At 52.9% G+C, this 70,221-nt stretch overlaps 2 protein-coding genes across 2 annotated transcripts; both read left to right on the forward strand.

Moving 5' to 3' along the window:
* The first annotated feature begins 13,169 nt into the window (after positions 1 to 13,169).
* IGSF21 (immunoglobin superfamily member 21) lies at positions 13,170 to 40,106 on the forward strand. The gene is made up of 11 exons (XM_014939817.1): positions 13,170 to 13,218; positions 13,557 to 13,669; positions 14,201 to 14,386; positions 25,170 to 25,291; positions 31,348 to 31,466; positions 33,252 to 33,367; positions 34,146 to 34,593; positions 38,087 to 38,172; positions 38,393 to 38,585; positions 38,690 to 38,728; positions 40,033 to 40,106. Exons 1-11 carry the CDS (start codon positions 13,170 to 13,172, stop codon positions 40,104 to 40,106), a joined length of 1,545 nt encoding a protein of 514 aa, XP_014795303.1.
* Positions 40,107 to 46,170: 6,064 nt separating this feature from the next.
* On the forward strand, positions 46,171 to 49,869 carry KLHDC7A (kelch domain containing 7A). The gene is made up of 2 exons (XM_014939818.1): positions 46,171 to 46,418; positions 47,289 to 49,869. Exons 1-2 carry the CDS (start codon positions 46,220 to 46,222, stop codon positions 49,358 to 49,360), a joined length of 2,271 nt encoding a protein of 756 aa, XP_014795304.1. The 5' UTR covers positions 46,171 to 46,219; the 3' UTR covers positions 49,361 to 49,869.
* The last annotated feature ends 20,352 nt before the right edge of the window (positions 49,870 to 70,221 follow it).

The raw sequence follows: 70,221 nt of genomic DNA on the forward strand, positions 1-70,221 counted from the left end.
CTTCCTTCATCCCTCCCTCTGTCGTTCCTTCCTCTCTCCATCCTTCTGTCCCTCCCTCCATCCCTTTCCCCCATATACAGCCAGTAGAAGACACCAGTTGCCTCGGGAGCCCTCCCCCTGGGAGCCCAGAGGGTTTTGCAGCGGTGGAGGAGAGGAGCAAAGTGGCTTTGGCTTCTTTTAAGCACCCAACTCCACTCATGGCGGTGCCAATTTGGCTGTCTCAGGCTCCCCCAAGGTTGTTTTGGGGGTAAAATTCTGCGCATCTCACTCTAAATTGCAAGAAAACGTGGATTTTTTTAGCTCTTGGGACTTCTGCCCAGCACCAGGCTTTATTTTCCTCTTTCCTCTGCCGGAGGTTGTGCCTTTGGAAAAGTCGTTCAGAAGGAAAATGGAAAAAAATATTAATAATAATAATAATAATAATCCCTTTGCAGTTACGCGGAGCAGGGATCGATGGTGCGGGTAGAGATCGCTCCCGGCAGACACCCGGGGAGGGAGGGGCAGAATCGATGGCTGCCTCGTTTGTCACCAATCAGAAATATGGGATAATTGGATTTCCTGCAAAAAGAGAAATAAATAAGCAAATTCATCATCTGGGTCACGGTCACCAACTTCTCCTGGGCCACGTTGGTGCGGCAAAACCCCGCCAGCACCTTGCCAGGACTCCTAACTTGGTGAGAAACTTGATGGCAGCACCTAAACCTAAATCTTCATACTTAATTTCTTTGATGAAATTAATTATTTTCCCCCCTAGTGCCAACCCCAAGCTGAAGCTGGGAGAAGGTTTAGGGAGGATTGTGGGGTTTCAGAAGAGAAAATTCAAAACTGAGCTTATTTTTCAGAGAAAGCTGGAAGAAGAGAAGGTTTAGGGAGGATTGTGGGGTTTCAGAAGAGAAAATTCAAAACTGAGCTTATTTTTCAGAGAAGCAGCATCTCTGAGAACCCCTCACTGTTTTTCCGGGATGGGAGTTTTGCTGGATCTCAGATGGGTTTGTGAAGGGTCTCGCTTTCCCCCTTACAAGTGGGGAAACTGAGGCACAGAAGGGGACTTGGCTCCAAAAGGCATCCTCCGAGCAGCTCCCAGCTCTGCTAATTAGCCCCGGGCTGGGATTATGCTCCAGCCTAGATTAACGCCACGAGCAAGTGGTTTCAAATAATTAGCTGCTGGTGCCGTAATCCTCACCCCGACGGAGGATGAAGCAGCGGCAAAACCATCGCCTGCTGCCGGCAGGTCCCTTCCCAGTTTGCCCAAGAAGCAGATCAATCTTTGCTGGGGGCTCAGCATCCTTTTTTTCCCAGGTTCCAACATCTGTTTCTAATCCATCAGCTTCAGTTTGGAGCTCTAAAAAACCAGGCTGGATACAAATAATTTGCTTGTTTGGGTTTTTTGGTTTTTTTTTTTTGCCTCCTGAATTGGCGTCTCCGGGATGGTTTTTTGGCTCAGCAGCGCTTTTGGTGCTGGTTGGAGACGAGACCCTTGATCCCAGGTGAGGTTTTTTCCATAATCCCCTGTGCTCGGGGGGGGGCAGCATCCAGATGTTGCACCTTCCTGATGCCCACATGGAGATGCCAGAAGGGATCCAGCTGATGGGGGGGAAAATCTCTTCTGTGTCGGGATGCAAAGCTGAGCCTGTTGCTGGAGAAATGGGGGGTCTGGACGTTTGCTGGTGGGAGGAAAAAAAATCCCATTTCCAATCCTTTGCAGAGCAGGATTACAATACGGTGTCTCCTTCTCCTGCCACGTTTAATTCTGGATTAAACCCCACATCTGGGGGGGTTATAAACACCCTGGGGTGGGGTATTGCTGGAGATAAGGAGTTGCCACCGCCCTCACCATGATGCTGCTTGATTAAAATAATGGAAAAGCAGAGGAGGGGGGGAATTTTTAGGATGTACAAGCCCTGCAGAGGCTGCTAAGGCAGCAGGGTCCCTGGGCATCTTGGCCTCGAACATCAACCCAACATCATGGCTGGGTGCTGGGGAGGTACCGTGCTCTATTGCAAGGTGTTTTTGGGGGGATGCTGCACCGTCCCGGAGGCATTGCATGGAATCTGGGGGGGCTCCTGCTCTGCAAAAGTGGGGTGGTAGGAAAATTCATCATCCTGTGAGCTGAGGAGTTGCTGGGGAAAGACAGGACCCCCCTCAAATCTCCATGGAAATCCATGCAATTACAGCCCTTGGTGGAGAAGCCGTCCACATTGCACCGTGCAGCAGTGGGGGAGAGCTGGTAAAGCGATAATGGGGTAAAATACGAAAGAATTGGGGGGGTTTTAGCAGGTCTGGAGGTTAATTAGGATCCGTAATGAGGCGCTATTAGAAAAAGGAGAAAGCAAATCTCTCCTGGGAGTTATTAGCAGAAGTGGCACACAGGAGGGAATTACTGCTCTGCGGTGGAGGCTGGGGGGGTGGCAGCAGTTTTGGGTGGAAAGCTTTAAGGAAAATCCAGCTGCTGGGGAGGAAATCCACAGGAGAGCAAGAAATCCTGCAGGATCTGGGTTTGTTTCGTTGGAGAAGGGGGGAAATTTGGGGGGGGGGAGGGCAGGGGTGCCCACTTAGAGCCGGTGCAAGGCAGCGTGTGTGGGGACAGGTGGCATCTCCCACCCCTTGCACCTCCTTTGGCCAACATCTGCTGGCCTTAACCCATGGGCTGGGAGCAAAATTGGGGTGCAGTTGGTTTAGGGGACTCTGCCTTAAATAGCTGCTGGGGGGGTGTGTGTCAAACAGCATGAATGGCAAGCTGCACTGCAGGCGATCAGCTGCTATTTGCATAGATGCATACGTGCAAATGAAGAGCACGATCTCCATTTAAAAAATGGGGCATCTGAGGCCCAGGTTGACCCAGGGTGTGTTTTGGGCTTCGTTTTGGCACCGGCAGCTGTTTTCACAGCTGGGGAGAGACCAAGAGGTGCCAGCAAAGCTCTGAATCAGTCACGCCATTGGGTTTTGGGGGGAATTCATCTCTGCTGATCTCAGTTTCCCTCCTCTCCTGGGCCAAAACATCATTTAGGACTCTGAAAACCCAAAAAAAAACCACTCGGGATGGCCAAATCCTTAAATAACCCGTAACTGTGGGGTAAAGGAAGACGACCGATGAGCAATGTCGTGATGACAAACATCCTCCCTCTTCCGAAAAAACCAAACCCAACGATCCATGGCGGGTCACGGCCACCAATTTTAGCAGCTATAAACGGCAGCCGGGTGCTTCAGCGCCACGCTAAAGCATTATGTTTTAATGGCAGTATCAGTAGTGTGAAGATGCAGTAGTAAAATATACTCCTCCCCCCGCCCCAAGCCCCGGCATCGTTAGGAGACGGAGACGTGCGACGTCAACCCTTGGCTTTACGGCCGCGTGGCAGCGTGTGAGTGTGTGTGTGTGTGTGTGTAGGGATGGGGGGAGAAATTATAAATAAAACTTTACTGCGCCAGGCTAAGTGCTGCTAAACATACTTCACGTCTGCGCGGCGGCGGGAGATAAATATTCCATCTATAATTTATGTACATGGCTTCCCGTCCTCCGCGGGGTGTGGGGAGGGTGGGGGGTAGCAGCTAATAAAATAAGATATATCAGGAAGACTTATCAATGCAGCAGCCACAGCCCTTGCTGATAATCTGCCTGGGGTGGTATGACCCGTCTTCTTCATAGAATCACAGAATCTTCTAGGTTGGAAGGGACCTTAAAGATCATCTTGTCCAACCGTCAACCTAACTTTGACAAAAATAGACACCTGCACAACAAACAAAAAATGTTGACTGCTCTTTTTTGGAGGGTTGGTTGATGGGGTTTTGGCGTTGGGTGGGTGTTTTCCAAGCGACTGCTGGTTTTGGTTGAGTCTCCATGTAGAGAAACGCTCGTCTAAGGGTAACCTCAGTTTTCAGGCTTGGGGGTGTTGAAATATTACCCAAATGGGAGATATTTTCCATTCATCCCTGTAAGGTGTCCCAAAAACTGCTCCCAAGTGTCCAGTGCCTGTTGCTTCCCTCCAAAACCTCTGTTTTCTTGCATTCACCCCCAAAATTTCCATTTCACCATCTGGAGCATCTCTTGTTTGTCGTCGATGGTGGGTTTGGCTCCACGGTGGCTCACATCTCTCGGGGTGGGTGTGATGCAGACCTGGGCTTCAGGACTTCAGGGTTTACCCCACCAACATTGTGTCTCTGAGCTTCTCTCTGGGAAACCACCTAATTTTTAGGCTGAGGGATCCATTGAGCATCCAAATGATGCATCCAAGCTCATCCCGGGTGTTTGTAGCAGGGCACGGGCTCACTCCGGCCGTTTTGCTTCAGAACTTCCATCTTTTGGCTGGAACGACTGATTTCCTGTGGATTTGGGGCAAACGCCTTGACGGAGATGTACTACAAGCACTAACTTGGCGCTGCCAAGTAAAAGAAGCCGAGCTGGAAATGAGCTTTCTCATCTTGTGCTCCGATGAGCTGGAACAGCCTTCCCAATGAGCCTTCGCTTAGAAAAACGCACGATGAAGACGTTAAAGTGGGTTTTGTTTCAGTCCCTGCCCAAGCTGAGGAGCTGATATGGATGGCTCTATCCGCCGGGGATTTTTTTTTCGGGAGAAACGTGTCAAAGGTGGCGATGGGCTTGTAAAAAGTTGGTGTTTAGGTCTATTTTATTAGCCGGTGCTTGGTGATGGGTAGAGCTGGTGCTTGAGTAGTTGATGGAAGAGTTGCAGGAGGAGGAAAGGTGGAAATGCAGGAAGGAGGAGGTGGAGATGAAGGAGTGGGAGATGGGTAGGGGCAAAGGAGACACCGCAGCATCCCAAGGCTCCCACCACCCACATAGAATCATAGAATTGCCCCGGTTGGAAGGGATCTTTCAGATCATTGAGTCCAACCATCAACCTAACTGACAAAAACCATCACTAAACCCTGTCTCTAATAGAATCATAGAATTGAAATCACCCAATCACCGCGTCGTCCATTCCTTTTGCATGCCCCAAAGTGGCCCAAACTCTCCTTTTCTGTGTTCGAGGTCGTTTACCATGACGAGTTTGTGCCGACGTGCATGAAAAACCCCCACTGAGCCAAAGCATTTGTAACATGTTTTTAGCCCAGCGTGATCCGTTTGGAGCCTCGCTCTTCACTTCTCCTCAGCCTGCACCATACCAGGGCTTAGCTCCAGGCGCCGGTGTATCAGAGCCAATCTCTGCCCTTAAGAATGTAAAAATGACTGTAGCGTTCATAATGAGGATGAAATCAGTCTAAAAACCCGATTTTTTTTCTTAAGATATATTGACATAACTCTTTGGGAAGCCCTGACATGTTGCGCAGTGTTGAAAATGTTCTCCATGATGCTAAGAGAGCTGCACACAAGTGATGGCATAGCACAAAATTAGGCTTTATTTCTTTTTCTTTTTAGCTAGGGTATTATTTTTTTTTCAGGAGAAACCCAGGATTTAAGGGAAAAAGGAAAGCTGCGGGCAGCTCTCAAAAGTCCCATCTCAACAGGATTTTGTCACCAGCATTGAAATCATTGGAAGTTGGTTTTGCTTTTTTGCATTATACCCCCCAAAAGTAAGCAAAAAAAAGCTCTGGACTGGGACGTGGTGATAAATTTTGTCCAGCAAAGCTTAAAAACCCCATCATTTTGTAGAGTTGTGACAGATTTTGATCATTAAATCCTAACTGCAGCAGACCCCTTAGGGCCTGTCCGTTCCCGGCAGCCCCGATGAAGTGGTTTTCTCAGTTAATCTTGATTTAAAAGGGGTCGAGAGGCCAAACCGGCCACGCTGGATCGATGTATTGATTAAAGTTATTGATTTACATTACAAAGAGCTAACAAGACACATCCGTAGGATCTTGTCAGGTTCAACGTGCCTATTGCATCTTCTTTAGGTAGGGAAAAACGTACCAAAGCATATTCTATACCCACTCCCTATATATTCTATACATTTTCTCCCTGGCTCTGCAATACCTAAGGATGTAGGGGCTGGTCCAGAATAATTTGAGGTCCAGCTGCAAAGTGTTTCCTCCCACTTATGCAAATAGGTGAGGTAAGAGGCATCTAATTAAATGTTCGTACTTTAATGCACCGCGGTGCGAAGGAAGATGAATTTTAATTACCGGCTCTTAATTGTTTGGTCGGCCTGTTAATATCCTATTTACACAGTATTAATGCAATTTGCTCTCTGCCAGCAGGGCTCTTCCTCACGGTGGGTAACGCCGGGCTTTGGTGGATTTATTTCACGAAAAAAGCTCCCATTTCGCCAACGCCAGCCCAATTTTTCAAGTGGGCAGCAGTGGATGTGGGGATGCTCAGCCCCACAGCTGCTCGGTTTTTGGGTTCTTTCGAAGGAAAAGCTGGGAATTCCAGCCAAATTCAAGCAGCTCACACTTTTAAAACACAAACGAGCTCCCCCCAACCCATGTTTTTTTTCATCTGTAAAAGGACCATCTCCTTTGGAGTCGCGATGCTGACTCCATCCGCCACATCCCATTCCCCTCGCTGTTGTTAAACCTGTGTTAAAACACTTATTCCTACATTTAAAAAAAAAAAAAAAATTAAAAAAAAATCAATGGAGCGGCTTTCTAGGAGGAAAACCTCAAGATTCAGCAAAATTTGGCTGCTCCGAATTGGGACAGATGCGAATCCTTCTCCAGTTCGTGCCCCTTGCAGCCCTCCTGGGTTAGCAGGGAGAGGCAGCTCCACATTATAATTTTAAATTGTCCTGGAATATCATAAATAAAGCATCGCCGGAGCTGGGGAAGGATGATGGCGGGGGGGGGGGGGGGGGTGGAAGGTATTTGCTGCGCTGGCAGGAACGGGAGCAACTGCTGGCGTTTAATCTTTAATGAACAAGATGTTGCAAAGTGCTGGAAGTCACGGCGCGTTTGCTTAATGCTCCTCAGCCCCGGCGTGCGGCTGGTGACGTCCCTGTCCCCGGGGGGCTGGCACAGGGACCTGAACCCTCACACACCAGTGATCTCCCCATTGCCTGTGTCCCATCATCTTCCTCTTCTGGAGAACACGGAGAGCAGGATCCCTCCCTGCTTTTTTTAGGGGGTGGGGGTGATTTGTAATCCTTCAGCATCCCAGCGGGCTCTTTTCCAAGAGATAAAATGCCTCCTCCAGCAGTAAATGCTTTAAATTCTGGAAAATGATGGTTAAGGAGGGGTCCTAATCCCTTTTTTCCCCCCTTCCCTCCTTGTATTTGCACCCCAAAATACCATCCTGGCCCCACGCCGGAAGGCGGTGGAGGAATTGGTGTGAATTATGTATGAGCCCCACTAATCACGGGCTGATTAAAATGATGATGTGTTAATATTATCTCTCGCCTCCGCCGAGGGGGACGTGTCGGCACCTGAAGGATGGGGAGAGGGGGGGACACGGCGGGGGCAGATGGGGCAGATGGGTCCCCACGTGGCCCCTTCTCCGGCTCCATCCCCACGTGTCGCTCCGCTCTGATCCCTGGAAATGCCACTTGAGCGTCCCCAAATCCAGGGACTGGGACAGGCTGGACCTTGGGGACAGGTTGGACCTTACTATGAGGGTGGTGAGACACTGGAACAGGTTGCCCAGGGAAGTTGTGGATGCCCCATCCCTGGAGGGGTTCAAGGCCAGGCTGGATGGGGCCTTGAGCAACCTGCTCTAGTGGGAGGTGTCCCTGCCCATGGCAGGGGGATTGGAACTAGATGATCTTTGAGGTCCCTTTCAACCTTAACCATTCTATGATTCTATGTCCCAAAGGAGTGAAACACACCATCAGTTTGAGGTTGGCTTTTTGGAAAGCGCTGGAAGGTGGGAAATCAAGGAATGGGAGCGTCGGTCGATATTAATAAATTAATATTTGATTTAGATATAGCTTAAAGTTAATCAGGGGGAGACATGGAGGGGTTGATTTGTGGTGCTGGGACATGCCCAAAGGCTCCTCACCCCGAGGTTTTCAGGAGCACCCAGGGTTGGGTTGCCCTTGGGTGGCCACCAGCCGCCCTCTCGCTCCTTCTCCTCAACAGGACAGGGGGGACCTCAGCCTTTTTGGGGGGCTCAGCCGTGCATGCTGCATCCCGAGAGGTTTCCATGGGGCAACCGGCTGCTCTGGCATGCAAAAATCCACCCCCGGGATGCTGAAATGGGGCAGAAATGGGGCTTTCTGGCAGCACCTCCGTGGAAGCATCCGGCCACCTCCTCCTCTTGCAGGGCCGGGGTGAGACCTGCCTCCTCCCTCGCAGCTATTTTGTAATTGAAAGCGCTGAGCATGTTACAATGTGCTCCTTTTATTAATGTGTCACTCCTGATTTAAAAGAACATTTCATTTATCTCTCCCTTCCCCCTCCGTTGTTTTTTTTTTTTCTTTTTTTTTTCCCCTCCTTAAACTGGATGTTGCAAGAATTCCCACCGCTCACCAGCAAAAAATACTCTTGTCTCCCCAGGGATGCGATCTAATCAGAGGGCTGAATTTCCATAGGTCAGAATCTAATCAGAGGGTGGCCCGGCACAGCTTTCACTATGAAATATGTCTTATTTAAAAAGAGCAAAGGGGAAGGAGAGGAGCTTCAGGGTGCAGAGCTGCCTTTGGGATGCTGATGATGCGGAGGATGACGGAGATGCTGGGTTGGGCTCCTCCTTTGGAGGTGCAAAGCTGGTGCTCAGCCCTCTTTAAAGTCCTTAAAATTCAGCCATACCTGTCACTGCTGGTTTCTTCTCCCCGGTAAAGCCAAAAAAGGGACCAAACTGGGGATTTTGAGGACCGGTGACACTTTGCCGAGCTCCACTGTCGGAAAGCAAAGGGAAGGGGGGGGACGAGGGATGAGATTCGCACGTCAGCCGCGGCGAAACAGCAGGTTTTGGACGGCTCCATCTGGATTCCTGCTTTATTTTTCAACACCTGGCTTTATTATCCCTGCTTTTCCCCCTCCCCTCTACACATCCTTAGCATTTTGGGAGCTGGCTCCTCCGGGGACTGCACATCTGTTTTTCTCCGTTCCTCTCGCTCGTGCTCTTTCCCTCCTTCTTTTCCCTGTCTTCTGGGCAGATTTTGCTCTGAATTTGGACAGCTGATGCTCTTTGAGTTGGGGGGGGGTTTGCCCTCCCTCCCCTTCCAGGCATCACTGGGGCTCCAGCATCAGCCCTCTATGGGGTCCCTGTACCCCCATGGCACTGGTGCAATAAATCATGAAGCTCCAGAGCTTCAGCTTCGCCATGGAGGATCTCCTCTGGAGGAGAAGTGCAGGAGCATCCCATGGTTATATTTCCCATATTTTTAAGGACCTGAGGTTCTCCCAGCACAGCCGAGTCCCCGTTACTGGGTGTAGAAGTGGGAACTGGTGGGCTGTAGCCTGGCTGATATCTCAAAATGGTTCTGCAGCACAGGGAAGGAGCAGAGGAAAAAAAGACCAAGCTATTTTGGTTTTTTTGAGCCACTCAGAAGATGCAGGTTGGGGATGCATCCACAGGGGGATTCATTTGGGTAAATACTTGTGCCAATGCATTGCTGGGAGTGGAGGTGTGTGGCTGAGGCCACCCCAAGCTTGGCCATTTTTGACTTTCAAGAGCCACCAACCATCAGGAGATGCTCTTAGTGCCACCAAAACCCCTGGCTGGACTGGGATGGGGATGATCCAGCTTCCCGTTGCCATGCTCAGGGTTTGAAACGCAACGCCATGGGGAGAGGGATGGAAAACCAGGCAGAGACGCTGCCGTTCTGAGCCGGGAACTCCCGTATCTCCGTAATTCCCCGACGCGAGGGGAAAATTCAATCTTTGCTCTGTCTTTGTCACCCGTCAGTTCTGCCGCCGGCTTTATTTAATCGCCCCCTTGATCCGCGCTGGGGGCAGGAGGGAGATGTAATCTCTCCCGGCAGCTCCCAGCACTGGTTGATGAAGAGGCAGAGCTTTTCCCTGCGCGTTGGAGCCTTCGTCCCCGGTGCCGATCCCTCCCCGATTTCCTTTGGGCAGATGCCACCTCCCTGCAAAACGTTGGCTCATCCCCCCCAACACACACTTTGCTTTCATGCCTGTTGCTCGTCTTGGCTTTTGGAAATGTCAAGAGCGAAGCCGGAGAAAGCGAGGCACCCGCTGCAAGACCTCGTCTGACCTTCCTCGCCTCCCTCCTCCTCCTCCTCCTCTTCCCTCTCCCTCTTCACATCTGCAAAGCCCCGAATTCAAGGGGACCGTGTGCTGCGTTGGCAGCCGCAAGGAATTAATCCCCGCTTTAGCCTGCTAAAATAAAACCCCGTCCAGGCCAGGAGGGAGGCTGGAAAGACTCCGGCGTCGGAGGAGCGTGGCTGCTGGCGGGGATTTGGGGGTGCCCAGAGCAAGGAGGAGGGCGTCAGGCTGGGATTGCGAAGGTGAAATATTAAAACCTTTATTAAACCAGCATTTCAGGGCGAAAAAGGCCCTTCATTTCACCCCCACCCCGGCTCAGCACCTCTATCTCCCATTCACCCACCGTGCGATGCCGCAAAGCGCTCTCCGGGACCAAAAGAAATCCACTTTTTTTCCCAAATTTCCTTGCAGCAATGTCCTGGGTTGAGAGACACAGGACTAACTTTTCTTCTAATGCTGGGGAAAATTGCACTTCTAGAAGACTCTAGTGTCTGAATTTGTGAAAATATTGACTTTATAGCCAGCCAGGCTCTGTGGGATTCAAGGCCTTAGTGTTTTTGAGCCTTGCCAGGTGCAGGGACAAGGAGGAGCAAGGCCTGGGCGTTTGACCCAGGCTGCCCAACAGGATTATTTCATACCGTGAATGTCATATTCAATATAAATTAGAAAAATTTGCTGCGTAGGGGGCTCTCTTGATGGCGGCGGGTCCAGACAACTCTTTGCCCGGTGCCAGACCCCTGAGGCCTTCCCTTCCTCCTGAAGCCATTGCACTCACAGTGTCCGCCATTTGCTGTCCCTGCTGGGAGTGCACGGCTTCCTGCTGATATAAATGGTTGAGGATAATTCCTGTTTTTTATATCAGTATTGGGATTAATACTGGTTCTTTAGTATCGTTGTTACCTATTTAGTTTTAGTCTATTAAATCTATTTATATTTCAACCCTTGTGTTCCCCCAATCCCCTTTCCAGGTGGGGAGGGGTCATCGGGTGATAGAATAATTGTCTAAACGACAGGTTTTCTCAAACCATAACAAGCAGCAAACCTGCTTTTGTGACACACACATCCCCTTCCCCCCAAGAAAAAAAAAAAAAAAAAAATCTCCTTCTAAGTGGGGAGGGGTCATCAGGTGGTCGAATAATTGTCTAAACTACGGGTTTTCTCAAACCATAACAAGCAGCAAACCTGCTTTTGTGACACACACATCCCCTTCCCCCCAAGAAAAAAAAAAAAAAAAAGCTGTGCAAAGAGGTTTTCTTGAATTTTACAGCCCCGTGCTCAATATGCCGGGCCACGCTGCCTCGCTCTTGCAGCAGGCACGTGTGAGCGCTGCGTGCTCTCCCGCAGGTCACGGCCGAGATTTATTGCAAAAACACCAGCAACTTGTTTTACAAGTGATGTGAGCCTCCGATCGCTGGCTGCGGGACGTATAAAATCACCTTCCCCTCTGTTTTTTTTTATTTTTGGGGGGGTAGGATCCTTCTGCAAAAGAGTCTCGGTTTCTGCAGCCCCTTTTCCCAACCTGCTCCGAGCTCCCCGGGGTTTTTCAGCCTTGCTTTTCCACCTGATGCAAGTAATAATTTAAAAAAAAATAAAAAGAATACGGATTTTTGCAGTGGGTTAAGGGCTGTTTTGGGGGTGCCCTGGTTGGGGATGGTGTCAAACGGGTGCAGTCAGGGCAAGGATGCTAAAGAAAAGTCTCGGATCTGCCGGGCTCTCAATCCGGCGCCTTCCAGCAGCCGGAGGAAATAGAGGAAAATAAAATTGAAATGCAGTCGCCTGCCCTCCTGACCCTGGCTGCTCCATGCTCTTGTGATAGTTTTGCAGCAAATGGAGGGGAAATGGGGAGAAAATGGCCCAGACAGAGCCGCCCCTGCTCTGATTTTCCTTCTGCTACAAGGACAGATCCTGCCTCCATCTCTGGGGGAAACAGGGAAGGAGCAGGCTTTTGGCTAAGGCTGAGCTGGAAAAATTCAGGTTGGGCTTTGCACGTCTTCTGATTAATCTGTTCCTGTGAGAAACAAGTAATTTAGAGGGTTTTTCAAGCAAGAGTGCAATGGGGAGAGAACCAATATGGGGCAGATGAGACCCTGACTCAGGTTGTCCAGAGAAGCTGTGGCTGCCCCATCCCTGGAGGGGTTCAAGGCCAGGTTGGATGGACCATCCTGATGCAAGTAATAATTTTAAAAAAAAAAAGAATATGGATTTTTGCAGTGGGTTAAGGGCTGTTTTGGGGGTGCCCTGGTTGGGGATGGTGTCAAACGGGTGCGGTCAGGGCAAGGATGCTAAAGAAAAGGCTCGGATCTGCCGGGCTCTCAATCCGGCACCTTCCAGCAGCCGGAGGAAATAGAGGAAAATAAAATTGAAATGCAGTCGCCTGCCCTCCTGACCCTGGCTGCTCCATGCTCTTGTGATAGTTTTGCAGCAAATGGAGGGGAAATGGGGAGAAAATGGCCCAGACAGAGCCGCCCCTGCTCTGATTTTCCTTCTGCTACAAGGACAGATCCTGCCTCCATCTCTGGGGGAAACAGGGAAGGAGCAGGCTTTTGGCTAAGGCTGAGCTGGAAAAATTCAGGTTGGGCTTTGCACGTCTTCTGATTAATCTGTTCCTGTGAGAAACAAGTAGGGGAAGGAGAGGGCTGTCGGCTAAGGCTGGGCTGGAAAAATTCAGGTTGGGCTTTGTACATCTTCTGATTAATCTGTTGGAGCCGTTGCTGTGAGAAACGAGTAATTTAGAGGGTTTTTCAAGCAAGAGTGCAATGGGGAGAGAACCAATGTGGGGCAGATGAGAGCCTGGCCCAGGTTGCCCAGAGAAGCTGTGGCTGCCTATGGGGCAGATGAGACCCTGACTCAGGTTGTCCAGAGAAGCTGTGGCTGCCCCATCCCTGGAGGGGTTCAAGGCCAGGTTGGATGGACCTGGATAGGACTTGGAGCAACCTGGTGTGGTGGGAGGTGTCCCTGCCCAGGGCAGGGGGTGGCACTGGATGGGCTTTAAGGTCCTTTCCAACCCAAACCCTTCTATGATTCGATGGTGGAGACAAAGTTGAAGCCAGTATCTTTATAAGAAGGATGGGATTTTGTTTGGGTGGTCGGTGGGATCAGGGGTTTGCGTGTAGATGAAGACGAGCCCCAAAATCTGGGCGCCCGGGGTTTATTTGGACAAAGGTGGGTAGTTATGAAAAGCTGAGGAGAAGAGCAACAAATCCATCGGTCCTTGCATTTGGGTGCCATAAGCTGGTAAATAAGGTCAGGAAGGATTTTCCCCAGCTGGTGCTTTTTTGGGTGCTTTGGGAGCAGCTGAACATCATCTCTGCAAGGGGGCAAGATGCCACGCTGATGGGCTTGCCCATGGGTTACCCCCATGTGGGATGGAGCCAGCCTTTCCTCCCCGTGGTAGAGCTATGGATACCATAAAAGCATTTGAAAATACCATTTTATCCCCTTGCCCCGTCCTTCCCCGTCAGCTCACGTCTCTTTTTTTCCTCTTCTCCACTTTTTGCCAGCCTACCTGACGGTCAGCATCGAGCCGCTGCCACCCGTGGTGGTGGGAGACGCCGTCACCCTGAAATGCAACTTCAAGACGGATGGGAAGATGCGGGAAATCGTCTGGTACCGGGTAAGTGGCGCCGGTGCCTCTTCCCTGCCCTTGGGGACGGGGGGGACACGAAGCCACCCGGCTGCTCTGCTCCTGGACGACGGAAGGTCAAGGCTGGATGGGGGAGAGAAAGGCAGACGGCGCTGGCGCTGATGGGAATATTGATTATTGAAGCAGGCAGGCAGGCTAGCCTTTGAAAACCTGGCGGGGGAGAGATGTAAAACAGCTTTGCAATCATCTTGAGGCCTCCGGGAGGCTTTCTCCAGGCGTTTTGTTATGTTTTTCTGATGGATTCCGGGTTGGCAGGCTCAGTTCGGTGCTGAGGGGCTTCGTTGGGGCCAGCTGGGGTCTGGGTGCTGCAAAGATTTTCATGTTGAGTGTGAAATTATACAAGGTGCTTTGGGAGCAGCTGAACATCATCGCTGCAAGGGGGCAAGATGCCACGCTGATGGGCTTGCCCATGGGTTACCCCCATGGGTACCCCCGTGGGATGGAGCCAGCCTTTCCTCCCCGTGGCAGAGTTATGAATACCATAAAAACATTTGAAAACAGTATTTTATCCCCTTGCCCCGTCCTTCCCTGGCAGCTCACGTCTCTTTTTTTCCTCTTCTCCACTTTTTGCCAGCCTACCTGACGGTCAGCATCGAGCCGCTGCCACCCGTGGTGGTGGGAGACGCCGTCACCCTGAAATGCAACTTCAAGACGGATGGGAAGATGCGGGAAATCGTCTGGTACCGGGTAAGTGGCGCCGGTGCCTCTTCCCTGCCCTTGGGGACGGGGGGGACACGAAGCCACCCGGCTGCTCTGCTCCTGGACGACGGAAGGTCAAGGCTGGATGGGGGAGAGAAAGGCAGACGGCGCTGGCGCTGATGGGAATATTGATTATTGAAGCAGGCAGGCAGGCTAGCCTTTGAAAACCTGGCGGGGGAGAGATGTAAAACAGCTTTGCAATCATCTTGAGGCCTCCGGGAGGCTTTCTCCAGGCGTTTTGTTATGTTTTTCTGATGGATTCCGGGTTGGCAGGCTCAGTTCGGTGCTGAGGGGCTTCGTTGGGGCCAGCTGGGGTCTGGGTGCTGCAAAGATTTTCATGTTGAGTGTGAAATTATACAAAAAAAGAGGGTGTTTTTTATGCTGGGGGGGAAATTGTGCAAAATTGAGGGTGTTCGGGGCTTGGGGAGCAGCACTGGGCTCTTCACGTTGGGCTCTTCAAGCATCCCCAAAAAAACCTTTCCCCTTCCCATCCCTGTCCCCAAAATGCTCCTGGCTGTGGGATGCTGACCTGGAGCAAAGCAAGACTTACAGCACCAGGTTTTATTTGGGGAGAGGGGGGTCTGGAGGCTGTAGCTTTCCCCCCTCCCAGCATCACTCCCATCTCCATGGGATCCAGCCTGATACAACGGTCCAGTGCCACACTTTTGGCTTTCTCCAGGAATTTCAGAATAAGCTGCCAAACACAAATAAAACCCCCACAGCGGTTTGAGCAGAGAAAACCGAGAAGTTTTCCAGAATGGGGAAAAAACTCAGCTCTTTGCTTGAATGTTTGCTCACGGAGGAGGCAAAGAAAGAACTAATTTTGCTGGTGGCCCCGGATGAAGCGACCGCCCTTTGTTGTGAAATATTTTTTTCTTGGTTTTACCGTCTTGTTTCTGCTCCCTGAACAAGGAGCATCTCTGCCTTAAAGCTCTTCTCCGCATCTAGGCAGGTTTATAAATAGGCAAAGGTGCTCTCTGGGCTGATATATATTCAGTTGCAGGAGCGCGGTGCGTGCACAGGAGTATTTCCATCGAGTGCTGGCTGTTTGCTATATATATGTATATTTAGGTGTGTAGGGGATATAAGTAGAGAAACAGCAACACATAAACCAAAAAACTGTCCCGAACCCTAAATTCTTGCAATTGGCTTCGTCTCCCTCTTTTCTGGGGGGGAGGAGGCTTTTTGCACGGTGCTCCTTCCACTAGCACTGCCATCTCCACCAGGTTTTTCCTTCCCGTTTCCACTCGGTAATATTGGATTAACCCACTTTCTCGCGAGCTGGGGCTGGATTTGCATAATCCCCCCCTGCACTGGGGGATGCTGGAGCCCTCAGCGAGAGCATGACGCGCCGGGGCGGCCGAGCAAATTACGCTCCAAGAAGCCACAGAGAGGGAGGGAGGGAGGGAGGGGGCAAAAATAACCCAGCTTTTATTTTTATCATCACAAATCCCCCTTTCTTCCAGGTTTTTTATCCCCCTCCTCCCTTTCCCTTTTGCTCCTTTCCCAGGGAGTTTCCCACATTTGGCAAGTTGGGTGTTTCATAGAGCATCTTGGGTTTTCCCAAAGTCCCTCCTGATTTTAGGGGTTTATCTCCTTTTTTTCCCCCCCATTTTGTCTCATTCACGGATTTTTGCACCTGCTCCGACCCTCAGTCTCAGCTCCCACAGGCAGGAGGTGACGGATGGTCTCGGGCGAGCCAGAGTGGAGATGCTGGGGCTGTGGAGTTATATTTATACCGTTTGTAAATCATCCTGACAGCGTCTCTGTGCGCGGCACCGGAGCAGTGGAGTGTGGCGGGGTGAGGACTCGCTGGGGCTCCCCTTTCCCGTGGTTTATTTTTCAGGGAGCAGAGTGAGCTTGTGGGGTTTAAGGATGCAGAGCTGCTCCAGGAGCACGCGTCGGATTGCCAGGGGAGAAGGCAAAAGAGGGGAGCACAGCAGCAAATTTGAGTGTAGAGCATAGGGTGGGTGCAGAACCCATCAGGGTGGGTGTATAACCCATGAAGTGGGTGCATAACCTGTAGGGTGCATCTATAATCCATGGGGCTCCTCCATAACCTGTGGGGTGCATCTATAATCCGTGGGGTGCATCTATAATCCATGGGGTGCATCTATAATCCATGGGGTTCATCCATAAACCATGGGGTGCATCTATAACCCATGGGGTGCACCCATAAGCTATGGGGTTAATCCGTAAACTATGGGGTGCATCCATAACCCATGGGGTGCATCTATAATCCCTGGGGTTCATCCATAAACTGTGGGGTGCATCTATAACCCATGGGGTGCATCTATAACCCATGGGGTGCATCCATAACCCTTGAGGTGTGTGCGTGACTCATTGGGAGCATGCATAACCCATTGGGGTGCAGGGTGGGTGCATAACTCACGGGGGGGTGCGTGTGTAACTCATCGGGAGTGTGCACAACCTGTCAGGAGTGTGCATAACCCATTGGGGTGCATGCCTGACCCATGGGGTGCACGCATAACCTGGAGGGAGCCTGCAAAACCATGGGGTAGGTGCTTAACCCACTGGGGAGTGTGTATGTCCCATGGGGTGGGTGTATAACTCATCAAGAGCATGCGTGACCCATGGGGTGGGTGCATAACCCATGGGGTGGGTGCATAATCCATAGGGTGGGTGCATAACCCATCAGGAGCATGCATGACCCATGAAGTGGGTGCATAACCCATCAGGAGCATGCATGACCCATGAAGTGGGTGTATAACTCAGCAGGAGCATGTGTGACCCATGGGGTGGGTGTATAACTCATCAGGAGCATGCATGACCCATGGGGTGGGTGCATAACCCATGGGGTGGATGCATAACCCATAGGATGGGTGTATAACCCATCAGGGTGCATACATAACCGATCGAGGTACCTGCATAACCCAGCAAGGTGCATGTATAACCTGTCAGGAGTGTATATAACCCATAGGGGTGCGTCCATAACCCTTGGGGGGTGTGCATGACTCATTGGGAGCATCCATAACCCATTGGGGTGAGTCCATAACCCCTGGGGGGTGTGCATGACTCATTGGGAGAGTGCATAACCCATCAGGGTGCACGCATAACCTGTTGGGAGCGTGTGTAACCTATCAGGGTGCATGGATAACCCATGGGATGCGTGCATCATTCATCAGGAGCGTGTATAAGTCATTAGGAACACGCATAACTCATCAGGAATAGGTGGCACCCATTGGGGTGGCTGCATGGAGCATGCATAACCCGTGGGGTGCATGCAGCACCCATCAGGAGCATGCGGCACCCCTGGGGGTACGGGGTGCATGTCTAACCCACTGGTGTGCATGCATAGCTTGTAGAGAGCTTGTGTAACCCATGGGGTGGGTGCAGAACCCGTTAGGGTGGGTGCAGAACCCATGGGTGGGCACATAACCCATTGGGGTGGATGTAGAACCCATGGCGTGGGTGCATAACCCATGGGGTGGATGCATAACCCATAGGATGGGTGTATAACCCATCAGGGTGCATACATAACCGATCGAGGTACCTGCATAACCCAGCAAGGTGCATGTATAACCTGTCAGGAGTGTATATAACCCATAGGGGTGCGTCCATAACCCTTGGGGGGTGTGCATGACTCATTGGGAGCATCCATAACCCATTGGGGTGAGTCCATAACCCCTGGGGGGTGTGCATGACTCATTGGGAGAGTGCATAACCCATCAGGGTGCACGCATAACCTGTTGGGAGCGTGTGTAACCTATCAGGGTGCATGGATAACCCATGGGATGCGTGCATCATTCATCAGGAGCGTGTATAAGTCATTAGGAACACGCATAACTCATCAGGAATAGGCAGCACCCATCGGGGTGGCTGCATGGAGCATGCATAACCCATGGGGTGCATGCAGCACCCATCCGGAGCATGCGGCACCCCTGGGGGTATGGGGTGCGTGTCTAACCCACTGCTGTGCATGCATAGCTTGTGGAGAGCCTGTGTAACCCATGGGGTGGGTACAGAACTCGTTGGGGTGGGTGTAGAACCCATAGGTGGGCACATAACCCATTGGAGAGGGTGCAGAACCCATGGGGTGGATGCAGAACCCATGGAGTGGGTGCAGAACCCATTGGGGTGGGCGCATAAACCGTTGGGGTGGGTGCAGAACCCATGGAGTGGGTGCAGAACCCATGGGGTGAGTGCAGAACCCATGGGTGGGCACATAACCCCTTGGAGTGGGTGCAGAACCCATGGGTGGGAGCATAACCCCTTGGGATGGGTGCAGAACCCATGGGTGGGCACATAACCTGTTGGGGTAGGTGCAGAACCCATGGGTGGGAGCATAACCCCTTGGGATGGGTGCAGAACCCATGGGTGGGCACATAACCCATTGTGGTGGGTGCAGAATCCATAGGTGGGTGCATAACCCATTGGGGTGGGTGCATAACCCATGGGTGCGTGTAGAACCCATGGGTGGGTGCAGAACCCATTGGGGTGGGTGTAGAACCCATGGGTGGACACATAACCCCTTGGAGTGGGTGCAGAACCCATGGGTGGACACATAACCCCTTGGAGTGGGTGCAGAACCCTTGGGTGGGCACATAACCCCTTGGAGTGGGTGCAGAACCCATGGGTGGACACATAACCCCTTGGAGTGGGTGCAGAACCCATGGGGTGGGCACATAACCCATTGGGGTGGGTGCAGAACCCATGAATGGGCACATAACCCATTGGGGTGGGTGCAGAACCCTTGGAGAGGGTGCAGAACCCTTGGGTGGGCGCATAACCCCTTGGAGTGGGTGCAGAACCCATTGGGGTGGGTGCAGAACCCATTGGGGTGGGCGCAAAACCCATAGGGTGGGTGCTGGGAGGCATAAGGGGGCTTCTTACCACGGGAAAGACAGGTAAAATCCCACCGAGAAGCATCATGCCCCAAAGCAGCCCCCCCAGGCCCCTTCTCCAGCACCTCCCCTAGGAGCCCCACGGGAGGGCGAGCGGGGGGGGCAGGAAGGGCCAACATTTTTCTGGGGTCAGAAGACCCCTCGGTGTGATCCGCCGCTTCCAGGTCGCTTGAAATGCCAACAACTCGGGGAGGCCCGGGATGAGCAAAGGGGCTTTTTTCACGGCGTAAACAAGAACACGCGCCGTCCGCAGAGGTGTTAATTAACATCCAGCCACCCCCATCCCCCCCGGTCCCCGCAGCAAATTCATCTCCAGAAGGTGTGATTTGCTCAAGAACATGTACCAACACGGGGCCAAACACCTTCTGAGGTAGGCAAGGGCCCAAAAGGCCTCGGAGGAGAAGCGGGTGGTGGCATCTTCGCAAACGAGCTTGTAATGAGCACTGGAAAACGAGCGCGGAAAGACCTGGGAGCTGTCGAGCTGCTCCCATCGTGGGCGTCCCAGGGGGGGTCACACTGGAGACCTGATGAGTATGGTCACTGCCACGCTGCAGCCAGGGCTGGGGAGGGAGAAAATTATTTTTTGCAGCAGTGCAGAGATTTTTTTTTTTTTTTAAAAAAAGAAAATAATAATAGAGAAGTGGGAGAGGGAGGGAAGGTCCTCGGAGTGTCCGCTCGGGCTCTGCACGGACAGCTGGCAGGGGGAAGCAGGCAGCTTGTACACACAGCTGGGGGGCTCACGTGAGATGATTGGGGGGGGGAGGGAAAAAAAAGTGTTTTCCACATTTTTGGTGGCAGAGGAGGGGCCGGACGTGATCCCCAGGCGGAGGGCAGCTCGCTCTCCCCCTGCCCGGTGGGGACCAGGGGCTTGGGCAGGGGATGTACGGCAACGAGAGCTGGGGATGGAGCCCGTGGGGAGTCGTTCTGCCTCAATTAATTAGAGTTTGGTGCTCAGTCTAATTAGCAAGAAGGAGAATAACTGGGAGCTGGGGCTGGTGTTGCTGACTGCGGTGTCGGTGTGTGGGCATTGCTCTCTGTAGCACCCGTGGTGGATGGACAATGTTCTCCACAGCACCCATGGCCATGGGCTGCATCAAAAGAAGCGTGGCCAGCAGGGCCAGGGAGGTGATTCTGCCCCTCTGCTCTGCTCTGGGGAGAACCCACCTGGAGCACTGCGTCCAACTTTGGAGTCCTCAGCACAGGAAGGACGTGGACCTGTTGAAGTGGGACCAAAGGAGGCCACGGAGATGCCCCAAGGGCTGGAGCCCCTCTGCTGGGAGGGGGGGCTGAGAGAGTTGGGGGGGTTCAGCCTGGAGAAGAGAAGGCTCCGGGAAGACCTTGGAGCCCCTTCCAGTCCCTCAAGGGGCTCCAGGAGAGATGGGGAGGGACTTTGGATGAGGGAGGGGAGCCATAGGAAGAGGGGGAAGGGTTTGACACGGAAAGAGGGGAGATGGAGCTGAGATGTGGGGCAGAACTTCTTTGGTGTGAGGGTGGTGAGAGCCTGGCCCAGGTTGCCCTGAGAAGCTGTGGCTGCCCCATCCCTGGAGGGGTTCAAGGACAGGTTGGAGGGGCCTTGGAGCAACCTGGTGTGGTGGGAGGTGTCCCTGCCCTGGGCAGGGGGTGGCACTGGGTGGGCTTTAAGGTCCTTTCCAACCCAAACCATTCTGTGATGGACATTGCTCTCTGTAGCACCCACACATGAGCACTTCTCTCCATGGCACCCATTCAGGTGACCTTTGCAGGCAAGGGGATGTAGACCATGACCCTGTGGGTCCCCCTCATCCCATCTTCAGGCCGTTCTCCCCATCCTTCATGCAACACCTCTCATTTTCAAGCTCCTGGCTCGGTGTGTGGGGATTGCAAAACGTTTTGCCCCATCGAGGGGCTCGTTGGGCCGGTCCCTGGCCAGCAAACGCCCCTGGGCTCCCAAACCCATGGCCATGGCAAGTAGGGTCTGATGCATTACAGACGTTGGCGGCGCCAACGGAGCTGCCTGATCGATGGTGACAAAGCTCAGTCCCCACGGGGGCTTCCTCTGCCACTGCCCATTAGGAGAAATGAGACGTTACAGCCCCGGCCGGCGGCTCCAAGCGGGAAATGTTGCTGGTGACAGTGATAAAGTCACTGCTCGCAGCAGCGTCGGCTCCAGGGGAGGGGGAAGACGGGATGGAGGAGCCAAGAGAAGGGCACCCGAGGTGCTGAGGCTGATGCCAGCCCTTCCCACACCATAGGATGTTGCTGGGAGAGCCCGGAGCCTTGGCCAGTTTGGGGATGCTGGTTTGGGGATGCTGGTTTGGGGATGCTCGGGAGGAGCCAGGTTGGAGGCACCAGGATGCATCTCCCCGAAATTCACGGCCCCCTCCAAATTTTCAAGCCAACCCAGTTGACGGCAGGTTGTGCCTCCGATTTATAAACCTGCTCCCCCCTTAGGGGAAAAAAAAAAAAAAAAAACAAACAACCTCAAGTTTTACGGCTGCGGAGAAATTCTCTAAAATCTGAGCAAAGCTGCTGATGGAGAGATCTCGGGCCGGTAACTGTGAGAGGTCTGACTCGTGCCATTCATCTCCGCGCCAGCTGGGCCGTCTCTGCGCCTCGGAGACGATAATTTAAATGTCAGTGTGGGGAACTCTCTTAATTTCTCATGCTCAGGCGGGGAGAGAAGGTCACGAGCACCAGCAGGGTTTATTGAGCTCTCTGTTACCGCCGGGCGAGGGTATCGCTCCGGCTCCGGGGAGGCAGCGGGGAGCCCCCAACTGCACCTCCCAAAAATCACACGACTCTCCTGGAGCATCAATTCCATCGTGCACGTGGGTTAATGATGCTGGAGAGGGGGGTAGGGGCATGGGTGCTGCACTTCAGGGGATGGAGATGGGTTGCGGTGCTCATTCTGGGATCAAACCATCCGGGTTCGGGAAAATAAAGCAACTACTCTCTGTTTTTGGAAGCCAGGTTTGCCGCTGGTGGTGTTTTGGGTATCCCCGAGCAAGGTGGAACCAAGTGGTCCAGCAAGATCAGGGTGAGAGGAGGGATTTCAGCCAGCTGAGCCTGAGTGATCTGGGGAGGGAGGCAGAAAAAAAACTAAGAAAGGGTTTTTTCCAGCGTAATGCATTTCTCCCAATGGCTGTGACACAGAATAGTAGAACCATGGAATGGTTTGGGTTGGAAGGGACCTTAAAGCCCTCCCAGTGCCACCCCCTGCCCTGGGCAGGGACACCTCCCACCACACCAGGTCCCTCCAAGCCCCCTCCAACCTGCCCTTGAACCCCTCCAGGGACGGGGCAGCCACAGCTTCTCGGGGCAACCTGGGCCAGGCTCTCACCACCCTCACACCAAACAAGTTCTTCTCAATATCTCATCTCCTTCTCCCCTCTTTCCATGTCAAACCCTTCCCCCTTGTCCTAGGGCTCACCTCCCTGATCCAGAGTCCCTCCCTATCTCTCCTGGAGCCCCTTTAGAGCCCCTTCCAGTCCCTAAGGTTTCCCCTGAGCCTTCTCTTCTCCAGGCTGAACCCCCCAACTCTCTCAGCCCCCCTCCCAGCAGAGGGGCTCCAGCCCTCCCAGCATCTCTGGGGCCTCCTCTGGCCCCGTTCCAACAGGTCCATGTCCTTCTGCTGTTGGTGGCCCCAGAGCTGGAGGCAGCACTGGGTGAGGGGGGTCTCCCCAGAGCGGGTCAGAGGGGCAGAATCCCCCCCTGGCCCTGCTGGCCACGCTGCTGGGGATGCAGCCCAGGATGTGGGGAGGTTTTCTGGGCTGCCAGCACACGTTGCTGGAGCATGTGGAGCTTCTCCTCCACCAACACCCCCATGGGTGGTGACAGGGGATGCTGCCAAACCCAGTGCTACCCCCCGAGCACACTAAGCCACCCCTTAGCTCCTTTGGGGTATTTTTCCTCTTCCTATAGCAACTGCTTGTTGTATTTGCTTGGAGAAAGGGTGTAAATTCAGCCCCAGGATGAGGGTGGTTTGAAGGAATCTGGTCTGGAGCCCAGCACCCCTCACCCTCCTGGGGTGATGCCCCACATCCCGGGGTGCTCTGGAGACCTCCTGTCCTTTATCAACTCACTGTGTCCTCCAAAAATCCCTCGTCCCCATCCCCTCGGTCCCCATCCATCACTCCCCGATGCTTATCTGACCCACCGAGCAGCCTGGTGAGAGGCTCAGGGGATATTAATGGCACCAGTGGATTTTGGGGACAGGGAAGCGCCGGGTCGCCGGCGAGGTGAGAGCAGGGGGGGGAGAGGCAGGAGGGGGCTGCCTCCGCGCCAGCAGGAAGGAGCAGGAGGTTAATGTCTCCCCTCACAGTGGCAATCGCCGGGTTTTTGTCAGGAATAAGATTTTTACTGGGGTTTATAAATAATGCAGCAGGCAGCCTCGGGCTGCCTGAGCTCGGCTGCGGCACCTTAAATGGTGCCTTTTCCTCTCCCCGCGTCCCTTTTCCTCCCTTTTCCTCGGTGTGGACACATAATTTGGGGCAATCTTTGTCGGATGCTGCTGAATTCTCATCCTTTTTCTCCCCAGCAAAGCAGCGTTGGGCTTGGCTGCTCCTGCCGCCCCGTGGGTTCATCCAACAACTTTATATGGAGCTCCTCTCCAAAAAAATTGACCCCAGGGCACAGATAAAAGACTGAAAGTAGGTCTAATCCCTGGTGAGAGACTATTTTCTCTGCGCTTTTTCATAGGAGCCTGTTAGCTGCCTGTAATCCCCCGAGGATGCGCCCAGTCTGTGGCATCTTCCCTTGCTGTGCATCCTCGGGGGGATGTGAGGGGTCCCGGGGGGGTGAGTGTCGGCAGAAGAGATGATTCCAGCTGTATTTTTCCCATTTTCATCCTCGGATCTAGCTCAATGCTCTCCTGCTTCACCCACATCTGTCCAGGTGTGCTGGGGAACCTGCAAACTCCTGGTCCGTGGGCATCATCACCTCCACCATTCCCTACTCCACTCCCCCTGAGCATCCCCATCCTCTGTCCCATCCCCAGAATAATCCCTGGAAAACCCTCAGACCTGACACTCAAAGAGCTTCTCCATCCGGCAGCAGCTCCAAGGTTTCTCCCCAAACCCACCCCCGGGGCGTAATTAAAAGTCAGGAAAAATCAGAGGCGTCCTTGAAAACTTCCCCTCGTTCCCAAGGCTGGAGATTTACAACTCCGATATTTCTTCTTGCAGTTCCTGATCCCGTGTCCATGCCAGCCTGTATTTTCTTTGCAATAAAAACCTCAGCTTTGGCTAATAAATTTGTAGAGGTGGTTTTAGTGACAGCTTTGCTTTTTTTTTTCCCCTTATTTTTTGCCATAAAAAAGGGGGAAAAGAGAAAATCCAGAATCAAAGTTGAGTTTTGCCCTCTGCTGGGTGGGGAGAGTGGAGTCTCCTCCCAAGAGATGCTGGGTTTGGGGGGTTAATCCCTAAAATCTCCTTCCCCTGTGCCTGGTCTTTAAAAAAAACAACTATCTTAACCCTCTAATGAATTCCACTTAAACCCTCTAGCCCCAAAATGCCCGTTTCCCATCTGCACTGCGCTCTTCTGCCTTTTCCTCCTTAATTTTGCATTAAACTTCACTCCTCACAAGAGGGGGAGGTAAATCTGAAGGCACTGGGGAGCATGGGGAAGAAACAAGTCTTCCTCAGTCCCAAAAAGAGCCTTTTTCCACTTAAACCCTGGTGAGGAGCTGGAGATAGGAGATGGTGGTACCATAACTGGATAGAAATGAGCAGGTTTTGCTTGTAATCTAAACAGGCTCGTAAGAAAGAAATAATATGTACTGCATTTTAATAAAAATACTGAAAATAACGATATCAAAAATAAATATCTTAATAATAAAAATCGTATAAAGAATTAAAAAGGGGGTGCAGCTTCTTGTGCACTTGCAAAAGTGACCACGGGTGTTTCATATGTGGGTTTTTTTCTTGCAGGTCACCGACGGGGGCACCATCAAGCAGAAGATCTTCACCTTCGATGCCATGTTCTCCACCAATTTCTCTCACATGGAGAATTACAGGAAGAGGGAGGATCTGGTCTACCAGTCCACCGTGCGGTAAGTCACCCTCATACCACCTCCTCTGATCTGTTGTCTGCTCTTTAAGGCCTGTTTTTTGGGTTTTCTCCCCATTTTGGGGCAGTTGAGGGTACTCGGGCAACACTCGAGGTGGCCTCTTTGGCTGTGGGTGGGGATTCGTTGCGTTGCAAAGAAATTATCATCCTTTAATGCACCGTCACCAAATATCTGAGGTCTGTCCCCACCATCCTGTTTGTCCCTAGGGAAAAGGTGACATCGGTGGAGATTTTCAGGGGTGAAAATGGGCAAAGAAAAGCAAGGCTTGGGGAAAAAAAAAAAACAAACCCACATATATTTATATATATATAAAAGAGGCAGCGTGGAAGCTTGTCTTTGCTTTTCTTCCAAGTGCGAAATCACTTGCAGGAGTGTCAGCTTTATTACTAATTACACACTTGCTTTATTGCTGGTGTTATAAAAACAAAACTGGAGCCTGAAAAAAAAAAATGTCAGGGGGAGACTTAATTCAAGGCAAAGAGGCTGGGGTGAAGTATTCATTTTTCATGTGGTTTGGTGCCTTTTTTTTTTTTTTCCCCTTTTGTTTCCTGTTTAAATTGGAACTTGCTGATCGGATTTCAAAGCTCGTTTTTCCCAGCGTGGGGTCATAAAAATTCGGTGTATGGTGGGGAAAATACAGTCGTTTCTTCGAGGTGACGAGATGCTTTGCACCTCCCTTTGTTTCCTGTTTAAATTGGAACTTGCTGATCGGATTTCAAAGCTCGTTTTTCCCAGCGTGGGGTCATAAAAATTCGGTGTATGGTGGGGAAAATACAGTCGTTTCTTCGAGGTGATGAGATGCTTTGCACCTGCAAAGGTTGGAAAGGGCTCGGAATGGCTCGTCCCGTTGGATGTGTGCAAGCATGAAATCCTTCCTAATTCTTTGGAATTTGAATTTTGGGGGGGTTTTGCTGGTTTTCCGGCTACATTCAGAGCTATGTTTTATTGTAAGCAGTTGTGTTAGGTGGGTGCATGGGAATAAATGTGAATATAGAGTGGAGGAAAGAAGCAGGAAAGCAGGGCTGGAGAGGAGATGATTGGGATTACTCAGGAGGATGCACGGGGCTTGCTCAGGGGAGGCTCAGGAGATGCTCAGAGGATGGTCAGGAGGGTCTGGGGATCCTCAGGATGCTCAGAGGCTGCTCAGGAGGATGTTTCAGGCATGCTCAGGAGATGCTCAGAGGATGCTCAGGAAGGTCAGGAGATGCTTAGGGATGCTCAAGTGATGATCAGAGGTTGCTCAGAGAGATGTTCAGGAGATGCTCAGGGGTTGCTCAGTGGATGCTCAGGAGGGCCAGGAGATACTCAGGAGGATGCTCAGATGATACTCAGGATGCTCAAGGGTTGCTCAGGAGGACGCACAGGGCTTGCTCAGGGGAGGCTCAGAAGATGCTCAGAGGATGGTCAGGAGGGTCAGGGGATGCTCAGACAGTGATCACAGGTTGTTCAGAGGCATGATCAGGGGTTGCTCAGGAGGATGCTCAGGCAATGATAAGAGGTTGCTCAGAGAGATGTTCAGGAGGATGCTCGGAGGATGCTCAGGATGCTCAAGGGTTGCTCAGGAAGATGCACAGGGCTTGCTCAGTGGAGGCTCAGGAGAAGCTCAAGATTCTCAGGGGATGCTCATGAGGGTCAGCAGATGCTCAGGGGTTGCTGAGCAACCCTGAGATCCTGGAATCATCCTGAGATGCTCAGGAAGGTCAGGAGATGCTCAGGGGAATGCTCAGAGGATGCTCAGGAGGGTCAGGGGATGCTCAGACAGTGATCAGAGGTTGCTCAGAGAGATGTTCAGGAGATGCTCAGGGGTTGCTCAGTGGATGCTCAGGAGGGCCAGGAGATACTCAGGAGGATGCTCAGAGGATGCTCAGGTGATGACCAGTTGTTGCTCAGGGGTATGTTCAGGAGATGCTCAGAGGTTGCTCAGGAGGGTCAGGGGATGCTCAGCAGGATGCTCAGAGGTTGCTCGGATGCTCAGGTGATGACCAGTTGTTGCTCAGGGGTATGTTCAGGAGATGCTCAGAGGTTGCTCAGGAGGGTCAGGGGATGCTCAGCAGGATGCTCAGAGGTTGCTCAGGAAGATCCACAGGGTTTGCTCAGGGGAGGCTCGGGGGATGCTCAAGCAATGATCAGAGGTTGCTCAGGGGGATGTCCAGAAGATGCTTAGAGGATGCTCCAGAGGGTCAGGGGATGCTCAGACGATGCTCAGAGAGATGATCAGAGGTTGCTCAGGGGGATGCTCAGGAAGATGCTCAGGCGATGATCAGAGGTTGCTCAGGAGGATGTTCAGGAGATGTTTAGAGGATGCTCCAGAGGGTGAGGGGATGCTCAGGGGATGCTCAGAGGATGCTCAGAGAGATGATCAGAGGTTGCTCAGGAGGATGTTCAGGAGATGCTCAGGGGCTGCTCCACTCCTTGAGCTTTGTTTCCCCGTGTAGCACAGGCTCCGCTCAGCCGCTCACTCGGATGTTGTACAAATTTCTGACACGACTAATTATTGTTTAGAGGAGGTTTTGGCGGCTTCACAGGCAGATTACACGTTCCCTAACTCAACACCCTTGCTTTCCTGCCATAAACCCAGCGGTTTTCCTTGGCGCTGGATTTAGCCATTGCAGGGAGCACGGGGAAAATTGGGGAATTAAACCAGACTAAACCAGCCCCCAGGCACAGAGCAGGACATCCCCACCACGAGCATCCCTTGAGGAAGGGACAAGGGTGTTACACCGTCCCGGCGAGGCAAAGCAGATGTGCTTTTTTTTTGGGTTTTTTTTTTTTTGGCTCAGAAACGGCCGTTTTGCTCCCTTTCACCGCGCGTTGTAGAACTAATAGAATTTGTGAGCAGAAAATTTCGCCGCCCTAGGACCAAGCACTTAAAAGCATTGGCAATCGTCAGCACGGCGCCGGCAAATCGTCCGTGGAGCCGGGGATGTTCGCGGTAAAAGTGTTTTCACGCAGTTGTTTTCAGAGGAAAACAGCAAACACGCCTGGGGAGAAAGGAGTTATTTCCCGGAGGGTATGAAAAGAGCTTGTTTTCTGAATCGGTGGCTTGATGCTTTTATTTCGGGAGGGATCCTGCCTTATTTGGGGCTCTGGTGAAGAAGAGGAGCGCTATCGGGAAGCGTTTGGTGATGGGTCAGTCGCTTCCCGACCGTTTCTACTCAGGTCTTCTCTCCCTTTCATTTTACCCTTCTGTATTTTCATCTTTTTTTTTTTTTCTTTGAAAAAAAAAATATCTTTTTAATGGCACGGTCACGTCGGTGCCGTCCCACGGAGCGTTATCCCGGGCGGCGCGGCTCTTATCTGCGCGGCGCAGAGGGCTGCCGGGGCTGCCTCCTTTCATACCAGCTTTGAACGCCGCCCGCTCAGATGTGAAGAGCAAAGCCGGGAGATATCCATTTTTTTTCCTCCCCTCCTCTGATTAAAAACCCACCCTTGTCGAGTAAGGCACTGCTTTATGAATATCTATATAATTTTTTTTTTTTTTCTCCTTATTTCCAGCGTGCTTAGAGGACGCAAAGGACACAATGGGCTTTGCAGGGCTGGGGGGTCTCCTCTCTCCAGTCCCTGCCGAGCGCAGAAGCATCAAACCAACCCAATTAAGGATCGTTTTACACCCAAATCCGTGCACAAGCCCAAAGGGGCAGCCACTGGGATGTGGGGGGTCCCCAGCTTGGCAGGGATGGAAACTGCCGGTGCCCCTAACGAAGGGTGTGGATGATTTCCCGCTCGGCGCGTGGGTAATTAGAGGCTGGAACAGATGGCGAAGGCTTAGTTGAAAGCGTGGCAGCCATTAAAAGGAGCTGCCAAGCGACTGTTCGCTTTGACGGGGGCTTGTTTGTGCTGGCGGGGGGCTCGCAGGGCGAGGGGGAGGTGTGGGAAGGCAGCCAGGGGCTTTCGGAAAGCAGCGCCTGATCCTCCCCCTCCCGAGTGGGGAAACTCCACAAGGTGCTCGCCTGGGTTTCTCCGGAAAAATCCAGGGAGGGGGGTTTTAAGCTGGGGGTGGCCTGGCAGGTGCTCCATGTGGGAATTGCCCCCGTCCTCATTGAAACAGAGGGACGCTGGCAGTCAGCAAAGGGGCTCCTTTGCAGCTGGCACAAGTGTGTCCACCTCTGGCAGCGCCGATCCTTCTGCACATCTTCCTCTCCTGTTTTATATATATAAAACATCCTTTTTTTTATGTACCTGTATAAATGGGATAGGGATGGGGATGAGGACAGGGATGGGGATGGAGTCAGGGACAAGGGATGAAGATAGGGACAGGGGCAAGGATGGGGACAGAAACAAGGATGAGGATGAGGAAGGGGATGGGGTCGGGGATTGGGTCGAGGATGGGGATGAGGACAGGGATGAGGATGGAGTCAGGGACAAGGGATGAGGATGGGGATGAGGATGAGGATGGGAATGGGGATGGGGATGGGGACGAGGATGGGGATGGGGATGAGGATGGGGATGAGGACAGGGATGGGAATGGAATCAAGGACCAGGGATGAGGATGAAGATGGGGATGGGGATGAGGATGAGGATGGGAATGGGGATGGGGACAAGGATGGGGATGAGGACAGGGAAGGGGATGGAATCAAGGACAAGGGATGAGGATGAAGATGGGGATGGGGATGCGGATGGGGATGGGGACAAGGATGAGGATGAGGATGAGGATGAGAATGAGGAGGAGGATGGGGATGGGAATGGGGACAAGGATGGGGATGAGGACAGGGATGGGGATGGACTCAGGGACAAGGGATGAGGGATGAGGATGGGAATGGGGATGGGGACGAGGATGAGGACAGAGATGGGGATGGAGTCAGGGACCAGGGATGAGGACAGGGACAGAGGCAAGGATAAGGATGGGGATGGGGATGAAGTCAAGGATGGGGATGGAATCAAGGATGGGGATGAGGATGGGAACTTGGTTGAGGATGGGGATGGAGATGGAGATGAGAACGAGGATGGGGATGGGGACAGGGACGGAGACGAGTGGGTATGGAGGACACCGTGCTAACACCCTAGCTCTGCTCTCCGGCAGCTCCTCCACTCTGTGTGTATATATATATATATTTCTATCTATAAAGAATCTAGATAATGTATCAATCAAAGCGTGCTCTGGATTTGCTTGGAATTTGGGCTTTTCCTATGAGGAGAGGCTGAGGGAACTGGGCATGTTTAGTTTGGAGAAGAGGAGGCTGAGGGGAGACCTCATTGTCCTCTACAACTACCTGAAAGGAGGGTGGAGAGAGGTGGGGGTTGGCCTCTTCTCCCAAAGGACGAACGACAAGACCAGAGGAAATGGTCTGAAGTTGGGGCAGGGGAGATTTAGATTAGATATTAGAAAGAATTACTTTACTGAGAGAGTGGTCAGGCCCTGGAACAGCCTGCCCAGGGAGGTGGTGGAGTCACCATCCCTGGAGGTATTTAAGAAACGTATAGACATGGCTCTTCAGGGCATGCTCTAGTGCCCAAGGTTATTGGTTTATGGCGAAGTGTTGAGTGTGGGGTTTAGTTGGTGGGTGCGGTGTTTTTGGTGGGCGTTTGGTGTGGTGTGTTTTGTATTTGTTTTTTTTTGGTTTTGGTTTTTTTTTTTTTTTTGGGTGGTTGGACTCGATGATCTCAGAGGTCCCTTCCAACCACTAAGATTCTGTGATTCTGTGATTCATCCGCCGTGCTTTGCTGCAGCCGTTGCATGGCCCAAGCCGCCCGTAGCGTCGGGCTCCGAGCCTTTTCCACGGGCGTTTTGCAGGCGTTTAGTGTCCACGCTTGGTGGGTTTTTGCTCTCAGCGGTGCCTTTCCCTCCCGTACGCTTCTCCTTTCAATAATGCAATTACTTACCCTCCCGAGGAGCTGTCAGTGCCGGTAAACTCCAGCTGCTAAAGCGCATTACACAGCTCTCTCCTGCAGTTATTAATAGTTTATTGATCCCCGTTGCTGGTGAAAGGCAACCCCGTCCCAACGCCTTGATATCCGGACGGGGAACGCCTCATCCCCCGGGAGAAGGGGGTTTGGGATGGTGTGGGGAGCAAGCAGTGAGCCCCCTCTCTCCTCCCCAGCCTCCCCGAGGTTCGCATTTCGGACAACGGTCCCTACGAGTGTCACGTGGGGATTTATGACCGAGCCACGCGGGAGAAGGTGGTCCTGGCCTCCGGGAACGTGTTCCTCAACGTGATGGGTGAGTGCAGCCCCCGGGTGGGTGGGACCTAGGGGGGAAATGGCTGTGGGGTCTCGGGTTTGGGGAGACAGCGGGGATTTGGCTCATTGATGGGGAATAGGGGTGAGGAGGGGGTCAAGGATGAGGAGGGGGTCAGGGATGGAGATAAGGATCGGGACCAGGATGGGGATGAGGATGGGGATGGAGGGATTTGGCTCATTTTCCCATCCCCGGGGATAGGGATGGGGAATGGGGGTGAGGAGGGGGTCGGGGGTGAGGAGGGGGTCAGGGATGAGGATGGGGTCAGGGATGGAGATGAGGATCGAGACCAGGATGGGGATGAGGATGGGGATGGAGATGGGGATGGGGATGAGGACAGGGAGGAGGACTGGGTCAAGGACAGGGTTAGGGACAGGGATGAGGATTGGGACAAGGATGGGGATAGGGATGAGAATGAGGATGGGGATGGGGATGAGAATGAGAATGGGGATAGAGATGGGGATGAGGACCGGGTCGGGGACAGGGATGAGGATTGGGACAAGGATGGGGATAGGGATGAGAATGAGGATGGGGATGGGGATGAGAATGAGAATGGGGATAGAGGTGGGGATAGAGATTGAGGATTGGACCGGGTCAAGGACAAGGATGAGGATGTGGTTAGGGATGGGGATGAAGATTGGGACAGGAATGAGGATGGGGACAGGGACGGGGATGGGGATGAAGATGGGGATGGCAATGAGGACAGGGACGGGGATGAGGACAGAGATGAGGAATGGGGACAGGGATGAGGATTGGGACAAGGATGGGGATGGGGATGACAATGAGGATGGGGATGGGGATAGGGATGAGGATGGGGTCAAGGACAGGGATGAGGATGGAGTTAGGGATGGGGATGAAGACTGGGACAGGGATGGGGACAGGGACAGGGATGAAGATGGGGATGGCAATGAGGACAGGGACAGGGATGAGGACAGAGATGAGGAATGGGGACAGGGATGAGGATTGGGACAAGGATGGGGATGGGGACAGGGACGGGGATGGGGATGAAGATGGGGATGGCAATGAGGACAGGGACAGGGATGAGGACAGAGATGAGGAATGGGGTCAGGGATGAGGACTGGGACAAGGATGGGGATGGGGATGAGAATGACATGGAGATAGGGATGAGGACAGGGTCAAGGACAGGGATGAGGATGGAGTTAGGGATGGGGATGAAGACTGGGACAGGGATGGGGACAGGGACAGGGATGAAGATGGGGATGGCAATGAGGACAGGGATGGGGATGAGGACAGGGTCAAGGACAGGGATGAGGATGGGTTTAGGGACGGGGATGAAGATTGGGACAAGGATGGGGATGGGGACAGGGACGGGGATGGGGATGAAGATGGGGATGGGGATGGCAATGAGGACAGGGACGGAGATGAGGGCAAGGATGGGGAGAGGAATGGGATGAGGATGGGGATAGGGATGGGTGTGAGGATGGACATCAGGATGAGGATGGGGTCAGGGACAAGGATGAGGACTGGAATTGGGACAGGGAGGGGAATGGGGATGGAGACAGGGATGGGGGCACGGGGATGAGGGCAAGGATGAGGAATGGGGACAGGCACGAGAATGAGGGCAAGGATGGGGAGAGGGATGGGGATAGGGATGGGCGTGAAGATGGACATCAGGATGAGGATGGGGTCAGGGACAAGGATGGGGACAGAAATTGGGACAGGGAGGGGAATGGGGATGGAGACAGGGATGGGGGCAGGGATGGAGGTGGGGGTGTGTGCTAACCCCCCAGCTCTGCTCCCCGGCAGCTCCTCCGACGTCCATCTCGGTGCTCGCTGCCGACACGCCGGCGCCCTTCAGCCGCTACCAGGCGCAGAACTTCACCCTGGTGTGTGTGGTCTCCGGCGGCAAGCCCGCCCCGCTGGTGAGCCCCCGGGGTCTTTAATCTTTCATATAGATATATATGAAACAAGCATGAAAAAGAAATGTATATATTAAAAATACATAATATATATCTTGCTGCTTTTGGAGGCAAAATAAGGCAAACTGTGTCCAGTTCTGGGCTCCCCAGTTCAAGAGGGACAGGGAACTACTAGAAAGAGTCCAGCGAAGGGCTACAAAGATGATTCAAGGATTGGAGCATCTCCCTTATGAGGAGAGACTGAGAGAGCTGGGCCTCTTTAGTCTGTAGAAGAGAAGGCTGAGGGGAGACCTTATCAATGCTGACAAGTATCTCAAGGGAGGGTTGAAGGAGGAGGGAGCCAGACTCTTTTCAGTGGTTCCCAGTGAGAGGACGAGGGGCAACGGGCACAAGTTGGAACAGAAGAGGTTCCACTCAAATATGAGGAGAAACTTCTTCACAGTGAGGGTGCCAGAGCCCTGGAACAGGCTGCCCAGGGAGGGTGTGGAGTCCCCTTCCTTGGAGATTTTCAAGACCCGCCTGGATGCTCCTGAGTAACATGCTCTGACAAGCTCTGGGCAATCCTGCTTCAGCAGGGGGGTTGGACTAGATGATCTCTATGGTCCCCTCCAACTCTAGAAATTCAGTGAAATTCAGTGAAATAGCTGCCTGATGTTCACTCTTTCCATGGGGACCTTGGGAAGAAGCTCCATGTGAAGCTACCCAAGTGGATGTGATGCTGGGAGTGTCCTGGGTGGTGGCTGTCCCCACCGAGCTCACCGTCCCTTTTGTCCCCACTCAGGTGTACTTCAAACGGGACGGGGAACCCATCGAGGCCACCCCGCTGCCGGAGCCGCCGGCTGGCGCTGGGAGCTGGGGACCCCGTAACCTCCTTCACCGCGACCTGGATGACACCAAGGTGCCCAAATCTCTGGCGGCCGAAGGGGAGGTGGGAGGCGGGCAACCCTTGGCCACGGCGGACCCTCCCCGGGGGCTGGCGGCCGAACGGGGTCCCGTCACCGAAACCATCCCCGAAACTGTGGTGAGCCGGGAGTTCCCCCGGTGGGTGCACGTGGCCGAGCCCATCTACTATTTCCGTCACACCCACGCCCCCGTCAGCGACGGGACGGTGGAGGCAAGAGCCACCCTCACCTGGACCCTCAACCCCCAAATCGACAACGAAGCCCTCTTCAGCTGCGAGGTGAAGCACCCGGCGCTCTCCATGCCCATGCAGTCCGAGGTGACGCTCGGTAAGTGTGGGGTTTGGGGGGGTGGGGGTCTTTTTGGGGTCTTTTTGGCAATTCTTTGCAACTTTTGCAATTCTTTGCACTTTTTGTAATTCTTTTTGTAATTTTTTTGTGATTTTTTTTGCCTTTTTTTCATATATTTTTTCTTTTTTTATTTCCTTTTTTCTCTTTTCTTCTTTTTTTTTATTTTTTCTTCTTTTCTTTTTTTCTTCTCTTCTTTCTCTTTTCTTCTTTTTTTACTTCTTTTCTTCTTTTTTCTTCTTTTTTCTTCTTTGTTCTTCCTTTTTCTTCTTTTTTTTACTATCTTTTTTCTTTTTTCTTTTTTTTTCTGACTTTTGTTTTTCCACTTGTTGCATTCTTTCACTTTTGCTTTACTTCTGGAGTTTTTTTCAGGCACTCACGGGTTACAGTGGGGTGTCACCTAGGGCTGTGTGATGACAGGAGGACGTGATGCCAGGGTTCCCCAAAAAAGTAGGGTTGAGGCTAGTGGGTTTTGGGGGGGGTTCACCAAACAAGAGAAGAGGTTTGCTGTGTGTTGTAGGGGAGACAGAGCTTAGGGGGGACTGTGTGGGGCAGGATGGGGTGCAGGGAGGGAGGAGCACAAGGGCAGTTTTGGGGGGGTGAGATGGGACTTGGTGCTAGCAATAGGGGTGCTGGGGGGTGGTTGTCCTGGGGTCCATGGGGCACAGAGCCCCTCGTGCGTGGGGGAGGTAAGGAAAGAGGTTGTGGGGCTGCTGCCCCCCAAGTCCTCATAGCCTCAGGGTGGCCCATAAAGAGGAGCAAGCCCTGAGGGGTGCAGCCCCCCCATCCCAAGCCATGGAGGATGCTATAGGGTGGGGTTTGCTGGGTCGATGTAGGGCTGGGGTTGGGAGGGGGCGGTTGAATCATGCAGTGGGGGTTTGGGGTGATGTGTGGGGCTGGTAAGGGGGCAATGGAGGTTACTGGGGTATCAGAGCAAGGCAGAGATGTCAGAGGCAGGGGGTAATGTGGGCACAGCCCTAGATTTGGAGGTCGGGGGACTGTGCTGGGAGAAGCCCCCTCTATGAGAAGGGGATGGGTGTTTCCATAGAGGGGGGAGGCAGAGGACTGAGGCAGGGGGGGCAGCGAGGGGCTGGTTTTGGGGGGAGACAGGGCTGTGCTGGGTGTAGGGATGAGTGGGGAGGGGGATGTTAAAGGTGGGGGCTCTGTTGGGGGACCTGCTGTTTGGTGGATCTTTGCCTTGGTTGCCTGCAGAGCAGGTGAGGAAATTGGTAACCCCTTAATGTTCCCTCCTGTGGGGTGTAACTCTGGGAGGGGGGGACAAAAGAGCTCCCCTGGATATGTTTTGGGGGGGGGGAACTCCTTCACCCCACAGTGATGTCACCTCCATCCATCTATACCCAGTCCCAGGAGACCTGAGGACATACCGTCACCCTCGTTGGCCATCACCCTTGTTGGCCATCACCACCCAACTCATCCCAGTGGGTATTTCTGGGGAGGAGCCAGCCTGCCCCCGGGGCTGGTGAGGCCCCAGCTGCCATGGGGTGGTGAGGTTGACACCAGGGCTGCCCCATTGGCTCCCAGCAGTCCCAGGACCCTAGAAAAGCAGAAGCTCCCCAAGTGACCATGGGAGCTGTTGAGCAAAGTAGTTAGTGGAGCCCCTCGCTTCTGCCCCATCTTGCCCCCAGGTAAGGCTGGGGCTCCCCTACCTTCTCCAGGTTCCCCCTCAGAAGAGGCTGAGCTCTCCACCAGTGTTATCCCAGCTTCGGGGCATCCTCCTGGGCAGGCTGTTCTATCCATCCTCCCCTTGAGCCAGGAGGAGAAGACTGGGCTTTGGTTCTGGCCAAGTAGGACACTTGGCTCGCTGCATCAGCAATGATGCACCATCTCCTGGAGAGCTTCTCCTCGTTGGCTTTCCACCCATCTTTGGCACGGGCTTCAGCGTGCACAAGCCTGTCAGTGCCGGTGCTCCGTCTCTTTTCCTTCAGCTCATCAACCGCCTCAATTAGTGGGAGGTTGGCAGCAACGAGGAGGTCAATGGGAGGTTGGCAGTCAACAAGGAGGGCAGCAGCTCTCTTGCTAATAGATGGCCCTCCTTTATCTGTTCCTCCCCACTGAGCATTACAGCTCTCTCCCAGCATACAACCGGCCAAAAAATAACCCAAGCCCTGCATTTTCACACCTTCTGCACCTCAGGTGTCCACTCTCTGGGCCATCATGACTTTGATGGCTTCCTGCTTTGCCTCCAGAAGCTCTAATACCTGTAGCAGCAAAGCTCTCCCCACACCGACCTCCCACAGCTCTCCCCATCCCCTAAGATGATCCTCCAGCCTGTGTGTCTCGCTGGGTGCCCCTCCACCACCATCCATACCCAGTTTTTTGGCACCATCGCTGCAGATCCCCCCCTTAACCCCCTCCCTATGTATAAATAATATATATACACTATATGTACTCTCAATAAAAACCACATTGAAACCAAGACAAACCATTCTCTTCAGTACAGAGAACATTCCTTCAGTACAGACCATGGCATGGTGCAATCATCTGCAGCCCATCACCTCCTCTTTAACACCAGAGGGCCAGATCCTGTGTGGGTAGTCCAGGTGCTCAGCCGTGGTCTCTGGCTCATGTCCATGAGGAGCCTCCTGGGGCCTGGCTGCCCTTTCTCAGGACCAGCATCCACCAGTACAGACCACTGTGCTTTCTGGTGGCTGTTTGTCCCTTTGTGTTGTGTCAGGGTGATATCCAGGCTCAGCCTGTCCCATCCATGGTGGCACTTGAATATACGAAGGATGAGACACCCACCTCCTGCCCATTTTTCCCTTTTAACCTGCAAAAGGCTCTTTCCACGCAAAGCCCAGGCAGCTCCTGAGGCTGTCTCATCCCACCCACGGTCCAGAAGGGACATCCACACAACCCCGACCTATCTGGGAGCAACGAGCAGACCCCCAGGTGTGGTGTCACCACCATGGCTGGCTGCATCACTGCTTCTCCTCACAATGCACCAGGCAAGGGCACCCCAAGTCTAGTGTTGGAAAAGGGGTCCCCTCCTCTTTACGGGGCTGTCCTTTTGTTCCAGCAAGACTTAGTGGCCATCTCCCATGCCAGCAGCACTTGTGTGTGACTTACCAAGGCCACCTTGTCCTTGGGGTGCTTTCCTGAGGTGTCCATCTCCATGGCTTCAAACCAACCTGGCCCGTCTTGATCCCTGTTTCTGAGCAGAGAAGGGCTTAATTAGGCAATATGTCCTTCACCACCAATGCATCCCATTACAGTCACCTATCAATCTTCCCGTTCGTCTGCCTGTGGGGTCCTTGCCTACCTGTCCATCAGTCATTTGGACGTCCGTCAGCCTGTCCATCAATCACTCAGCCCTCAGCCCCATCGGCTGGCACTCACTGCCACCCCCTCACCATGCTTGTTCATCACACCATCATTAACCCTGGCCAAGGGCACTCCACCAGCACCGGGAACCCCTCTCTCACCTGATGTCCCTTCTTCTCCCCTTGCCTTGCAGTTGCTCCCAAGGGGCCGAAGATCACGATGACCCCAACAAGAGCCCGCGTTGGAGACACCGTGCGGATCTTGGTGCAGGGCTTCCAGGTCAGCATCCCCATTGCCATGGGGCGACGCCACATCAATGGACAACCCTTGCATCCCCACCAGCACTTTATGGGGTTGGCTTGGTGGCCTTGGGTTACATCATGGGCCCTACATTGGTGCACTCCTGGGAGTTTTAGCTGTACCCCATCCTTGCTCCAGGTGGGAGACAGGGTTTTCTCATCCCCTACACCCATCTCACTGCTTCCCCATCTCCCCACAGAATGAAGTCTTCCCCGAGCCCCTCTTCACCTGGACCCGGGTGGGGAGCCGGCTCCTCGACGGCAGCGCCGAGCACGACGGCAAGGAGCTGGTGCTGGAGCGGGTGCCAGCCGAGCTCAACGGCTCCATGTACCGCTGCACGGCCCAGAACCCCCTGGGCTCCACCGACACCCACACCCGGCTCATCGTTTTTGGTATGGTGGCACCGTGGGGTCACCCCTCCCTCCATAAATCCTCACTCATCTCTCGTATCCCCCCCTCAATAACACTGTCTCTCTCTGCTATTTCCTTCCATTAGAAAACCCAAATATTCCCAGAGGAACAGAGGACTCCAATGGTGAGTAGTGGTGGCACCGGTATTTTGACCCAAAACCCCCCAGGGAGGGAAGAACCATGCAGAGAGCATGGGCCATCTAGATGCCCAAGCCATCTCTCTCTGCTATTTCTTTCCCATTAGAAAACCCAAATATTCCCAGAGGAACAGAGGACTCCAATGGTGAGTAGTGGTGGCACCGGTATTTTGACCCAAAACCCCCCAGGGAGGGAAGAACCATGCAGAGAGCATGGGCCATCTAGATGCCCAAGCCCTTGGCCCTCTCTCCTTGCCTTGCTCCAAGCCCTGGAGCATCTCTCCTTGCCTTGCCCCAAGTCCTTGGTCCTCTCTCCTTGCCTTGCTCCAAGCCCTGGAGCATCTCTCCTTGCCTTGCCCCAAGTCCTTGGTCCTCTCTCCTTGCCTTGCTCCAAGCCCTGGAGCATCTCTCCTTGCCTTGCCCCAAGTCCTTGGGCCTCTCTCCTTGCCTTGCTCCAAGCCCTGGAGCATCTCTCCTTGCCTTGCCCCAAGTCCTTGGGCCTCTCTCCTTGCCTTGCTCCAAGCCCTGGAGCATCTCTCCTTGCCTTGCCCCAAGTCCTTGGGCCTCTCTCCTTGCCTTGCTCCAAGCCCTGGAGCATCTCTCCTTGCCTTGCTCCAAGCCCTGGAGCATCTCTCCTTGCCTTGCCCCAAGTCCTTGGCCCTCTCTCCTTGCCTTGCTCCAAGCCCTGGAGCATCTCTTTTTGCATTTCCCCGAGTCCTTGGGCCATCTCTCCTTGCCTTGCTCCAAGCCCTGGAGCATCTCTCCTTGCATTGCCCCAAGTTCTTGGGCCATCTCTCCTTGCCTTGCTCCAAGCCCTGGAGCATCTCTCCTTGCCATGCCCCAAATCCTTGACCTTGCCTTGCCCCAAGCCCTTGAGCATCTCTCCTTGCCTTGCTCCAAGCCCTTGGCCCTCTCTCCTTGCCTTGCTCCAAGCCCTGGAGCATCTCTCCTTGCCTTGCTCCAAGCCCTTGGCCCTCTCTCCTTGCCTTGCTCCAAGCCCTGGAGCATCTCTCCTTGCCTTGCTCCAAGTCCTTGGCCATCTCTCCTTGCCACGCCCCAAATCCTTGAACATGTCTTCTTCCATGGCCCCAAGTCCTTCCCCTTGGCAGGAGGGATGTCCTCGCAGGGCCCTGTGGATGCTCCCCACAACATCCCTGACCTGCTGCCTGGCCCACACAAGCTCCACATGCTTTGGGTGCCTTCCAAAAAAAGCAGTGACCCCATCCTACTTTGAACCCAAGGGGTGAGATGTGGCTCCCTGACCTCTCCATCCATTTCTTCTCCTGCCCAGGTTCACTTACAGGCCACCGCGGCTTCAGACTAGTTTTGGCGCTCACCCTAACAGTGATCCTGGAGCTCACGTGAAGCTTCGCCTGCCTCTTCCTCCTCCTCCTCTTCCTCCGTACGGCTCCACCTGGCATTTCCACCTCCGTCAATCGGTTCTCTCGCTTTCTCTCTCTCTCTTTTTTTTTTTTTCTGTACTATTTACAGTCTCGGTCTCTTTCTGTCTGTGTCTTGGCTTCCTCAGACAATTTAATTAAAAGGAAAAAGAAAAAATCTCCCCTGGTAGAAGGCTGTGCTTAATGTTTTGCCTTGTGCTGGAGAACCCAGAACAGTTATGGGATACCCAGAGACTTTGCAAGGTCCTGGGGGGGTGGGGTGGGAGGGTGTCTATTATGCCAGGTCCAGATTTCCCCTGGAAAAATCCATGTACATCATTCCCACTGCACCGAGCTGCTCAAGGTTTCAGCTCCCCAGGGTAGGGAGCATGAGGGATGTGTCCCCATCATGAGGGACGTTGGGGGTGAGTCCTACATGTGGACAACGGCGCTGGGAGCCTGGAAGCTGTGGAACACTTTAAGACCTTGTATCTTGGGTCCTTGGTTGGGGCAAAGGGGCTTTGCTGGGAGATGGGTGCCATGCACAACGCTTGTCCTGGGCTGGATGGTCAATCTCTAGGGACAGATGGCTCCTGATCCAAAATGTCATCACTCACACATGACGTGTGTCCCATCAGGCAGCGCTGGCATGTAGACACCACCCAGGTTTAAAGCACTGCACCCATGGTTGGTCCATCCCACCCTCCCCATCCCTCTGGGCTGATTGTCTCCATGAAAAGGGATAACGGTACCTCAAGCTCCCCCCAGGCACAGCACTACTCCTGCTGCAGGATGGGTTTGTTTTTTCACAAAAAACAGGTGGTTTTGCCTCAATCCTGCCCAGTGCTGGGGGATGCCAGCAGTTTGCCAGGCTGCTTCCCCTCCCCGTGGTGCCCCCAGAACATCCAGCCCCACCAGGATCCCTGGGGAGTGGACGTGGGGGGAGAGGAGCCCGAGGATGAGGTGCTCCCCTGCCTTTTTCCTCTGGGAACTTTTAATCCTAGAGGATTAGCCAGCAGCCTCATCTTCCCAAAGCCCCGTACGAGTGCTAAGCATTATTATTACTATTATGATTAATTATTATTAAGCAGATTCAGTCCCTACCATGCTCCGTTGCCAACCTCGCTGCGAGCGATTTCCTAACCTCAAAGGAGCTCAACAAACACGCGGCGGCTCAGGAGTTTCTTTCCACACGTAATACTTTGGGCTGGCAGGAACACAAAGGCTGGGGCTGGCTGGGATCCAGGAGGACCAGCACCTCCTCTTTCATCCCAAAACAAGGGCATCCCAGCATCCCTTCCCACCAGCTGCCCGAACCCCTGCACCCTCCCCGGCTGCTGTCGCTGCTCCAGCCCATTGCACCTCCCTGGGCGAGAAGGGAACCTTCTTTATTATTTTTTTTTAGAGGAATCTTTAAATTTTTTTAGGGGAATCTTTATTTTTTTAGGGAAGTCTGCGTGACTCAGTTTACCCTCATGCTACTAAGCAGGCAGGAGAGCCCCCCCTGCCACACACGGATGTTTCTCACCCTCCTCGCTGGATCAGAGACGCTCCGGGGGCCTCATCCCAACGTGATTAAACAACCATTAAGCCTTCTCGCTTCAAAAATGGGGATTTACAGACGCCCAAACCTCCATTTAAATGCAAATGTGGCGGTTTTAGCCCGGAACCATGGAAATGAGGAGCGTTTGAGAGGCAGTGCCACCATCAACCAGCTTGGTGCCATCTCAAGAACAACGCAACCTCCCCATACAGTGGCTGGGAGAGGACCGGTGGGCTCGGAGGTGCTGTATCCCAAATCCACCCCTCTGTGTCCATTTGGGATGCTTAGCTCTTTCCTACAGTGATGGAACAGGATGTAGGATGGGACCTTCTCAGCACCATCACAGCCAAAGCAATGACTGAGGGGACACGGGAGTCTCCCATTTTGGGCAGAGATGCTGCTGGAGATGCTTTCCCAAAGTGTCCCCAAGGCGACAAGGGACAGAGAGATGCCACCCCACCCCAGTGCTCCAAAGAAAACCTCCCACAAGGTGCTGGCCCCTGCCTTCACCTCCCACCTCCTCTCATCCTTCACCTCCCAGCCCTGCCTCCCCATCCCCATCCACCTTCCTACAGGTAATTACGAATCCTCATTTTGGGCAGAGATGCTGCCAGAGATGCTTTCCCAAAATGTCCCCAAGGCGACAAGGGACAGAGAGATGCCACCCCCACCCCAGTGTTCCAAAGAAAACCTCCCACAAAGTGCTGGACCCTGCCTTCACCTCCCACCTCCTCTCATCCTTCACCTCCCAGCCCTGCCTCCCCATCCCCATCCACCTTCCTACAGGTAATTACGAAGGACATCAATTAAGTCCCTGGCTCCCCCCCCACCACCACCACCACACACCCCGTTGTTTGAGGACCTGGCAGTGAATAATGCAGGAGGCTGGAGGGGGAAAAGAGCTGCTCAGGTTGTTTCATTATTGATGAGAGATGACAGATCCACGGCTGACAACCTGCCTAAGAGATATGATTAGCTTGTAAAAAATTAATCGCGCTTCTTAGGGATGACGCGAGCTGAAAACCCCAAGGAGCGGCGTTATCGATGTTCCCTAATTTCAGGGGACTTTGAAAAGGTTTTAGCCAAATTTGGAGGAGGCAATTACATTCAATTAGAGTCACAAGCGCCGAGACGTCACCGCTGCTCGGAGACGCCACGGCCGCATCCCCTGCTCTCCTGCCGCTCGTCCTCCTTACCTCGAGGCATCCATAAATATACATTTATACCTCGGACCTGTTTTTTTGCCGTGGGGATCCTCCTTCTCCACATCATCCCCCGCAGCTCAAACTGGGCAGTTGGGCTCTGGGCTTCCCATTCTGACATTTGTGAAGGCAGCAGCACCCGGAGCGCGCTGCCCGCTGAAAAACCCCCTCCTGCTCCGTGTTTCACCCTCCCGAGGTCCCACCAAATAAACACAATTTCCAAATAAACACAAAGTCCCTCCCAATAAAAACCCACCAACGGTGAGGATAACCACACTCATCCCAGCACAGGGCTCATCCAAACCCGAACTTTGGGATATTAAGGTGAGGATTAAAAAAAAAACAGGGATGCTCTGGCTCCACAGGGCTGGGAATGTGGGCAGGAGCGATGGTGGGCTTTGCTCGGTGCATCCCCTGCCTCCCCCACCTCATCACCAGGCACAGTGACTGCCATGGCTGGGTTCACAGGGCCACCAAGCACATCCATAATTCATTCTTCCCAGCTCACGACCGCAAGGATCTCTGCAGCTCTACCTGCAGATTAAAAACGGCAGCAGTGAGAGATGAAGAAACCCAGGGCCACGGCCACACACGGGTGGCCAGACCCTTTGCCAACGAGCTGAGCTCCAAAACATGTGCCCAGCCTCTATGCACGTCCCCAGTTACCCCAGTGCCAGCCTCAGCTTCAGGACCTTCCACATTCGCAGGCAGGAGGATACACTTTCCCAAAGGTTTTGGCTGGACCAAACTCCCTCAGCAATGGATTTGGGGTCCCCATGGCAAACAGGATGGAGGGGAGCGGCTGGATGGGGTTTGACTGGGGTTTATTTGGGTCCCTGGCCCAAGCTCAAGATGCAACCGAGCAGGATGCACCAGCCCAGCTCTGAATCTGAATGTCCTCGTTCCCCCAGCCTCTTCATTGCTGCGTTTCCCCGTGCTGCACCCACACAAGGTGACAATTTCTCAAACATCCCCCTAAAAGCCGCTGGTGGGCTCTTCCCATTCACAGCAGGGATGTGCACAGGGGTCCCTGATTCCCAAGACCATCCTCTTTCTATATATATATATTAATATTACACTATTTAGCACATGGTCCTCCACCTAACGAGCATCCACAGCAGGTTTAGGGGCAGATAGACAACCACCTCTACCCCTTTGACACCACCACGTCCCCCTGTGAAGCCATCAGGCGAAAAGTGGCATCTCAACATGGGCTGGGAGGTCATCTCAGATGCTGGTGACGGTGGGGAACCTGCCCCAAGGAGGTCCCGATGTTCCTCCCCATCACCAAAGGCAGTGCCTGAGCTCATCCTGGTGAAGATCAGCTGCTGCACGGGCTGTGATTTGGGGTGGGGGGGGCTGTGGACACCAAGCAGGAGCTCACAAGCACCCATAAAAGACTCACAGCAAGAGCCCCCACCCCACCACGCTGACCCATCGCACCCACACGTCATACAAGGAGCTGGTTTGGCATCTCCTGGGCTCATTTCTCCAGCAAATCCCACCGGATCAGGATGAAGGTGGGGGGGGGGCAGTCCCTGCACACAAACAGGAGCAGCCGCCCACCCCCCACCCACGTTTTGGCAGTTTCTCTGCCTCCTCTCAGGGCCTCGTTTCTTTATGCGTCTCTCAGCGTGCGAGACGTTCCCCTTGGGGAGAAGGAAATTAATTTGCTCCCTTTGAATTCAGCTCGCCGAGCGGCGGCTGCGGAGGGATGTCATTCCCCAGGCCCCCTCCTTTCCAGTTCCCCCCACCACGGTCCAGGCGGGAGGACCCGACTGCCTGGGGAACGATGGGGACAGCAATTCCCTTAAATCTTTGAAATTCAGATCAGAGCCAGACACATCACCGACAGCTTTCGGGGAGTAGGGGGGAGAAAGAATCAAGTCTGACACTGCCTTGTGTCAGTGCCTCAGTTTCCCCACAGCGACTCCAATCCCCATAGACATCCCACACGCAGCAGTGTGTTGCTTCCAAATGAGGACCCGCATCTCTCCCATCCCTTCCCATCCCAAATTTCTTTTCCTTACTTCACCCCTCTCCCTGTGTATGTGGACCCCGAATGCAGCCACCACCAGCTGCACTTTCACTTTCCCAGTCCCAATGTTTTCACTCACTTTCCTTAGCTCACCCCTCTCCCTGTGTATGTGGACACTGAATGCAGCCACCACCAGCTGCACTTTCACTCCTGCCCTTCTTTGCTTTTCGGCAATGGACTTTCCCACAGCAGTGTGTTGCTTCCAAATGAGGACTCTCCCATCCCTTCCCATCCCAAATTTCTTCCCAGTCCCAATGTTTTCACTCACTTTCCTTAGCTCACCCCTCTCCCTGTGTATGTGGACACTGAATGCAGCCACCACCAGCTGCACTTTCACTCCTGCCCTTCTTTGCTTTTCGGCAATGGACTTTCCCCCTCCTCCCAAAGCCCTCCCAGCTCCTTTTCCACCAGCACTTAATTCCCCTGCCACTTCCAAGCTGGCCTCAGAGAGACCCCAGAAGCTTTCGGGCTATTTCCCGTCACCCTTCGTTAGCCAGCGTGCCACAAATGAAGGTTACCCAATTAGTCACCCGCGGAGCAGCTGCTCGGCGTCAGACCAAAGGTCTGCCCAGCTCCGGGGCTGCATCTCCCTCCCTTCCCACCCTTCGGTGATGGACTTTCCCCCTCCTCCCAAAGCCCCCCCCAGCTCCTTTTCCACCAGCATTTAATTCCCCTGCCACTCCCAAGCTGGCCTCAGAGAGACCCCAGAAGCTTTCGGGCTATTTCCCGTCACCCTTCGTTAGCCAGCGTGCCACAAACGAAGGTTACCCAATTAGTCGGCTATTTCCCGTCACCCTTCGTTAGCCAGCGTGCCACAAATGAAGGTTACCCAATTAGTCACCCGCGGAGCAGCTGCTCGGCGTCAGACCAAAGGTCTGCCCAGCTCCGGGGCTGCATCTCCCTCCCTTCCCAGCACCTTCACCCAGGGATGGGAGACCTTTTCCTGGGTAAAACAACTTATTTTCACCTTTTCCTTGCACGATGCCTTTTAAAAAGCCGACGAAAGGAGGAGGCAGCACCGTGGGGCTGTTTGGTGGAGATACTTTTCCTCCCTTTGTGCTTCCTTTCTCCTTTTCCTCTGAGCCTCTCTGTTTACCAGGCTCATAAACCTTGGCTCCGTGTCACCAGCTCCGGGCTGCACCTTTTTTTTTTCCCCCGGAGCCCAGCCCATCCCAAACATGCAAACCTTGTCCACAAAACCTCCTGCCAGCTTTGCCCGCTCAAAGTCACCTTGCCCCAAAACCTCCAGCTCCTCGCTCCGGGCTCCTCGTTGGACAATCATTAATCGGGCTTCGCCGCATTCCTGGCATGGAAAAATGCCCCAGTGGGTAACCCAGCCCTGGCAGTCCGACATGCAGCTGGCTGGAAAGTTGGTCTTCTCCGCCGCCGCTCTGCTCCTCCTGACTTTGGCCTACAGGTTTTATAAGTCCCGCTCGCTGGCCGGGGCCAAAATCCCACCGGTTGAGGCGGGAGGAGAGCAGCTGGAAAACGCCGCCCGGGATGAGGATGGGGCCGGTGCGGTGGGTCTGCGTCGGAGGAGGGGGTTTGGGGAGGGGGAGAGGAGGGACGGTGGGGATGGGCAAGAGGAGAGCGTCCCCCGGGCACGGTGTGTGCCTCCCCAGGGGGATCGGAGTCTGCCAAGGTGGGAGGAGGAGGAGGAGGAAGGAGGGGAGATGGTTTCCGATGCGGGGCTGATTTGTGGGAAAGCGGGGCTGGCCGGGAGGGGAAGTGACCAGGGAAGGAAGGTGGGAAGTAAGGCAGGAATAGAGCTGGGAAGTGATCTGAGAAGTGAGTTAGGAAGTAAGTTGGGAATCCAGCCAGGAATTAAGTCAGGAAGTGAGCTGGGAAGTGAGCTGGGAAATAAGTCAGAAAGCAAGGCAGGAATAGAGCTGGGAAGTGATTCAAGAAGTGAGTTAGGAAGTAAGATGGGAATCCAGACAGGAATTAAGTTGGGAAGTGAGCTGGGAAGTAAGTTGGAAAGCAAGGCAGGAATAGAGCTGGGAAGTGATTCAAGAAGTGAGTTAGGAAGTAAGATGGGAATCCAGACAGGAATTAAGTTGGGAAGTGAGCTGGGAACTAAGTCAGAAAGCAAGGCAGGAGTAGAGTCGGGAAGTGATCTGAGAAGTGAGTTGGGAAGTAAGCTGGGAATCCAGCCAGGAATTAAGTTGGGAAGTGAGCTGGGAAGTAAGCTGGGAAGCAAGTCAGGAATCCAATCAGGAATTAAGTCGGGAAGTGAGCTGGGAAGTGAGCTGGGAAGCAAGGCAGGAATCCAGCCAGGAATTAAGTCAGGGAGAGATCTGGGAAGTGAGCTGGGAAGTAAGCTGGGAAGTAAGTCAGAAAGCAAGCCAGGAATAGAGCTGGGAATTGATTCGACAAGTGAGTTAGGAAGTACGTTGGGAAGTAAGCCAGGAATTGAGCCAGGAATTAAGTCGGGAAGAGATCTGGGAAGTGAGCTGGGAAGTAAGTCGGAAAGCAAGCCAGGAATAGAGCTGGGAACTGACTCGAGAAGTGAGTTAGGAAGTAAGCTGGGAATTCAGCCAGGAATCGAGCCAGGAATCAAGACAGGAAGCAATCTGGGAAGCAAGCCAGGAAGTGAGCTGGGAAGGGAGCCAGGAAGCAAGTTGGGAAGTGAGCCGGGAAGCAAACTGAACTCTTATGACCCTGGGGATGCGGCCGAACCACTGAGCACCCTCGAGGATGAGGCCACGCTTGCCCCAAGCAGCCAGCTTTCCCCCGGGATTGCTGATGCCCAGGTGGGAGGTGATGGACGCGCCCAAAGCATGAAGCAGGATTTGGCCAGTGAAGGCACAAGCCAGGAAGCCAAGGGGATGATCCAGACCCTCAGTATCATCTCGGACCTGGGTCTGACGATGACAGCGAGCAACTCAAGGTCGGACGCCTCCTACTCTTTCTCCTCGGTCACCAAGATCCAGGTGGAGGAGAACTACGTCCCTGAGCAGCGGGCAAAGGATGGGGCCAGGCAGCCAGTCCCTGGCCTTAAAGGCAAAGTCTATGACTACTATGTCCAGTCTGTCTCCCAATCGGTGTCGAAGAAGAGGTCTCTTCCCTACATCCCTCCGGGAACATCCCAGTGCCGCAGCTTGGAGCAGGTCAATGAAAAGCTGCAGAACTCCACAACCCAGGACCCAAATTTGGCAATGCAGGATCACACCACCTCCTCCAGAGTTCCACCACCTGTGGGGAGTTTGGAGAGCTCCCCTGAGCCACCATCTCCCGGCCGCAAGGACAGCATCGTCCAGATTGCCGACAGCCCCCACCTCCAGCTGCCCATGGAGGGTTTTGGGGTCTCGGTTCCAGCCAGCACACCGCCTGCAAGCCCCCAGCCAGGGCTGGTGGCCAATGCTGACCTCTTCCAAATGCCACCACCCACCCACCTGGACCTGGGGAACTGCTACGAGGTCCTTTGCACAGCCAAGGCGCAGAAGCTCAGTCACCTCCAGGAGGCTGCCTACAAAGTGATGAGCGACAACTACCTGCAGGTGCTGAGGACACCTTCCATCTACGGCCGCCTCAACGCTGGTGAGCGGGAGCTCATCCTACGGAGGAGGATGAAGGGGAAGACGTACATGGTGGTGGCAGATGTCAACGTGCAGGAGCCCAGCCTCCACAGCAGCCGCCTCTGCTACTACGATGACGGAGGGGACTGCTGGCATCACCTCTGCCACGTGCCACCAGAGGTGGTCTCCCGGGGGTGTGCCATGTGCAGCATGTTCAACTACCTCTTCGTGGTGGCCGGCTGCGAGGGCACGGGCCGGACGCAGAGACCCTCCAACCGTGTCTTCTGCTATGACCCCCTGACCAACATCTGGAAGGAGATCTGCCCCCTGAACCAAGCACGGCCGCACTGCAAGCTCGTGGCCTTGGATGGCCACCTCTACGCCATCGGCGGCGAGTGCCTCTACACGGTGGAGCGCTACGACCCCCGGCAGGACCGCTGGACCTTCACCGCACCCCTGCCCCACGACACCTTCGCCGTGGCCCACACGGCCACGGTGTGCGATGGGGAGATCTACGTGACGGGGGGCACCTTGCGCTACGTGCTGCTGCGTTACGCCGCCCGCTGGGACAGCTGGAGCGTCAGCCCGGCCAGCGGTGGCAAGGACAGGACGGCCGAGATGGTGAGCACCAACGGCTTCATCTACCGCTTCGACCTTCACCGCAACACGGGCATCAGCGTCTACCGCTGCGGCGCCAAGGCCAAGCTATGGTATGAGTGTGCCACCTATGCCATGCCCAACCCATCCGGCTTCCAGTGCGCCGTGGTGGGCAACCTGGTCCACTGCGTCGGCCGGCAATTCCACATACGTTTCCTGGCTGACCACATCTCACCACGCTTCGGGACCAAGGAGCTGCAGCCCTTCCCATCGCCCCACGGCAGCCTCCTCCCGGCCGTCCTGGTGCTGCCGGAGGGAGGGATGGCACAAACGCAGGTTTGAGGGATCCTTTCTAGGGTCTCATGCAACAATGGTGGTGACTCTGATGTGACATGATGGTGAAAGCTGGTAGAAGAAGCCACCAGCCCACTTTGGACAACGTAGCATGGGACCAACACTACCAGGGCAATGTTACCCATCCTGACCATCAAGCAGGCATCTCCCAGTCCTTGTAAGTAAGGAAGGAGACAAACTGCTCTTGGATATTACCACTAAACTCAGCCTTGAAGACACGAGGAAGAGCAAAGCAGGAGCTGGGTGGACTTGTTTGCTGGGAGGTATTTAAACATAGGCGTGATTGCTCGGGTGCAAATAAACCACGTCTCCCTGCAGGCTCCCAGCTGTGCACGGCCCAATTAGTAACTGCTGTACACACTGGGTGTTTAATATTGATCCGGACACGTAAGACACGGGGGGTTTTAGGGTGGAGGAACACAGCAGGGAGGTAGGTTTCATCCCTCAGGATGCATCAAGCCAACCCTGAGCCTTCAGGCTTGACCTCACACATCACCCCAGGGTGCACCGTTTCCACCAGTGCCTTGTTATCTGTTTCCTTCTCTGGAGGCTGGGGGCCAAAGGGTGCACTGTTTCCACCAGTGCCTTGTTATCTGTTTCCTTCTCCTCAGCACAGAAGATAGATATATATATAAATATATATTTATATGCACCTGATGGAAATAGGCACTATAGGTTTATAGACAGCTGGTCTTAAATGAAATTAAAGCGAACATTTGGTAAAATTAACCAGGGGCTACTGTTGCGCATCATTTCAAGCCGTAGCCAAGCCTAATGGGAACAAAGAGGCCGATGCATGTTTTACATCACTAATTACTGCACAAACAACGTCTCTGAGGAGGCAACCAAAAGCAAACCAGGGCCCTGGATATAAGCAGCCGGTCTTTCATCCCGTCTTCCCCAGGTTTCACCGACCTCATTCCGCCGCCTCTGTGTCCTGCCAAAAGCCTACTTTGGGTAATTGCATTTTCTTCCCCTCAAACACGGCTCGTCATCTGTCATCTGTCAGCCCCAGACGGACGAAAACAGCTCCCAGACAGACGAAACCCTCCCGTACCTGCCTCCGTGAGCATCATGAGCACCAAGTCATGGATGTGCTTGAAGTGCCTGGAGATAAGAGATGGTGCTGGAGCAGCCCACAGTATCACCATTTATGCCCTGCTGCTCGTGGTGGCTTAGGAGACCCTAGGTTAATGTTCTCTCAAAGTGCTCCCAGAACTATTTATTACTTCTCTCTCTTACTGCCTGGAGACCTCACGTTTCTGCCTTCAAGGGCTTCCTACGAAGGTCAGTGGCATCCACCCATGTTAGGAGACCTTGGGAGGCTGCATTAATTAACCCTGCCTCTGAGGCTTAGCTCGTTAGCCGAGGGATGTTGCTTCTGCTGATGGAGGGTGGGTGATGCATCCTCTCCTCGTGCCATGGTCCAGCCTCTTTCACCACCCCTGAGGCCACCTCTTCCTACCCCAGGAGGACTGGGGTGCACCAGGGCTGCAGCCTCCTGCATCCCAGCATCTCTCTGTGCTGGGATGCTTGTGTTGGTAAACTTTATGAGTCAAAAAAAATTCTTTTTTACCATTATTATTTAACTCCTTGTTAGTTAACAACCTCCACAGCCAGCACTCAGAGCAGCAGGCTCAACAAGACGGGCTCACACATGCTCCAACACATTTCTACTTCTCCCCCAGCAAAACCCAAGTACCAGCTGCTTCACCGGAGCAGCCCGGCCCCTTTTGCAACCCAAAAAAAAGCTTTTTGTCCCCACCAGCATCCCGGCTTTGTGCCCTTCAGCATCCCTGCTAGGGCAGGCTGGGCGCTGGGGAGCAGAGGACGGGCAGGCTGGGTGGGAGCCGGGCAGCTGGAGCCCTTCCAGGGGACAGCTTTTGGGGTGTTTTTTTTTTCATCCCCAGAAAAGTTTTCCTGGGATCCTGCCCTTCTCAGGGTGCCCCTTAATATTTCACCTTTCCTTTAACTCCTTGCTGCGACGTCAAAACCCAGCAGTTTTTCCTCATCCCCCCAGCGCGAGGGCGAGCCATGAATAGCAAGGACGGCGGGTGGGCAGCTCCCCCCCCTCCTCCTGCACTCTCCAATATTAACACAACCCGCCTGGGGAGGCATTTTGGAGATTAAAAGCGTTGGGGACATCTCGTGCTGGGGCACTGCTTGTTCTGCAGGGAAGGACAACCAGGTTTGGAGCACAAAGCGTGCAGCGATCCTGTGGTTGATGGAGAAATGACTTAAGGGGAAAGGACAAACGCAAACTGATATTCAGACCTGGATGATCTTTTTTTTTTTTTTTGCTCTCAAATACCAGTACGGGGGGAGGAGCCTTTGGAGGGCTGGCAGGGACAACGGCAACAGCTCTGTCACCATCTGACACCACTGCTGGATCCCAACTGTTGATTTCTGACACCCACCTCTGTGTTTCTACTGATGGGCAAGTGCCTTCAAACCGTGGGCTCGCGGCCCTCGGGACAACCCTAAGACCATTGAGCAGTTTCAGTGTGGCTTGTGACGCCGGGATATTATTTATTTTTATGGATCAGATTGGCAAAGCTGCCACAATTTACAGGGAAAAAGGTTGGGAGGCACGTGGTGTGTCCTAGTAGAACACCACACTGTGTCCCATGGAGCTACAAACCACCCTGAGCAACCTCAAGTGATGATAAATATGGAGAGGCTTCAATAAGCCCATCCAGGGCAGGGGTTTACCTGGAAGGTCTTGCTCTTGGAAGCCCTTTCTCTTGCTTCAAGAAGAGTAGCTGCAATCCAGGACCTTCATCAGGTCAGGGACCACCAGGACTGGGTGCTGGAAGAGAAAACACAACACCACCGGGTTCATGAGAGCTGGGAAAGCCAGTTTCCACCATCCACTTGTGATTCCTCCTTCCTCATAATTCCCTCAAAGATGCCACCAAAGATGCTCTCAGCTCCTTCATCCTTCCACCAGCCTCTGGACCCATTGCTTCCCTCTGAGCCCCCCCTGCCTGGTTTATCCCCCAAAAGAAGGGGGTGCAACTGCGAAACCGTGCTGCTTTGCAACCAAATACAACCTTTGCACTAAATTTGATATTTTCTTCTAATCAGGAAGACCCATTATCTACCCCCGCCACGTTTATTTAGGCAATTACATAGTTTAATGTACATTGATTCAGATTCTTAATTTTTACATTTTTGATTATGGTAAAAAACCGGCGAGTGACGCATTTCTTATTTGCTCGGCGCTCTTTTTTCCCTTTGCAATGTGCCAGGCTGCATGTGAATGGAAATTGGAAGTCAATTAAAGAAGTGCAAAACCAGCATTTTAAAATCTTTTTTATTAGTTAAACACAGCTACCTTCAATGTGTCGACTGCAGCAGGGTGGAGAAAAAAAAAAAAAAAAACCGAAAAAGCAAAAAAGTGAGCTTATCCAGACATGTTTTGCATTTAAAACCGACGCGATACATGAAAGAAATATTAAGCGTAGCAAACTGACAAATTAAGTATCTCGCTCCTGACAAGAGGGAGCAAAGTCTTGTTGGTGGCTGAGGAGCTGGGGGGGAATTTAAAGCCAAGGGAAGGGAAAGACCCATCGTCTCTAAGTGTGGGCAAGGGAAGTGGGACCTCTCAGCCTCTCACGATGGTTTCTCCAAGACCCTGTGGAGAGTTGCCTACAGGAGAGATGGAGAGGGACTCTTGATCAGGGAGGGGAACCATAGGACAAGGGGGAATGGCTTTAAACTGGAAGATTTAGATGGGATCTCAGGAAGAACTTGTTTGGTGTGAGGGTGGTGAGAGCCTGGCCCAGGTTGGCCAGAGAAGCTGTGGCTGCCCCATCCCTGGAGGGGTTCAAGGCCAGGTTGGAGGGGGCTTGGAGCGACCTGGTGTGGTGGGAAGTGTCCCTGCCCAGGGCAGGGGGTTGGAACTCAATGATCTTTAAGGTCCCTTCCAACTCTAACCATTCTATGATTCTATCATTCTATGTCTAAAGTCAAGAAGAGATTCCCTGTTCCTCTCCCACTCATTTCTTCACCCCTCCTGCACCCAAGCCAAGCTGACCACCCATGCATGGCCACTGGCAACCCCTTGGTAGAGCAGATCCTGGAGGCACCAACCTCAGCTTTTCCCAGTTTCAGTTTGCAACCAGGAACAAGTCGGTTGGGTAGACAAGGAGCTTCACCCAAGCTTCGTAACCTCGTGGGGAGGGACTCTTTAGGAGGGAGTGGAGCGATAGGAGAAGGGATAATGGTTTTAAACTGAAAGAGGGGAGATTGAGATAGGATCTGGGGAAGAACTTCTTTGGTGTGAGGGTGGTGAGAGCCTGGCCCAGGTTGCCCAGAGAAGCTGTGGCTGCCCCATCCCTGGAGGGGGTGAACCAGGTTGGAGGGAGCTTGGAGCAACCTGGTGTGGTGGGAGGTGTCCCTGCCCAGGGCAGGGGGTGGCACTGGATGTTCCTTAAGATCTCTTCTGACCTAAACCAATCTATGATTTGCAATCAGTCGCTAAGGAGCCAGTTCCCTTCCGACCTAAACTAGTTTATGATTTGCAATCAGTCGCTAAGGAGCCAGGGCTCCACACAACACCAACACTTGCAAGACCAGGACCTGTTTGCCCGGTGCCAAAGGGACGTTTCTTGGCGACATCCACAAGGCACCGCTCGGGGAACGTCAGGCAGCTCCTTGCGAGCGCGGAGAGGTCAGTGCTAATGAAAGATGCTATCGGAGAGCCGGCGGCCGGCCAGACAAACCTAATTAGCGGTATTTGCGGAAAACGAACCTTGGCGAGGACAGGGGGGGATGGGACCACATCCCCTTGTGATCATTTTGGGGAAAAAACACGGCCATTTGGAGGCCTTCCAAGCTAGAATAACAGCCTCGCCAACGACTATTTAATTAAAACCCGCACGGCGTTCGGAGGGAGAAGGGCTGCGAGTGAATAAGCGCGGTGATAAAATATGCATCGACTCTGGCATAAGTTCTCCCTCCCCGGCACAAGCCTTTGCTTAAACCGTTGATGGTTTTTGATTCACAGGCTCCAGCGAGGAAGGAACATTTGCCAGCCACTATTTCAATCCCGCCGGGAGTTTTTCCGGAGGTTATGGCCACGCTGTAGTTTAGGATGTGTCAGCGCTGGCATCATAAACACAGATCTGAAACGCTATAAAAGCAGGGGAAAAAAACCCAAAACCACACTCCTGGATGGAGTTTAGCATCTTGCGAGCTCGGGCCAAAGGCAAATTATTTTTCTGTTACTGAAATAAAATCAATAAAGCTCATTTTTATTTACAGAAGAGCCAAAGAGGAGGAGAAGGGAAAACTCCTCCAGCTGCAGAAGGGGAATAGGGGTGTTTACGGTTTTCAGCTGGTTTTCAACCCAAAACCACAAGGCACTGGGCAGTGATTTCAAGGCAAAAAGCAGCAGTTTGGATCTTTTCAGCTGCCTTATTGAAAATATCCCCAGGTGCCTTAGAGGTGCCACCCCTCGCCCCAACTGGGGGCAACCTGGGGAGATGCTACCTCTCAGGAGGCTTCCATCTAGCTAAATAAAACCAGATTTATCATTATATCAGCTTTTCTGGTTCATCGCTCTGCTACAACACACTCTGGGCATGGAGAGGGGGTGAGCATGTGGTTTGGGGACAATGGACTCCGTGCCGGGTCACTGCCCCAAAAATACCTCAGTTCCCATCAGGGCGAATAGCCTTTTAGTTCACCACTCTCTTTTGATTTTGGGCAATGCTCAAGTTACTTGAATCAACCTAATTTGTTCAGTTCTCACCGCCTGAATGCCAGGCTTGTTTTTTGGCAGAAATTGCCTTCCTGCCCTGAAACAAACAGCCTGGCAGGGTTTTTACTGGGGCCACGTCTGCCTGCCTGCCTTCTCCAGGCATTTAATTTAGTATTTAGTTTGGGGAGCGAGTGGCAACACACGCCCCGTGGACCACTGCATGGGTATCACCCAAACCCTGCACATCCCTTGCCCCCTGAAAGCTCCTTAACCCATCACGGGGGAACACAGCACCTCACCAAGACCCACCAAGGATGGGGGACAGGAGGACACAGGTCATCCTGGATCCAACCCCAAGGAGACAGCGGGCACTGCAGCAGTATGGGACACTTGGTTGCTCCGTGGCCAAGGGATCTCCCAACCAAATGCCCCAGCTCAAGCCAAGGTGAGGGTGGCAGAGCCCTGGAACAGGCTGCCCAGGGAGGGTGTGGAGTCCCCTTCCTTGGAGATTTTCAAGACCCCCCTGGATGCTCCTGACTAACATGCTCTGACAAGCTCTGGGCAATCCTGCTTCAGCAGGGGAGTTGGACTAGATGATCTCTATGGTCCCTTCCAACTCTAAAATTCAGTGAAATTCAGTGAAAGGTGGAATCTATCCCTTATATCCCTCTAGTTCAGGATCTCAGAGTCCTCCCAGCTTCTTGTTGTGGTCGATTCACTAAATGCCTGCTTAATTTATGATGTCTCTAACTGAAGGACTGGATAATGCCAGAAACATCCTCACCAGGCTAAGAGGAGATGGAGCAGACCCCACCACACGCACGGACAGCCAGGAAGACCATCCAGCCTCTTCCACTATTGCCCATCAGAGCCAAGCATGAGGAACATCTGTCCTGTGATCAGTCCAGGACAGATGGGAGCAGCGAAGTGTATCAGCCATGCAGGGATGGGGTGGCCAAGAGAAGACTGAGCAAGGGGCTGTTTCCCTCCAAAACAGCTCAGAAAAGGCAGCTTGATTAATGCTGTGGGGATGCTGCGGTCCCCAGTTAACGTTGCAGGGATGCAGTGGTCCCCAGTTAATGTTACAGGGATGCTGTGGTCCCCAGTTAACATTGCAGTGGTCCCCAGTTAACACTGCAGGGATGCTGTGGTCCCCAGTTAATACTGCAGGGACCCCAGTTAACACAGCAGGGATGCTGTGGTCCCCAGTTAAAGTTGCAGGGATGCTGTGGTCCCCAGTTAATGTTACAGGGATGCTCTGGTCCCCAGTTAACGTTACAGGGATGCTGTGGTCCCCAGTTAACATTGCAGGGATGCAGTGGTCCCCAGTTAATGTCACGGGGATGCTGCGGTCCCCAGTTAACGTTGCAGGGATGCTGTGGTCCCCAGTTAATGCTACAGGGACCCCAGTTAACGTTGCAGGGATGCTGTGGTCCCCAGTTAATGTTACAGGGATGCTGTGGTCCCCAGTTAACACTGCAGGGATGCTGTGGTCCCCAGTTAACATTACAGGGACCCCAGTTAACACTGCAGGGATGCTGTGGTCCCCAGTTAACACAGCGGGGACACCAGTTAACATTACAGGGATGCTGTGGGCCCCAGTTAACGTTACAGGGACCCCAGTTAACATTGCAGGGATGCTGTGGTCCCCAGTTAACGTTACAGGCACCCCAGTTAACACTACAGGGACCCCAGTTAACACTGCAGGGATGCTGCGGTCCCCAGTTAACATTACAGGCACCCCAGTTAACACTATGGGGACCCCAGTTGACACTGCAGGGATGCTGTGGTCCCTTCCCCACTGCCTGTTGCTTGCAAAAGCCATTGGGGCTGCCCAGGGCTGTGGGTAGCACCAGCTCCAGAGCAAAGCAGCCCAAACACAAGCCCAGAGAGGTCTCCCACACCTGCAGTGAGCTGAATACTTCACCTTCGTGGCTGGCCTGAAGCCACCAACCCCACCAGACCCCCCGAGCAGGTCCCTGGTGCAGCTGCTGTTACCACAAGTGTCAGGTTTGGTCCAGCGTAGTTTCAGTGAAGGATTTTGAAGATGTCCTTACTGGTTAGGAGGCACCAACAGCAGGAAACCCTCCCTCTAAGCCACCCCGACAGCCCCTAAATACAGCTCACGGCATAAATATGGTGCGATAAAATTCCCTGTGAGCTACAGGAGGTCGATGTGATCCTTGGAGCAGAAAAGCTCCCAGTCCTGTGCTTCTTGGGGCTGCTCAGACCCAGCTCATAGCCCAGGGATCACACCACGGGTGAAACCCATGTGTGAAACCCCCGTAGCTCCATCACCTCCAGCTCCCATGGGCATTTTGCATCCCCAACGCAGACCTTTTCATGCCACCTCGGCGTATCTGCTGCCTGAAGCCCTTAGCTCTGGACACAGGAGGGTTTTTCACCCCCTCCATCCCACTCCCCTGCCTTATCTGTGGGCAGAAGGCGAGACGCCAGCCTTGGCATCAGCTGGTGACGCAGCCGAGCTCGAAGGCGCTCAGACTGGCCACGGCTGATAAAGGGCTTAGGGCCAGTGCCAAGAGCCAGGGGGGGCTCAGGGAAGGGTCCCTGGAGGGGGGACACTGGCTCCATCCCAACCACCCTGTGGAAAATCCAAGCCTGAAACCACTCAGCTGGGTCCTGGGTTTCCTTCCCCAACAGCACATCCTTGGGGAGCGCTTCTCCTCTTCCTCTCCCAGGGGGAGGAAGAAGATGCTGGAAGACGTGGCGGGAGCACTGTATTTATTGCAATACCTATGGATACCTGACAGCTGCTAAGAAAGCAGCTGGAAAGCCAAAAATAGAGAAAATTGATATAATTACGAATCAATAGAGATACAGGGAAGGAGCTGAGCGAGGGGATGCTGCAGGGAATAACATCCCGGTGCGGCTGGGGATGGAGATGGAGGCAGGAACGTGTCAGCTCGGCCACATTTTGGCAGGGAGGGGGTTAATTTGCCGCGGCGATGGATTTTCGGTGCCCGCCGTCGATAAACAGGGCAGCAATTATGTTGCATTTCTCTGATGGCTGCGGATCTTTAGAAAAATCAACACAATAGCAGTTCACTGAGTCTCAGTGACACGCAAATTCGATCCGTCATTTCGCTCGCGGCTGAGGCTTCCCAACTCCGCTGCAGGTTTTTTGGTTGGGTTTGTTGTGTTTAAACCTTCGTTAAAAAAGGCTTCCATCGGCTTCATGCCACCCCCACCCCCTCGGTTTCAGTGGGAAGCATCCAGGTTTCCCCCTCCCTCTCTAAGAGCAGGATGAAATGCTGGCAAAGTGGCTTTTTTTTACAGCATGCGGTAGAGAAACAATCAAAATATTCACAGGGAGAGTTAAAAACCTCAGGCTGGGAACAGGTTTGCGCTTGGTTTAGTGACAATAAAGCCTCTTTTCTGTTTTTTTCCTCCTAAGAAAAAGCAGAAACTTTAGCAAAATATCATTTCCATCACAAAGCACCACCTCTTTGGCTCCTGAGGGGCACAGCTACCACCGCAAACAGTCCTCAAACATCCACGTCCTTCTCAAACATCCACGTCCTTCTCACCGCTGATCAAATTTCACATCAAACCAGGTGGAAAAAAAATGGTTTTTGCTCTTTTTCCTCTTTTTTTTTCCTCTTTCCCAGTTCCTGGCCAGCAAATCAACATGAAATTCAAGACGTCGGCGAGGTTCAAGGGAAGCCCTCCTGATGGTCCATGGGTTGACTTAATCCCCGTTTCATTCGATGCTGCCACTTTCTGCAAAGCCCCAGGATGCGCCATCAATTCGCAGCTGCGAAGCCTCTGGCCTGGCTTTTCCAGCCCCTCCGCTTGGATGCAGACCCTCCTGGAGGATTTATTAGAGGTGGACCTCAGCCCAGCCAGCCCACCACCAAGGATGGAGGATGCTCTGGGTGACCGGCGCCAACGCAGCCGCCTCCATCCCCCCAGCTCCCTCCTCATGCTGTTCCACACGGATGCGAGGCGCCGGCATCCCCAGCAGGGATCACACACAACACTCACCCTTCGCCCCCCTCCAGCCCTGCTATGTCACACCTGCACCACAAACACACTAATTGACACCCCCTCATTGAAAATAATTTCACAGACAGAGGGAAGAAACACACATAGAGCGAGTCCCGGACACCCAAAACACCAAATCAGTGCTGCCAGCTCCATCTAGAAACCACATCCCTGCAAAAAAACACCAAATCAGTGTTGCCAGCTGCATCTAGAAACCAGATTCCTGCAAAAAACCCACCAAATCAGTGCTGCCAGTTTCATCTAGAAACCAGATTCCTCAAAAAAACACCAAATCAGTGTTGCCAGCTGCATCTAGAAACCAGATTCCTGAAAAAAAACCACCAAATCAGTGCTGCCAGCTCCATCTAGAAACCAGATTCCTGAAAAAAACCCACCAAATCAGTGCTGGCAGCTCCATCTAAAAACCAAATCCCTGCAAAAAAACACCAAATCAGTGATATCAGTGCTGCCAGCTCCATCTAGAAACCAGGTTCCCGCAAAAAAACACAAAGCAGTGCTGCCAGCTCCATCTAGAAAACAGATTCCCACAAAAACCCACCAAATCAGTGCTGCCAGCTCCATCCAGAAACCAAATCCTTTCAAAAAAACCCACCAAATCAGTGCTGCCAGCTCCATCTAGAAACAAGATTCCCACAAAAAAACACAAAGCAGTGCTGACAGCTCCGTCTAGAAAACAGATTCCTGCAAAAATCCACCAAATCAGTGAAATCAGTGCTGCCAGCTCCATCTAGACACCAGATTCCTCAAAAAACCCCACCCAATCAGTGCTGCCAGCTCCATCCAGAAACCAGGTTCCTGCAAAAACCCACCAAATCAGTGCTGCCAGCTCCATCTAGATGCCAGGTTCCCACAAAAACCCCACCTAATTAGTGCTGCCAGCTCCATCTAGAAAACAGATTCCTCAAAAAACCCCACCAAATCAGTGCTGCCAGCTCCATCCAGAAACCAGATTCCTGCAAAAAACACCAAATCCGTGCTGCCAGCTCTATTTAGAAACCAGGTTCCTCAAAAAAACCCACCAATAGAAATCAAATCCCTGAAAAAAACCACCAAATCAGTGCTGCCAGCTGCATCTAGAAATGAGATTCCCACAAAAAAACCCACCCAATCAGTGCTGCCAGCTCCATCTAGAAAACAGATTCCCACAAAAAACCACCAAATCAGTGTTGCCAGCTCCATCTAGAAACCAGATTCCTCAAAAAACCCCACCAAATCAGTTCTGCCAGCTCCATCGAGAAACCAGATTCCTCAAAAAACCCCACCAAATCAGTGCTGCCAGCTCCATCGAAAAACCAGGTTCCCACAAAAAAACCCAAATCAGTGCTGCCAGCTCCATCTAGAAACCAGATTCCTCCAAAAATCCACCAAATCAGTGCCGCCAGCTCCATCTAGAAACCAGGTTCCTCAAAAAAACCCACCCAATCAGTGCTGCCAGCTCCATCTAGAAACCAGGTTCCCACAAAAAAACACCAAATCAGTGCTGCCAGCTCCATCTAGAAACCAAATCCCTGCAAAAAACCCACCAAATCAGTGCTGCCAGCTCCATCTAGAAAACAGGTTCCTGCAAAAACCCACCAAATCAGTGCTGCCAGCTCCATCTAGAAAACAGGTTCCTGCAAAAACCCACCAAATCAGTGCCGCCAGCTCCATCTAGAAACCAGATTCCTCAAAAAAACCCACCCAATCAGTGCTGCCAGCTCCATCCAGAAACCAGGTTCCTGCAAAAACCCACCAAATCAGTGCTGCCAACTCCATCTAGATGCCAGGTTCCCACAAAAACCCACCAAATCAGTGCTGCCAGCTCCATCTAGAAACAAGATTCCTCAAAAAAACCCACCCAATCAGTGCTGCCAGCTCCATCTAGAAACCAAATCCCTGCAAAAACCACCAAATCAGTGCTGCCAGCCCCATCTAGAAACCAGATCCCTGCAAATAATGGTTAAATTTAAGGAGGTTTGACTCCACGCTGCTGCAGGTTGTAATAATTTCGCATGGGCTCCAAAATCCGGGTTTGCCTGGATTGGGAAGGGCAGGTTTGCATGCTCTGCCTTGGGAAAACGATGGATACAAGCAGGCAGGGGAGCATCCTGCCTGTTGCACCCCGTTTTGGTACCTACTGCCAGGAGGATGCAGCTTTCCCAGCAGGACAGCATCCCTCGGGTACCCAGCCTCTCACCCCGACGTGGGATGAACCCCATCACCCTGCCAGGGGCTTGTCCCCAGGAGGGAGGGAGATGCATCTCGGGGGTTGGATGCCCAAAATCCCCCTCCCCACGTGGGCTTTAACTCCCTCCAGTTTGCCCCCCCAGCCCGGGGCTGCCAGCCTGAGACCCAGCCGAGGGGAGGATGCGGCACCAGATGTGCTGTGAGGAGATCTCCCGGGTTGCTACGCAGCTGCTCTCCCCCCTTTTTCTCCACAACCAAATAAACAGAGACGAAGCCATAACAGCCATTTGCACAAAGAAAAGCATCTGCACCAAGCCAAGCATCCGAAATTTTTTATTTCTGCATGATAGGCCTATTTGGAGAGCTTTTTATTTGTAATTAAAATGCAGCCATTACAAGTATTTCGTTTCCAGCTAATTGTTTTCCTTTTTTTTTTTCCCCTCCCTTCCTCGTTGGGGATGATAGACGAGGGCTGAAATAGCAGGTCGGGATGGCTGGGAAAAGCACCCGCAATAAAACCAGCCCTTAATAAAAGAGAATCATGTCTTGATGATGCACGGCTCTACTTTCTGACTTTCTCCTCTGCTTTTTTTTTTTTTTTTTTTTTTTTTTTCTTTCCCCTGCCTGTAAACACGAGCTCGTTAGGGCAGGGTGGCTCATTAGCAGGGGCCTGTCTGCCTTGATGTTTCCATCAGCAACGCAAGGGCACCGGGCTGTTTAAGCCAGTCTATCATCACCAGGTGCCACAAATACCTTAATCCGCATCAAGCAAGAAACGTAGCTCTCTGGAACGGTGGCTTTAAAGATAATAAACAGGAGTAACAGGGAAACAGCCTCCTGTCAACCCAGCTCCTGGCAAGCTGAGATGTTTGCAGCCATCCCGAGTCCTTCGAGCCACCAGCCCTCTGGTTCCCCTACGGAGCAGGGGAAGTTTTCCACTTTCCCCACCATTTTCCAGCTCGGAAAAGGGGTCAGCGAGCTAAAAAAATACGATGCATTGCAGCATCCAGCTGCTTGCAAGGGTTATTTGGATGGGTAAAGCACGGCAATTCCCCGCCAGGACGGGCAGGGAGAAGCCTGCAGCCTGCAGCTGCTTCCATAAACAGGAATTTTAGGCCAAGATTTGGGGCGAGCATATGCAGGGGGATGAGATATGGGATGATTTGGGGTGAGCCAGGTGGATGGCAGAGAGCAACGGGTCCCCTTTGCTTCCAGCATCCTCAGTAAGTCACCATAATTTAGCAGCCGGGCGGGGAGCAAAGCCCAGATCGGGATCAGGAGAGCGGAGCCACGAGGTCACTGCCTTTTTGGCTTAAATATGGCACTCCAGGCTGTTACCACAGACCTCCCACGCTGACTCCAGCATTGACTGCATTAACTGACTGTGTAAATGCATCAGCTGGGGAGATATCTTTGCTTTTCGTGGCTCCAGAACGAAGCAACTACAGGGGAAGGGGAAAAAAAGGGACTTGGCACTTCTGGGGTCTGCTCCTACCCCAGAGAAAGCCCAGCCAAATTCAAGCTGCTGAATCCCAAGGGAAAGGGCCAGAAACACCACTGAGATGGAGTGGAGCAATGGGTATGAGGCTTGGCATCTCAGGAGCCCCATAAGATGGGGAGTCCTCGACTTGGTGCGGCAAATGGGACCTGGACACCTCATCTCATCCCTTGGGGGCTCATGGGCTGCTCCCCAACCCCTCGCCTGCTGGGCTGGGGGGGCTGCTAGGACTTCCAAAAGCTGGGAACACCAGGAACTGCCTGGGCTCCCTGGTAAAGTTACTGCTGGACCAGGAGAAGTTAATTTTGGCGGGGGCAGAGCTGTAGGAGGGGGCCACCAGCAGCACGAGCATCACCAGCCCTGTCCGAACGTATTAGGCACTTGTGCCCCTTAACTGGCAGCAAGACGCGCTCAGAGCCACCTCAGCACTCCAGTCACTTTTGCTTTACAGCCTTTTTTTCCCCATTTTGCTTTCTTGGCACCAGCCCTTCCGCTTTATTTTCCCTTGCTCTGCTGCAGGGAAGGTGCAAAGTTGCCTCTTGGGGAACGTCAGCAGAACCGAAACCCGAGGAGCGGAAGAAAAGCTGAGCTGGCTCCAGGTTATCCTGAAAAGTTTGGCAGGGGAAGGATGAGGCTCTGCATCCCCCCCCCTGCTCATGGAAAAGGTCTGGGTGGATGCTCAGGGGGTCTTGGGGGTACCCAACCACTGCATCCCCCTCCTGCTCCATCCCTGAGCACCCAAAGAACAGCTTGCAGCAAGAGACAGCTTTGTGGGTCGTTACCCTTCTTTGCCAACGAGCTGCCAGAATCAGAGGGGGAAAATGGATGGGTGAGATATTTCCAAAAGAGTTACACCAGGAGGCCAGGAAGACAGGAATGTCCATCTCCACCCCACAAACTAACACGCTTCTCACAGAGACCTGCCAAGAGCTGAAAGAACTTCACAGGGGAACCTGGACATGGGCAAAACCACCTCTGACTCTTTCTTCCATCACCAAGGTGCTGTGCAATGGCTGCACCTCCATCTAAAGGGCCAAGCCTGGAGATGTTTATTCATTTCCTATTCCAAGATGAAGCCTTCAGGGTTCCCTTCACCAAAAAGAAGGAAAACTCCTTCGGTGCTGCTGACAACCCTCACGCATGATGCCAGATGCTGTAGCAGGAGGGTGTTTGCTCCAAACCAGCCCCCTGATCTTGTGCCCAAGACCCATTCCAGGGGCCCAGACCGAGCTCCTAAAATTCAAACACCCAGCAAGGACAGGAGGAGGATGTGGAGCAGCAAAGCTTGGGTCTGGTTTATCAGTGGAGGCTGCAAACACTTGATCTGCACCCTCCCGGGGGCACCGTCCGTTTGTCCAAACACACCCCCCCCCCATCCCCATCATCTGCTGCGGCCTCCTGCTTTCAGCACGGTTCACTGATTAATTACTAATTAGCAACTGGTTTGTGTCACTTCCCTGCCCTCGCCAGCCAGCGCGGTGCGAAGGTCTGGCACGGTCCAAGCCATCTGTTCAGGCCCCGAACTCGGCACCGCCGCATCCCAGTCCTGCAGGAGAGGGTAAAGAAAGAGCCACCTTTGTCCTCAACCCTTCCAGCCCACAGAAGGACAGACAGACGGGCTACAGACAGACAGGAGACATCTCTTTCCCCCAGCCCTCTCCCTATGGGCTGCTGGATGCTTCAGGGATGAAGATTTGCATCCTGCAGCCGTACTGGAGCTTGGCAGAGGGAAGCGCTGTCTGGGGCAGGCAGCACCGCAAGAAGAGGCTTCATCTAGGGCAGCTGAGAACTTCCCAGTAATTAGTAATTAACAGTCCAAGTTTCATAGCCATGATGCTAGAAGGTGGTGGTGTTTTGAAACCCATACACCGGGTAGTTTAGCAGCAGTATCAGCCAGCAGCCGAGCATCCCTGTCACCAACCTACCCCCCACTGCCTCTGCTGCTAATTACCATCCTCACCCATCATGAATTATTTCCTTGCAGGGCCAAAGGGGTGTAGGAGCTCCCCAAGAAAAGCTGATAGTGCTCATCTTAACCATCCTAACAGGGCACCAACCTGGTCCCCAGGTCTGAGGGAGGTACAAGGGATGCGCTGAGCGATGGTGGTGCCGAGCAGCCAGGGCTCTGTGCTGTGTGTCCCCCTCCGGGCATCCTCTGCCTGCTCCCCTCCCAATCCTTGGGCTGTGCTGACCCCTCCTGGGCTGCAGCCTGCACAAGCAGCCGCTTTTCCTTCCTTCCCATTATTAGAAATGGGAAATTGCTAATAGAAATCTCTATTCCTGGAGAATGAGTCCCAACCGCCCCCCAAAAATGCTTCCCCTCTTTCTAGAGGGCATCCAGGGGCTGCCTTCAGGCCAAGGCACCCCTGCACTGCTCAGCCTCCCTGCTCCCAGCGTGCTGGCCACCTCCCAGGGGTGGCTGGAGAACCCTTTGCCCACCAAAAGACATGGGGAAGACCACGGGGGGGGGGTGGGTGAGATGTTCATCAGATGTTCTAGCTCCCCTTTCCCAAAGCAATTATAAAAGGAAGAATAGAGCAGCACCCACTGATAACATCCCTGGACCATGTCCTGCAGAAACCACCACGGGGCACAGGACACTAATGGATCATAGAATGGTCTAGGTTGGAAGAGACCCTTGGGATCATCGAGTCCAACCATCTCCCCTACTCGACAAAGTCCTCCCCTACACCATGTCCCTCAGCACTGCATCTAAACGGCCCTTAAACACAGCCAGGGATGGGGACTCCACCCCCTCCCTGGGCAGCCCGTTCCAATGCCCGACCACTCTTTCGGTGGATGAGCATCAGTTTGAGGGGGGAACCACGGCCTCTCTGACGAGAAGCAGAGGGATGCTACAAGGACATAGAAGTTAACAGGCAGAGGCAGTTTCCAGCTCACAAGACCCCCCACCGCCGACTCCCTCGTCTCAGTCGTTGCCCTCGAGCGAGATAATGAACTCCTGAGCACGGCGCTGAGAGAAGCAGCCACTCGAACCAGAGCTCTAACAGAGGCTGCCAGAGAAATCATTAAAAGCGAGTCCCAGACTTCAGAGCTCGGTTGCAGAAGTCGCCTAAAATCCATACCTGCAGCCATTCTGCGCTCACCAGCCAACTGCTGCTTCCAGAGGTAATTTAGCATCAGCTGGATGCCCAGCAGCTAAGCAGACCCCCTGATGGATGAGTGCCAGTCCATGGCAGACCTCCCACACGTGGCACAGGGAAACCCGAACCCTCAGGTCGCTCCCCATGGGTATCACAACCCCCTCTCAGCCCTAGAACTCCCCAAAACCTGGCTGCTTATCTTCACTCCTCCCAGTCCTGGTGCCCTGTGAGCTCTGTGTGTCCCCCATGGCCGACACAAAGGATGGCAAAGCAGTTCAGCAACACAGGTGTTTGTCACCTCCATGTAAAGCAACCCATTTCCTTCTCCACACACCCCCGATTCCAGTCCAAACCCTCAGAGGTGACTCTCAGCTGCCATTTATTAGCATTTGGTAAAGCGACTTTAAGCCACCACCTGCCTCTCCTTTCCTTGGAGGCACGTAAAAGGACAAGACCAGGAGCCAGTGAGAAACTGGTGTTTTAAGGGTTGTAAAAGGGGCAACCACCTTTCTGCTTATGGTGCAATAAAGTGCTGCAGTAGTGGGGATTTATGGCCAATAAAAAGCACGCGGCGCTGATGGGAGATGTCTCCAGTAGTTTATAAACACATAAACCCACATCATCCCCTTCCGCGCATCAGCGCTTGCCCTCGGTGGGAAATGAATGTGCCTTGAAGAGGAGATGCCTGAAAATTCAATTGCTGTTGCTGAAAAAGGAGGAGCAAACCCTGAGCATCCCTGTGGCTCCCTGGGGACATGGGGCAGTGCAGGAGAGGGACCCAGCTCGGGATGTACCCCCAGGGAAGGCTGCAGAGCACCTTCTTGCAAGGGGCATTAGGGAAAAAAGAAGCCACAAATCCCCCTTCCAGAGGGAAGCAGACACCAGCTGTGGTTTATTACATGCTTGAAATCCTGTCCTCAGAGTAACACAGGTCTTAGATTAAAAAAACTACCAAGGTCAAGCTGTCTTTTAACCAAACTCCAGGTACTTTTGTACCCCTCAGCCCTGGGTTGAAGCACTCTGCCATGGAGCTTCTGGAGGTAGCAGATGAGGCTGGAGGACCTGGGCTGATGCCCTTTTCCTCCCTCAGGGCTACTAGACTTTATAAAGAGGGGATATAAATGTATAAAGCCAGCCCAGCTCAGTCAGGAGGTCTCCTGCAGATGGCCAGGACCCTAAAGCAGAGCTGGGGACCCTCTTGACCAGCATCTTGCCCCAGATACTCCCTGAGGCTTTATCAAGGCCGGATTCATTAGCAGTGTGGTATTTCTGATTTAAATTGAGGATCTTCCCTAGGACAGAAACAATAGTGAAAGGAGAAACAATCAGGTAGCCCAATAATAAGCATGAGAAGAGGTTTTAAAGTTTGCCAAAACCACTGACCAAGTCATGGACCAGCTCTCCATCACTGCAGCAGTGACAACAAGCCAGCAGGATCTCAGCATCTTCATCCAAAGAGCTTTTTTTGTCAGTGGCTATGACAAAGTGCAGCAGCAGACGAAAATTTCTCCCTGCCTTGGTAAGTATTTGATTGAGCAGAGAAATTAAGACACTGCCCTGCCCCAACCCTCCCACGTACACAGTAGAGACACTGAAAATGCAACAGCCCCAAGCTAAATGTCACAGTCACGTGCTGGATGCCCTCAGAGATGACAAAGTGCAGCAGCAGATGAAAATGTCTCGCTGCCCTGGTAAGTGTTTGATTGAGCAGAGAAATTCTTGCCCCAACCCTCCCAAGACACTGAAAATGCAACAGCCCCAAGCTAAATGTCACAGTCACGTGCTGGATGCCCTCAGAGATGGTGCTGGAGGGGAAGAGACACTCTGACATCAAATATGGCTCAGGATGTCTCCAAAATTCACCAGCACCATGCAGCCCAGCTGCCAACTGCTGGCAGGGTGTTCTTGCCATCTAGTGGCTCCTCGCTTGAGTGCAAACACTAAAAAGGGGATTTCTCCCCCTCCCTTCCACTATTTCCATCTTTAAGGAGCATCTCTTCTATCTGTATTCTTTCCTACCTTGTTTGCAGCTTGGGTCCTTCAGAAGTTTTCTTTCAATCTTACTGTAGTCAGTGTTTTTCTAAGGTTTATTACCGCCGCAGTAAAAAAACTGCATGTTTCCGCAGGAAAAACTTGAAGGTACAAAAGGACACCCTTGAGGCTCAGGTTGGGCAATAAAACTACATTGCCAAAAATCTTTTTAGCCACTCGGTAATTTTTGTGTCCCACCACAGGTCCCAAACCCTTGGTCTCACCAAGGCCCTTATTCCCTCTTCCATTCTACAAAGGAGAAGAACACTCATTTCTTACAGCTTTTCATCCCACATACAAAGGAAAGGGCAAAGCACAGCTGTAAAAAAAAAAAAAAAAAAAAAAAAAAAAAAAAACCACAAACCAACATATCATTTCAGTGGATTTTGGCCAATTTATGATCTGACCCTTGGCTCTAATGGGGCAAGACTGATTTAGAGGACGGGGAGACCCCATGCACAGCGCGTTATGTGATTTCATCCCTCCCAAGAGCCCCGTTCAGCCCAGAAGTTGTCAGAAAGAGCCCTTCACAGCATACTAATAAGCCTTTTCACAGGCAATAGCTTCCCTTCGTCTGCCATCATGTAGCTTGTATTGGAAATCACTATTTGACAAGGCTCAGTGCTTACTCAGTGGCATATTCTTCCTATCAACCCACTCAAAAGCATGTTTAGGAACAAGATAATACTTGCTGCTGGTAAGTGAGCATGCAGGAGTACTCCTCCTCCTCAGCGTGGTGTACCTCACTGCCAATTTCTCTATGTATTTTCATTTTTAAGCAGCCAGAAACAGTTAACCCCTTATACTCATCTTGCAAAGCTGTCACAGCAGGGGGAAAAAAAACAGACACGACTTCGCTGCAGATGTTTTCTAGGAGGAAAACAAGTACTAAAATAAAGTTAAACACAAGGAATGGGAAGCTTAGAGAAAAATGCAGCTTAGCAAACTGATGAGACACAGCCAGGTAGAGGAGAATCTAAGGGCCTCTCTGTGCAACACGAGAGGAGAAATCACACAACACACCAGGGGAAGGCAAGAAGGGAAAAGCCTCCAGCCAGTCTCGTCTGGAAACTTCTAAAAGCCATCTCTCCCCACATCCTCTCTCTTTTTAATCACCAGGGCTGGGAATTAGCCAAAATATCAAGCTATTGGTCATCTTGAAAGCAGTGGTCGTGCTGGTTCTTCTTTCCTGGCTTGATGGGGACCTCCAGTGGAAATCAAACCTTGAAGCAGGCTCTGGCAGAGCAGCAGGTTGGGGCAGATACACGACATTTTGTGACATTTCTCTGTGCTTGTAGTCCCCAGTGCAGAGGAATTCACTGGGGAAGAGAAGCAGAAGACTCCCCAGGGCAGCCTAGAGAAGATACCTCAGATAAACTGCTACAGACAAGCCCACCCCTCAGCCAAGGCTATGTAGACATGTTGACCTCAGCTAGGACACACTGAGGGAAAGAGCCATCTTGGTCTGCTCCAGCAAGCCAGGAGGAGCAGTGACTGTAGCCAAAAAAGGACCAGAAAAAAGAAGACATGCTCCTATAAACCCCTTAAGTGTCTGTGCAACAGAATTCACTCCTAATTTCAGCAAAAACCCTAAAGGAGGCAATAGCTCTTCTCACCACTGCAATGAAGTGTTTTTTAAAATCAAGCCTAGGGAGAAGTTTTAGGTCCAGTTGCATTTCCTTGAAGACCAGGGCACACAGATGGGGAAGAGAGCTGTGGAGTCAAATATTGTAGCTTCTTTCTTCAGTCCTGACTTATTTTTCAAACAAGAGCTGGAGCAGGACAGCACAGTGCTGTTCACTTTTCCTGAGGCTACACCTGCCTGGTGTTGGGATAAATGTCCCATTCGCACTGAGCTGGGCAAAGATGAGCCGTGGGAGCCAAGTCAACGTTTTTGGAAGCAAAGAGTCCTGCATGTTATTCAGGGGTACGTGGTCAGGCGACTGCTGAGCTCAGACCAAAGAAATAGCACAATGTGGAGGATATATCGAGAGAGTCACCTCATCTTGTTAAAATTGTCCTCTCCAATGTCCCAGCCACCCCTTGGCTACCAGGCTCCAAACTGTCAGATGAGCAAGCCCAGTGCCAGATCTAGATACCCAGCCCCTCTACAACCATTCCACATTAGTTCTTAAGCCAACATCAATCTTTATTACCAACCCAAAGCTTTTAAGAGGCAAACTTCTCTTTCATAGGATTATGAAGACCTGACTTGACATCCATAAGGTCTCGGGACCAGCAGCTTCTACTGCAGCATTGACTCCAAGCCCCCATCAATGGTGGGACAGATCTGGAGAATCACTGTTGAATATGGTCC

Source organism: Calidris pugnax, unplaced genomic scaffold (genome assembly GCF_001431845.1).
Source record: "Calidris pugnax isolate Ruff unplaced genomic scaffold, ASM143184v1 scaffold104, whole genome shotgun sequence".
NCBI lineage: Eukaryota > Metazoa > Chordata > Aves > Charadriiformes > Scolopacidae > Calidris > Calidris pugnax.

Bases quoted from the DNA above. Each gene is read 5' to 3' on its own strand.
- KLHDC7A (XM_014939818.1), top strand. From the start codon at position 46,220: ATGCCCCAGTGGGTAACCCAGCCCTGGCAGTCCGACATGCAGCTGGCT. The intron at 46,419-47,288 runs GTGCGGTGGGTC...CAAGTGAGTTAG, and splicing joins CCGGGATGAGGATGGGGCCG to GAAGTACGTTGGGAAGTAAG.
- IGSF21 (XM_014939817.1), top strand. From the start codon at position 13,170: ATGAAGACGAGCCCCAAAATCTGGGCGCCCGGGGTTTATTTGGACAAA. The intron at 33,368-34,145 runs GTGAGCCCCCGG...GTCCCCACTCAG, and splicing joins GCGGCAAGCCCGCCCCGCTG to GTGTACTTCAAACGGGACGG. The intron at 38,173-38,392 runs GTCAGCATCCCC...ATCTCCCCACAG, and splicing joins TCTTGGTGCAGGGCTTCCAG to AATGAAGTCTTCCCCGAGCC.